The 68,342-nt window shown below is 28.0% G+C and overlaps 2 protein-coding genes across 3 annotated transcripts; one reads left to right on the forward strand and one right to left on the reverse strand.

The window, feature by feature from the left end:
- The first annotated feature begins 27,705 nt into the window (after window positions 1-27,705).
- Window positions 27,706-28,419, forward strand: LOC129288317 (uncharacterized). Its single transcript, XM_054924831.1, has one exon. It carries the CDS (start codon window positions 27,706-27,708, stop codon window positions 28,417-28,419), a length of 714 nt encoding a protein of 237 aa, XP_054780806.1.
- Window positions 28,420-39,668: 11,249 nt separating this feature from the next.
- Window positions 39,669-43,386, reverse strand: LOC129288948 (dimethylnonatriene synthase-like). 2 transcript variants are annotated; one of them, XM_054925766.1, is made up of 4 exons: window positions 42,949-43,386; window positions 42,593-42,880; window positions 42,160-42,500; window positions 39,669-40,491 (listed from the first exon to the last, which is right to left on the reverse strand). In XM_054925766.1, the coding sequence occupies exons 1-4, from the start codon at window positions 43,325-43,327 to the stop codon at window positions 39,856-39,858; spliced, it is 1,644 nt and encodes a 547-aa protein (XP_054781741.1). In that variant the 5' UTR covers window positions 43,328-43,386; the 3' UTR covers window positions 39,669-39,855. The 2 variants fall into 2 exon arrangements, with proteins under 2 accessions (XP_054781741.1, XP_054781740.1); XM_054925765.1 differs by having other exon boundaries at window positions 42,160-42,512.
- Window positions 43,387-68,342: the final 24,956 nt, after the last annotated feature.

The raw sequence follows: 68,342 nt of genomic DNA on the forward strand, positions 1-68,342 counted from the left end.
ATTACATGGATGGATGTAAAAGTAATTAGACTGTTAACTTTGACCTAACACTGTTAACTTTGACCATTAAATACTGACTGTACATGCCACGTGTCAGTCTTTGTTGACGTTGACAAAAAAAGAGGGCAAAAATACCCACAAAGTCATCGACCAAGAGCAAAAATACCCGTAACGTTACTAGAGTTGGTACAAAAGTGACCAATACATTCAATCCCTTAAATGTTAACTGTTTAGTTAACTCCTAAGCAAAAGTTGACTATTTTTTTACTGGTGTAAACAAAAAATATTTCAAGATAAATTTTTACGGACGTTGATCAATCATTATATGAGTATCTATAATATTACTTTCATAGGTGCAATGTGACTAATCCATCAAAATCAATGTCATATGGTTTCTTTTCATTATCACACATCTCGCCTCCTTCCTTTCTTCCCATCCACTCATTTTTCTTGTCTGCAAAACCTGATATTTAAAATAGTGAGATAGGTGGTTCAAAATCGAAGATCGACACTAAGCACGTCTAGCTTAAGAATATTGTCACAACCTTAAGCAATTACATTCACGATAGATTCAAAATTTTCAAATGATTTTCACCACTGCTGTAAAGAAACAAGCAATTTAATTTGATATTCAGTCAAAATAACATTTTCTCACATGATATTTATACAATAATCGATTAACTTCTAGAGAATTTTATCTAAAAATATTTTTTGTCCACATCAATGAAAAAATAGTGAATTTTTACTTAGGTGTTAACTAAACGGTCAACATTTAAGGAATTGGATAGATTGATCACTTTTGCATCTACTCTAATGGCGTTATGGGTATTTTTGCTCCTGGGTGATAATTTTGTGGGTATTTTTTTCTCCTTTTTTAGTCTACGTTAGCAAAAACTGACACGTAGCATGCACAGTTAGCATTTAATAATCAAAGTTAATGGTGTTAGGTCAAAATTAACAATCTAATTACTTTTACACTTATCCATGTGACGTTATGAATATTTTTACTCTTGTTATCACTTTAAGATATTAAATGTCTATGACTGACTACTTTATAAGTATTTTCATTCTTTTACCCAAAAAAAAATTACATCAAATAACACTTTAAAAAAAAATCAAAAACATGGGTGATGATAGGCCGCGCTACATTGTAGCTGAGGAAGACAAATGTATCCGTCAAGCTTAAAGAAAATTACAATAAAGGTATACATGCATTCTAATATTTTACACTTCTTAATTCAATTTTAAAAAATTTTGGGTTCAAATTTTTTTAATTATTTTTAAATTATTAATTTTAGCACTAGATCAAGATTCTGATACAGTCAGTGACGGTGACTTTCAAGAAATTTGGGATTATATATTGTTTTTTAGTGGGATATATCATCCAATTTTCATGCCAAGATTTTTTTGAAGAATTATTATTGAGACCGACAAGGCCTACAGGTAATAAGGAAAAAAATGAAAATATGTATTGTCGGTTAGTGGATTGGAATTCAATGCGTAAGGGGATTCTTCAAGACAATGAAACACGTCCACACACACACACGCATGATGAAAGCACATACGAGATTTGGGGTTCAGTGAAAGACCTGTGGTACTTCTTGTGGCGCAAGGATAACATTATTTCAAATAGAATTGTCTTCTATTACAATCAATAATTTAAAAATTGAAACAAATTAAGTGATCAAATTATCTAATGATTAGATTTAAATTAAAAAATTATTTTTATAATTGACCACATTGAATTGAAGTTGAACCATGAGTAAGCCAAGAACTAAAGTTTAACCAAAAACTGAAGCAGTTTTTAAAAAATTAAATAATTATAAACATAATATTAAAAAAAGTTTAAAATTTTAAAAAGCTAAAAAAATTCAAAAATTAAATTCTACTAAAATTTAATTTTTTTATAATTCATATGTATAAAATAGGATTTGAGATTATTTTTCTATAAAAATATTGATAATTATATATACAAATATAAATACTTTTAAATCTATTCATCTATAATTTAATTAAAATTTACCTATATTTGATAAGTTATAAAATCATAATTTTAATATTATTAATTTACAGTTATGTTATATCATTTTATTAACATATTATAAATTTTTTCTCATATTTATTTTATATACACATTTAATATTATTTTTAATTAGTACATTACCAGTTAGACTATTGATTTAACTCGATTGAACCATGTGGATAGTGAATCGCTTGCTTTTCTGATTCAATGTCTGATTCACTATTAAAAACATTGAGTGTAATAATATTAATGACGACGATGATGATAATTCCTTCCATGTATAATTTAAAATATTTTTAAAAGCTTTACTTGGTATAAAATATTGGTTATTGAGTAATTCTTATAATTTTTTTGGGATTAAGGATAAAAAAATCCCTAAAATGTATACAAAATATCATAAATAATTATAAATTCAATTAAGACTTATTTATATCTCTCAATCACAAAAAAAATTTGTTTTACTACCCTGCCATTCCTTCTGTTTATTTTTTTACTAATGGGGCTCATTTTTAAAGTTTTTTAATATTTGTTATTGTAAAATATTGTATAACAAACCCACATCACTTTGTTTTATATATTTTTTATCCTCTCGCTCTCTCTCTTCTCCCCCTCCCCCTCCCCCACATAAGACTAAGGGTCTGTTTGGTTGGAGGGGAGGGGAGCGGAGGAGAGAGGAGGAGGAGGGGAGCCTCTCCCCTCCTTTAGTTAGGATGACTCTCTTTAAAACCTTCCTTTTAAATTGGGAGGAACTCTCCTCTCCTTTTTTTAAACTAAACAGGCTCTAAAAAAATTATATTCTACTAATATTGGCTCTCCCCTCTCTCTCCTATCCCCCATTTCCTCATTCTTCATCAATCCCCATCACCATCTTCCTCCTCTGCAACATTTGATGTCACTCTCAGTTGCGTTATCCTTGTCCAAATATGCATGTTCCCCTCTCTCCCCTCCCCCTCTCTCTGCAACTCTCATATGCTCTTCCTCGTCTTCTTCTTGACTCGCTCGCAGCAACTCCTGATGGCCTCCCTCCCTCAGACGCCGACGCCGACGCAACACACCCCTTCTCTCTGCAAGCCCACTGGCACCACTTGCTTCAACCCCTTCCTCAAGCACCGTCACCTTCCTACTCTCTGTCTTCATCATCAGCCCATCAAATCCTTTACTGCTCCTTCTTCTTCCTTCACCACTTGCTTGAATGACAAAGACACGAGTTGCATGCATTGTATATATGTATATGTATATATATATATATATAATATTTGTGTGTGTGAGAGAGGATGTCAGAGAAGTGACCTAGCGAAATCCCTGCCCTTGTGAAAGCTTCTAACGCTGGAGTTCTTGCTACTAGTTAACAAGCTTGTGCCAATCCATGTGAACGGGAAGGGTTGAGAATTGAAGATGGGGGAGAAGAGAGGGGGAGGTCGACTACACTGAGGTGCAGATGATCTCTATTCCTTGCTCATGTCGATAAAGAGATGGAGGGAGAGAGAGGAGACGAGAATGGACGACGGGGGAGAAGAGAGAGGGGGAGAGTGGTGGCGACAGATATGTAGAGGAGCGGAGAAGGCGACGAAGTGGGGGGTGAAGTTTGGAGTTGCGGTTGCGGAGAAGAAGATAGGAGAGAGAATGTGGGAATAAAAATATTAAAAAAATTGTGAGTCCCACTAATTATAAACAGACGTTCAATATATTTAAGTGAAGATGATGAAAAATAAAATCGTTTAAAGTTAAGATATATAAATAATCTTTAATTAAGTTATAATTATTTACAACTTTTCATATATATTTCAGCAATATTTTTATCCTTAACTACTTTTTTTTATCAACTATACTATACTATTACCATACTTTATTTTTTATTTCTTTTGCAAAAATGATTTTTTGAAATTTCAAGTGTAATTATTAGATCACTTTAATAGGGTATTCAACGTAAGGTATAATTTAAAAATTTTATAATTTTTTTAAAAATTAAATAATTATTTTTTTAGAATTATAAATTGATTATTAATTATTAATTATTAATATCATACTAGCAGAGGGAGCATTTTAATAGCGCGGCAACACATGTTGGCCAATATCTCAATGATTGTGGGAGGTTAGTTATCTTTATTTATGCCATTACATAATTAGAAATTTTTCAAAACAAATAAGAAATTTATAGCTTGTTTATTTTGTTCCTTTCTTAAAAAAATTATAAATCAATTTTTTAAAGATTAAACTTTAAACCAAAATTAAAAGAAAATCTATTCAATTCTGTTAATTAAAAAATCAACTTATAGTAATAACTGTCAATGATTAATTGTAATGGTTTATCTCATGATAGTGACTGGTCATAAATAACTGTAGTTATTAATAATAAAAAAAACGAAAACAATTCGATGATTTTTTATTTTTTTTTGTTTTTTACAAAAAAAAATTTTTAAAATATTTGAATTTAAAACATTTACTCAAACAATTTTTTTAAAATTTTAAAAACAGATAAATGATTTTTGAAAATAGAAATCAAAAGGCCCTTAATTTTTGTGTCTCGTGAAGGAAGGAGAAGGGTAATTATGGAATAAGAGGGACGGCAAGAGAAGAAGAAGGAAGGAAGGGACATAAGGGTAAATAAGGACAAAGGAGGGGGCAGGAGAGGGGAGAGGGGAAGGCGTTGGGTGGTTGGTAGAGAAGGGAGGGGGGGCACCGACGAAACGGTGATTGGATGGACGGCCTCATAACTCCAATTAGATAACGTCCCGCCAACCCCTTCCCCACTTTTTGTTTTATTCTCTTCTTAGTCACAAAAAAGGTGGGCTCAATCCCACGTCTTGGTTCTTCAAGCTCAAATTACCTCTTGCAGCTCTATTTCATTATAAATTAATTACCTAATAAAATCTTTACATTCATCCAACATGCTTTACACTATACGAGTCATTCACTTACCTATCAAAGCCACTTCTAATATATACTCCGTCCTTTCAAAAATATATTCTATCAAGTTTGAATTATAAGGCGTTTTTCTTTAAATATTTGTGATGTGTTTTTACTTGAGAGTGCTAGAGGAACATATTCTCAAACAACGCAATCAACCTTGTGAGTTCTCGAGATTCTTTAATGCAATTTTCCTAGATGTGAATGCTTAAAATTAAAGGAAATGAATAAATAAAAAATGGAGAAAAATGGGATGTAAGGTTACACTAATCCATCATTATCTTCCAAAGCTAATGTATTCATAGGGCTAACCTAATTGAATTATCAGGTTTGCAACATTTTAAGGGTGGAATCCCTAGTTTTCATGATTTTTAAAATGCTCTAATATATTATTACAAGTTAAAAATCAAGGTAAAAAATATATACAAAAGCATGTGATTTCAAAAATATTTGAAGCATTTGCAAGTAGAATGGAAAATAACTTTTCAACATAGCAACATAGGGATGCACCATAGCACACCATCCTCTACGCCTTGCACTATGACGTATTGTATGAATTTAACAGTAATTTTATTGTCAAATGATAGCTTTCAAGGCGAATTTCAACTCATTCCATTTCTCCTTTTAATGCTTGATTAAGGTGATTTAGATGTTTATAGAAAGTTTTATTCAAAATTTAACTAATAACATTGGTTTACTCATATACCATATCTCATTAAAGAATTGGACACCCATTTGCAAACTCTTTTTTCAAACTCATAAACACATGAGGGTATCCCATTTCGTTTTCAAGTGTCAAAGCTTATACATGCCTCTTAGACTACACTCAATAGATTATATAGAACTGGTGCAATACACCACAACAGTTCAATCACACATATAACACATTTTCATTGCTTAATTCCTTAATCACAAAAATATAAAGGAGAGCTAAATTACTATGGTAATCATATTTCTCTTTTACAATGATTCACAACATAATATCATATTTACACAAATATTTTGGCCCTATTTAGACATTAATATTTAATGTACAAATACCCTAGGGCTTAAAATATGCTAGTTAATTAAAAACATCAAATAGTACAAGTAATCAATACATTGCACTTCTAGTTGGCAAATTATGAATCAAAAAACACATAATAAAATCTACGAGAGGCCTATAATTAGGATTTATCATAATCCTATGCCTCAAGTCATTTTTCCTGATCCTAATCCAATGAACTAGCCCTTATAATATTAAGAGCAATATTTTTAAAATCAGACTGGATATTAAATTAGAAATGCTAATAGTTTATGGTTTGCATGTTCCAACCAGGATGGACCAATAGTTAAATTGATAACATAATAATTAAATAAAAATAATATTAAATGTATGTATAAAATAAATATAAGAAAAAAATCTATAGTGTGTTAATAAAATGATATAACATGATAGTAAATTAATAATATTATAAATTATAATTTTATAATTTGTCAAATATAGGTAAATCTTGATTAAATTAGATATGAGTAGACTCAAAAATATGTATATTTATATCTATAACTGTCTATAGTTTTATAAAAAGATGGTTTTAAATCATATTTTATACATGTGAATTATTCAAAAATAAATGACTTTTAGTAGGATCTAATTTTAAAATTTTTTTTATTTTTTTAAATTTCTAAGCTTTTTTTTAATATTATGTTTAAAACCACTTTGATTTTCAATTCAAATCTGATTTTCAGCTTAATAGCAGCTCAACTCCTATCCACTTTGGCTCAATTATAAAAATAATTTTTTGGTCCAAATTGAGTAGTTCAGTTTGATTTTTAAATCATTATTGAAAAGAGAAGAGAGAGTATAAGCGCTCAGTAATCAAGGTAAATATAGCCTATACAATTGCATGTCAATCAATTATAATAATGCAATGACAAATAAAAATTTTATAAGGTTATGTTCATTTCACAAGTTATTCCAAACCATAAAACTAACAACCATGTAGCCAAGTGCATTTTTAAGTTTTATTTCACATTTACAATATATGTCAAATTTCACAAGGGAGCACAATACTAACAATCATGTATCCCTATCATAATTATGAGAATTGCAATAATAACAATCATGTAGTCATATAATTATTACATGATCAATGCCATCGTTATACCTTATTGATACTTCTGACATGAAACCGATGGCTATTTGGTGGGCTATGCCCATAAATTCAAACTACCTAAGCCTTTTACTTGTGAGAAGTTACTCGGTCAAGGGTACTATACAGTCTACACTCACTTATAAGGTATAATTTTTTCTAATAATAACAACCATAGGGTGTCGTACCCTACATCTAGTCTCCTCATGAACTAATGAAGAGTAGTTAAGTTTGAGTCTCTTAATGAACAAGTAGGACAATTCCTCAACAAATAGTAAAACAATGGCTATTTCTCGATTTCAATGGTTAGTGACCTAGCTAGGTTTCAATTTTAATGATAAGTAATCAATACCATGTGAATTTTATCGCCACTCATTTCCCTAAACGAACTCTCCGCATAAAAGATCATCCTATGCACATAACATCAACACATAGGATGCAATTTTATTAACATCAATCTCACCATATCATGCTTATGACTTTCATAAATGCAATCATGCTCAACACATAAATTAGTTCACAATTTTTCCTTTTTACTATGATCATATATATATGCATATCATTTTCATCAATTCAAAGTATATCCTTACAAATGTCTCATAAACTTATCAAATTGCCATAATTTGCATCAAAAATAAGTTATAATTATCATGCGGTTTTCAAACAAATTCTTTCCACATATAATCAACTAAACAAGCAAACATACAAGCTAAATTTTTTTCAATTATCTCAAATTTTTGAGAGATTAAAAGTTCACCCCTCAAAATAAATTCTTCCAAGCTTTACTTGGATCAAATGGTGCCGAATGGTGATTAAGCTACAATTGATCACATCAACTGTTATTAATATCTTTATTAGGATAATTGACAACACCTAACTTAACATCCCAAAGTTCTCAAACTCTCACATATAAGCATAATCATTGAGATAATTAGTTCCCTTTTACTCACATTAGCTTCATTAAACTTTTATACTACAATTTATGGAATTTAACTCCTCTAAATAACCTCATTTATGGCTATTTTTAGTTATTAATGGCCTTCCAACTACTAAAACTCACAAAGCCATAAATACAAAGTTTAAATAACTTAAACAACTCTCATTAACTCTATTTAAGTTAATGAATTTTAAGCCATAACATCTATAAAACAAAAATTATCTTTACTAAACAAACCATAACTCAAAACTTTAAGAAAAATGGAAAAGAAAGGAAGGAAGAAACTTGGTATACTAACCTTAGGTTTAATCAAGTTTTAAATTACTCCTAATAGAGCTCCACATGCCTTCTTCATCTTCCTTCTAGTTTCTTTCTATTTTTTAAGCTGATTCACGCTCTTTTTACTATCAAAATTTAACCATAAGGTACAAAGAGCTCTATTTCACCCTTTAATGACTCGTGCGCCACGACACAAGACGTGTGTGTCGCGGCAAGTGACACAAGACGTGGCTCTTTCCTTTGTTTTTCTCCCTTCTTAAAGTCCAAATGTCCCAACTCCACTCTCAACCCAATCTTAAGGCTGAAATTGCAATCCAAAACATTTGTTAGAACTCTTTAACCACATATCACATTAAATTACTTAATTACCTTCATTTAACTTAAGTAAATCAAGGTTAATTTTTCAAAGTGTTACATAGAAGACTTGCATGGTGAGTGTAGATATAATATTGATAATGATATAAGAAAAATTATAGAAAATATATGATAAAAAATAAAAAAAAGGGCACTAGCGTGCTATTACTATCATTCAGCCAAGAGTTGATGCTTCCTGTTGCTAGAGAATTCACTGTTCTCTATTAAATATGCGATGTTCTAAGAGAACTACGTCAAATTTGTTAAAAGGAAGAAACATATGGTTTTGTCAAACCAAGTTTTGAAGCAATTGAAATGCTTCTAAGTTTATTAGAGTTGGAATTGTTCAAAAGACTGAAGAGAGCTTGTATATGTAGCTTGCTTTCCCTTTTATAGGCACATGGCGACAATGTCCCTTGGCTCCCTCCACCTTTCACTTTTTAAGCCCATTATTTGTAGGTACTCTTAAAGTTTCTCCACTCTTGCCTCCTTGTCAAAGTGGTGCGTTGATGGTTTTCAACTCCCATGACTTCTCTCCTTCTACACGACCTAGTTGGGTTTAGACCAAATTTACTATTTTTAGCCCAAATAGTTGGGCTCAGAGCGAAATTCACATTTTAGCCTAAGCACCAACTAAACCTTGATCCAAAACATAATATACTTGGTATGTTTAGAAATTCCTTTTCTTCTCTTACCTTTATATTTATTAACTTGGTTTTTTGGGTATAGCATGGGAATTTAACACTTCCTTCTCACTTTTCATAATAATAAGAAAAATATTAGTGGTTAGCTTTTATATTCTCTTGCTAATTTAATTCATTTGGTAGTTGGAGCTAAGGGTAAAAAGAAAAAATTATGATATATTTTTTATAAGAATAAAGATATAATTAAATTTCATTTGTATATGGATTATAATTGAAACCTATTTACAATTTGAATCGGAAGAATTAATATATTTTTAATTGAGTTACACCCCAACAAGTTGTTTACAAATCTCCCAGTTGGAGTGCTTACCTCTCTTCCAAAATTCCATAATCAAATAGGGTTTGAAAGTTTGCATAGAAAGTTCAATTTTCTAACAAATTAAATATGTTTCAAGACTTTGAATGATGGGAATATTTATTTGAATATATACAATATGTTTGATACTTTGATTTCATGTTGGGAATCATTCAAACAATAGTTGTAGTGGCTTTTAACATAAAACCTGATGCAGATTATCAAAACTTATTTGAATTATAAGAGTCACTGTATATAAATAACAATAAAGGAAATATTTAATGTAAAAATAAGATCTAACCTTTCTTTTTTCACCCCTTTGTGTGCACTCAGGTTGTTCTGAATGCATGATCATAGAAAATCTCATATCAATTCAGTAGCTAATGAAGCTTTCTTAATGATCTCGTGATTGTTCAATTAAACAAAGGAAAAATTATAAAGAGGCTTCAAAAAAAGAATTTAATTACTAATAAATTCCATTTTCAGTAGGATTCACGCGTTAGTCTCTAATATATTTTTTTGATAGAGGGGATCCATTAATATTTAAATTTTTATCCAGGATCTATTTATAATTTTTCTTGAATAAAAAAAAATCAATGCTGTCAAAGTTTATATATGAAAGCTCTTTCCCCTCCTTTCACACTCTCAATCAACAATTCAACATGCAATAGAATAGTGGTATGTTTGGTAGGAGGTAATTGAAAGGTGAGAAATAGAAGTGGAAGTAAAACTCAAAATTTATCCCCTAAGGTTGGTATGAAAAGGCTTTTTTAAGAAATGAATTTCACCGAAAAAAAATTTATTCTATTTTCATTTGCATACCGAACACTTTTTTAAACATTATTTTTATTTTTATTTGTGCTTTCACTTTTACTTTTATTTTTACTTCTACTTTTATAAAAACTTTTTCTTTATATCAAATAAGGCACATGAGTTTTTCAAGATATCTTTAATTTCTTTTAAAATTAAAGCCAGGATTCCTTTATAGAGTTCTACTTAATCCAACCAATCATAATCATTTTTGACAAGTACTTACATACCGACAACTAACAAAATCTCTACATTCATAGTAAAATTTGATCCGACAATCATAAATTTTTATTAACTAAATCAATCTTTGCTAACTCAGCTTTTTCAATTTAAACTCCAACTTTCAAGGAATTATATGTATGTAAGAGAGAGAGAGAGAGCTCGCTTTCTTTATAATTTTTATAATGCAAAATCTTGTGTTTAAATAGTTAATTCCTCTCCTATTAGGATGAATACATTTTGATATTTATTACATTTTTTAATTTGTAAATAATAACCTTAAAAATAAATACTAGAATGAAGAGAGGGAAGGATTTGAATTTAGTGAGTGATGTTAGTCTACTCACTCAATGAGCATCTCAATTATAACAATTGAATTTTATAAATACTTAAAAATTATCAAAATACATCTTCCCCTTAAAAATTTATAACAATTCTCATGCTTGAAGTATTTTTTTATATATACTGTAGCTTTCAAAAATTTAAAATTTAATGCCTTTTAAATATTATATAATAAATTATTTTATAATCATTCAATCAATTATTATCGTATTACTTGAAATATTAATTGAATGAGCTGGTGAAGAAAATAGAAGAGTTAAAAAGACAGAGCAACAGAAGAAGCGGCGTGAATAAATGGTGGTAGGAATATTATGAGGGAGACAGAAAAGTGGGGCCACGTGGCTGGCATCCACAGAAAAAGCAACAGTGAGGTTCATGCGGCCCCCTGCTTCCACTGCTAGAACCTGAATGCCTTTTGGGCTTTTCGCGTTCAATTAACACGTGCTTCCTGTTACAATATTTTTAAAAATAAAGAGAAATTTTTTAAAAAGTGATTTTTTTTAAACAAATAAAGGAATTTTTGTGGAGGGTTGATCTAGGGAGCTATAATCAAGATATTGAAAACATTATCAGTTATTAAATCAATTAATATGAAAAATTAAAAGTTAGAAATTAAGGGTTCAATGAGAGTCAAATTGATAATAATAAAATAATATAATTTAAATAAAAATATATTTATTTATATCGAAGTCTTGATATTTTATAGTGACACACAACAATAATTCTAAAAATAATAAAACACAATAATATTTCTATATTTTTTTTAAAAAATAAGGTCAATTAAATAATAAGATATTTTTCTTGCGCCTACCATCTCCTCATCTAAAATCTTCATGTTAACGGGTATGACTTTTCCATGCTTGTGTCTCCTACTATCACGTCAAAAATGGATGTATGGCATATGTTGTGTGCATATTAATTACAGGCACAAACATGGAAATATACAATGGGTTTTTTGCATAACCAAATTTTCTAGCTTTTTATCCTCTCTCTCTCTCTCTTTTTTTTTGGGGAATCACACTATGGTGTCTTCTTTCTTTCTTTCTTGTTCATCTCCTTCCCTCTTCTTTCTTCATCTTCTTCTCTTCTTCCATCTTCTTTTGCTGGGTAAGCAGATAAGCAGCACCAAGAGACACAGTGTGAGACAAGCAATTGCTCGAGGACGACGGACGGGGCCCAAGAAGATATTGAGAGGACAGAGGAGAGAACAGAAGCACAAGAGGAAGATCGAAGAACTCAATCTTTTCGTTTAAGGCTTCAGGCTTCTGCATTCTTCTGCTACGTTTCAGACTTTCAATAATTTTTTTTTATTTTTGTAGTTTCTAAAAGTCAGAATATTAAAGAAAATCAACCCGCCCAGCTTGCTTAAACCGTATTTGGATGGGTTGCTCTAGGTTAATCTTGAGTCAATTGAGTTAACTTAAGCTGCATGGAAATGAAAATATGGACTAGACACATATGGCTAAGTTGCTAGTTTACTAATTCCATCTGATTTTAAAAACAAATGGTTATAATCACTAAAGTAATGTTTCTTTCATTTTTAAAGATTACTTTGAAAAGTTATAAAACTAAAAGATGTTACTTGATAAAATAAAATATTATAATTTCATTTCATGTAAACTCTACATATTAAAAGAATATTACTTTTTATAAAAAATTATTATAAAGAACTCTTGTTGAACATTTTTTCTATATCAAATTATAAGACAATTTAAAACAAATTACACGTATCAATACAATTCAATAATGATACTTTACAAACTTTCTTTTTTAAAATAAATTTATAAACTTTTAAAAATAATTTTATACATTTAATCATTACACTATAATATTATTTTAATTTTCTCTTAACTTGAAGGGTAATGTTGGAACAATATCATTAATGTCAAATTATCTAATATTTTAAGATAACAAAATACCTCTATAATTGTTTTATAATTTGAGACGAGGAGAGAATATTAATTATTAAACTATGTTGATTTATAAGATTATGACTTTTACCCTAAGTTTGGATGAGGAGAAAAGTAGTGAGAAGAGAAAATTGGGAGGGGAGCAGGAAACTCCCAAAAATAATAAAATTTTGGAACTTTTTTTGGTAGTGTTTTCTCTTTCCTTTTTGTTTCACTTTTCAATGCCAATATTCAAACCAAGTTTTAGGTAAAGAGTTTTATTATTTAGAAGATATCATTTCAAATTATCATTACTTTATTATTTATAAATATCTCTCACTATTACTTTTTTTTTAATATCAAACTATTGAAACGCATTGTCTTTTTCTATAAATACTCTTGAGATAAAGTTAAATTATCACTTTATAAAAATTATTATTGTCTTGGTTTGAGTTTTGAGAGTAAAAATTATACTCAAGAGTCTTCATTGTATTCTAAAAAAAATTCAACATTAACCCAATTTGTACCTAGATATTATAATAGGCGGGAGTGAATTGAATTTAAAGAAAAGTACTGCTCATGTTTTGAAGACATCATACACAAATTTTATCCTCATCTTTGCTTCTTAATATTCATAGAGCGATTCCTGCTAACACTTCCTCCCAATGCGACTAGCTAAGGTTGGAGCGTAAATACAAGTCAAATCATTTGACCTTCAATCTACTTGTTTAAAACAAGGATGGAGTTAGGATTTTAACTATGAAGAAGGCTAAGACTAAAAAAAGTATGTATATTACAAATTTGTCATAAACCATGGAAGCCTAAAAGTATATAACATTAATATAATACTAAGAAAAATTTAAAAGCTTGGAGGCTGTTGCTCTTATTGGTCCCCCCTCCTCCTATTCATGTTTAAGTTAGGCATGCTTTGAAGGTTGGGCCTAAAAAAATGGAAGATTTTTTTATAAATGAGTTGGTGAGAATGGCATTCATGGATTAAAAAAAAAATTACACGACCACCTCAGCATTATTCATAATCAATAAAAATTTTAAACCTTTGTAAATTTTCCTTCCCTGCTAATGTTCAAGTTAACAAAATTTTGACCAAGGGACGACGCTACTTTGATTTCCGAATTTTAAGGATAATATTGCCCAACTTGAACTTTAGGATGATCAATGCTTTAGGGTAAAAAATACTTTAAGAATAAAAGTATATTTTAAACCTGTACACAATATTGGTCAATGTAAAATGGAATAACAAAAAATCTATTATAGATATAAGACTATATTCTTTATAAACTATAAAATAATTTGGCTCATTCTAAACCTTTTTACATGAGATTGCGCTCATTCGTGTAGGATGTGGGCAACTCGGGTAAACTCATCATGGTTGATCGTTTCGTGCAGCCTCCTAAATGGTGAATTGTCTTCTTTAACCTTAGGAAATAAGATAGAATAAATGGTTAATAGTCATTTTTATCTTTAAACTTTACTTTTAAGATCTACGAGTATTCTAAACTCAATTGTATATCATTTTTACTCCTGAATGTTCAAAATGCGTTGCCTTGTCACCCTCTCATAATGCCTATTTCCGATATAGAGTGGGTCCCATTAGAGTCAAAAATAAGAGTTAAGTCTAACAGACTGTCCATTTAAACATATTTTTATAAAAATTCAGGCTTGACAAAATGAATTTTTTTAAGAAAATTGGGTTTTGAAAGCCGGCCGTGATAAGCCTTAAAAAAGGTTTTAGGTTTGGTTGGCCCTTTTAAACCTTTTTTATTTTTACCTCTAAAAAATAAAATATTTTTATTTTTTAAATTAAGTTTAAACTTTAGAATATATGTTTTTATTTTAATATAAGAATTTTTATTATTTATTTTTAATTTTTGAATATTATAACTTTTACTTAAAAAATATGAAATATTATAATTAAAAATTTTAATTTTTAAAAATTAAGGTTTTAAGAAATGATAAATTTTGTGATAACAAGGCTTATGAGCTTGAGTCCATATTAACCAAGCCTGTTTGTTTCCATCTTTAGATCCCACCATTTTTATATTTTTTCCTCAAGGTTTGAAGATGCCCTGAACTTGAGGACAAAAGTTAAATGTTTGGACCCATTCTATCAAAAATGGATGTTATGGTGCGTTAATGGCAAGGTGACATGACGATACATTCAAACATTTTGGGACAGAAATGAGCCAATATCAAGGTTAGGGCATCCACATATCTTAAAAGAAAAAATTTAAAAACAAAAATGACTTTCAACTCTAGAGTAAATTATTGTAATTCATAATTCTTTAAATTTGACAATGATAACTCAGTTTTTTTCACTTGGACATATATCAAGAAAATTTTTAATGAAAACCTTTCTATTAAAATATTTAAAATATACTCTTTTCATTTCAATTTATAAAAACGTATAAATAAATCTTATTAAATATAGTTTACAACCTTATTATTTTTAAACAAAAAATATAAACTTTCAAAAATATTATTTATTTAATTCTCCATTTAAAGAGAAAATATAATGAGAATAATAATATTAAAAAAATATCATTAATAAAATCTTGTATAATGCATCACACACTTGAGAAAAAGAATGCATCAACTAAAATAAAATGTGAGTATTTAAAAAATAAAATTGGCCTGACTGTCAGTCCCTTTTATTTTCGTTCCTTTACTAAAATTTGAGCCCGATCCAAAATCAATAGTTTAGTTCTGAGGCCCATTTAGATCCCGTCCATCCTGATGGGGGTTCATCGGAGCGATAATTGACCCGATTCATCCGACTACGAGTTGATCTTTGCAGGAGGAGTAGTCACATAGTATACCACACCAACTTCGGCGCGACAATGACCTGTGACGATGATTCTCCTCTTTTCAGGGGATACTTCCTCAGCCTGAAGAGTGGTTCCTCCGTGAAGACGTTGGTGTTCCTTTGCCTTCTTTTACGGGTGGCAGAGATCCGAAGGAAAGAATTCTCAATCCAATTCCTACTTTCTTAGCGAAGAATATTGGTTCATTTTATACAAGAGTCTTTTTCTATGATAACTTGGTGATTGATTCCCTTAATTTCTTTGTTGTTTCGATTATGTTATGCGACATCGTTATTGATGCTGGTTGCTGAGGTTTATGGAACTACCCCCCCCCCTTTTTTTTAAGTCTCACGAAAGTGGAAGTGCTGAAATCGAAAGAACAAAACCAAAAATGAAAGCCGATGAGAAACGAGTCTCCAGACTTGCAAAGTTGAAATGACAGGTTGATGCACTCAAAAAATAGCTTGAAATGAAGCTAGTATTTGTATCGATGGTGCTAATAAAATGTGGAAGCTTTTGGCAGTCGGTGGCTTTAAAGCTTGTAGTGTTCTCCTCTCCATTATGGGTTTTTTAGCGTCTGGTGGAAACATGGACAACTTTACACTCAGTAATTAAGTTTTATGGACATTACTTATGCTGAAGAACTCATGTTGAAATATTTGAGTATAAAACATAACCTTTCTGGTCCACAAGCAAGCAAAGGACATGGGCATGACAACCCTCTTGGCTTTTATTAGACTCCTGGTTTCACATGAAGTGGAGGGTGCTAGTTTTTAAACTCAAGACGTTCAGAAAGAAATTCTGGCATGTGTTTCCATGAACTAGTAATGTTTTGATAAAACACAATGATCGCATTCTATACAGTCGAGTCGATTCTACCTAGTGAGATAAGACTTGTTATCGTCTTTATAAATTACTAATGAAAGTATTGGAGCACTTGAACTTGTAATTGTACTTATAATCACTCATCATATGTCTGTGTCATTAGTTTAATGTTTAGGGGTTAGTGTCTTGGGGGTGTTTGCCGCCCTCTCTACTGCCCACTCCTATTCCATGATGCTGAAGATGTCAGCCTTTTATTTTAGTTAATGGTGGGAGCAATTTCATCTAATTCCCTAAATGAAGGGTTTAGATTTTAGGAATTAGAGGGAGGCAGCAGAGAGAGTAGCAGACAGCCCAAATTCATCAGTCTGTAGTGCAGAACTTCAGACCGTGAGCATTTCAACAGACGATGAAGCTGTCCTTGAAACCACAGCATAAGTGTCATCTGTAAGTTGTCGTGTCAGTGGCAAATGTGTTGGAGGATGAGGAGAAGGTGGAGCTATTACATCCTCTTCATCCCCTTCGTATGTATCTTCAGTGCTCATCACCCTACTGCTCATCAGAGTAATGTAATCTGGACCATTCAGATTAATCTGGATGGTCCACATTTAAAGAATTAATTTAATAATTTTTAAAATAAAACTTATGAAAAAATTTAATAAATTGTTTCATACTTAATTTGGTCTATATTTAATCTAGAGGATCCAAGTTAATATTAAAATTTTTATATTTTTTATAATTAACTATTCAAATGTATTCTGTATAGTCTAGATTTAAAATTTTTAACTTATAATTTTTTGAACAAATATTTTTAAAATTTCTAGTTAAAATATTATATATTTTATTTTCAAAAATTGTGTTTAAAAAAAAAACTTTAAATCTATACCTTACAAATAAAAATTTAATATTGAATCTAAACTATCCAAAATACATATAAATAATTTATAAAAATTATAATATTAAATTGGATCATTTAAATTAGATAAGTACTACTTATATTGATAATGAACATATTTATTAAAAAAGTTAATAAATTTTTATTTTAATAAATATAAAATTAAAATTAAAATTAAAAAATTTGAGCCATTCAGATCGCGTAGATTTTTTTGTGACGGATGAGCACCAGTGTGACGGACTCCCTCTGCATCATTATAGTTGACTGTCTTTGCTGATGTTCGTTGCAGCCTTTAGCTGGACCACGGTAACTTTTATGTATTGTTGCACTTGTATTTTAGGAAAAGTAAGCGTGCCTGTATCTTGATATACGACGTGTATCATATTTCACAACTTCTATCGCTTATTCTGCCATTTTTATTACTATATTTTTTTTGTTAAAATATTTTTACATGGCTTAAAAACTTATAAAAAAATATTTTGGTTTATTATTATAAATATATTTATATTAATTGTTTAAAACTCAAAAAACCCATACTTATCTCCTAAAATGTTGAAATATAAAATATATATCCTTATACCTGTATCATAAAATTTTAAAAATTATTGTATCTAATGTATCACGCTGTATCATATCTGATGCATGTACCCATGGTGATTCTTACATGTGATCTGACATTGATTGGCCAAACCAGCAGTAGAGAACAGGGCAACCTTGAATATTTGAAGCATACGAGGATTGTCCAATCTTTTGTGTTATGACACTCGCATATATATGCTAGGGATTGGTTTGGCACACATGAAGTGAGTTTTTTTTTTTTTGCCAAAAAAGAGACAATTTTGTTAATCACCCAAAAAAATTAATACACACGCTAATAGCTTAGAAGTCCAAATTTTCCTGCTGAAAGGAAATTGAAACTCTTCTTGACATCTTCCAATGGTGATGGCCTTGCTTTGCAAGGGACTTTGGCCTCTTCGTCTGTGTCATTGTCAAGTCATTTAGACGCTGAATTCACATTCTTCTGCCTTCTCCTTCTGTGAGGAGAGCTTTAAGCAATCTCAACCATTCTTTTTTTTTTTTCCTCCTCTTTAATGAATGGTCGAGGTTGGCCCGGATCCCTACCGAATTCTGTTTTTTTTTTTTTTTTCAATCTGTAAGTGGTAACAGGATTTGCTAGCTTCCTTGTACATGTATTGATGTGAATCTTTTGTATCATTGCTGCCATAATCTAATAGTTTTTAATTATAATTTTCACATGAAATTAGCCATTTTTTCTTTTTTTCATATCTTCAAAAATTTTATTTTTCCAGAACAGAATCTCGTTTTATAAGGACGTGTTAGGAGCTCAACTGTAAGGACCAATTAAATGATATCCTACAATCAAGACGATTGGCTGAATCCCGCAAAATCATTTTATAGAAGTTCATTGACATCTTCTTTTTCTAAAGTAAATTGACTTTGATTTTTACATAATCAACATCACTTTTGCTAAAGTAAATTGACTTTGATTCTTGCATAATTGACATCACTTCTGCTTCTATTGTAACAAAAGATTCTCTTATGAAGTGGTGGATTTGCATTAGTCAATACCTTTATAAATATTCTGGCAAAAAAAAATACATTATATATATACACTCTTTTTAAAGTTTTCTTTTTTTTGCCAACAGTATAACCGGAGGGAGGAGAACAAAGAGGAAAAGAAGAAGATAAAAGAACCATTTTATGCAAGCTCTCATTTTTTTTTCTTGCTTCATTTGTTCTTTAATTTACCTAGCTATAATACCCAAAATTTAACAAGGAACAAGCATAAAAAGATCAAGCTAAGATCAGAGTGTGTATGGAATTGTAAGGACAGGGGCTTTGTGTATTCTGCAGAAGTGGGGTTTTGCTTAGGATTGAAGACACTTTTCCCTGTGAATTGCGAACAGTCTTCCTTTTCTTTGCTTTTCTTTTGTTTGTGTTGTCATTTGTGAATGTGATGAGCAAAATAAAAAGAGACAATCATTTTCATTTGGTGGGGGTTGACAATTTGCAGATGTGAGAGGCTTCTTTCCCCACATTCGCATAACCCATCATAATAGTAACCTGACCGATCTCCAAAGCAAAACTTAAAGCTCTATATCCTTGACTAGTTACTTTGTCTATAAATTATATATATATATATATTAATGAAACATAAGGAGGATATTTTCTGTCAATAGCATGGTCTATTCTCTTGGAACGTTGAAGGCAAATGAGAAATGACACATCCCTTCAACTAGATTATTTACATAAAAGTTGGTATTTGAATTTTAACCACTTGCTTAAGTAACAAGAATCTTTAACATTGACACCTTGATTTTTATTTTTTGATTTTTATTTTTATATATTAGTAGCACTTGATTATCAAGTTAAACTGCACTATGGTATACAATTATAGATGACTTATACTATTTATTATTTATGAGTAGGATGGTTTACCACAGATTTTATTATGTATATATAATATAAATCACATGCTTTTTTTGTTAAAAAAATGAATTATGCATAAATAATTTCTTTTTCTTTAAAAATTATAATGGTAGCAAGTGACTTAGTATGTTGTTTTACTTTATCTTTTGTAAGAACCATGTTTCTTTTTAATTTGGAGTTATACATAAGTAATCTTAGAATTTAGAATAGTAGACTCCATAGGTTTCAGCTGTCAAAAATGGAAGAAATGGCTTGTATCAGTACTTTCCAAAGACTGGTGAATAGTATGCGTGTGTGTCTATATATATATTATATATATCTCGCTCTCTCTCTCACACACACACACACACAATGATGATATACAAGGATCTCACGTACTGATCCTTGTTTGCTTTAAGAAATGTAGTGGTCAAACGAGAGTGGAAATATTAAATAGATAAGAAGAAGAAGAAGAAGAAGAAGAAGGGATTGATAATAATGAAAAGTGAAAGTGTGACAACAGACAGATGGTCCCTTGTAAGGTAAAAAGAGAGATAGAGAGAAGGGTATGTGGAGGACATGCAAATGCAAGGGAAGGCACTTGATTAGCAATGAGCAGGTTCCCATGTGCAATCATCCACATCCCTACCATACAATCAACAACTCCTCTCTCTCTCTCTCTCTCTAATTATCTCTCTTTACCAAACCCTTCGTTTCCCGGGCTCTCTATTATGGCCTTCCAACTTTTGACTAGCCATCTTCCAAGTTCCAAACCCAACAATTAGTTTAAACTTAATTATGGCCTTTTTGGATTTCAATCAGGTATAATTATTTAAAAATAATTAATTAATATAATTAATTTTAATTATAATTGATTATATTATATTACAATTTGTTTAAATATTGAAATTGATTTTAACTGTACAAATTGCTTTTTAAAATTAAATTACTAATAAAGTTGTATTTAATATTATTAAATTTGTTAAATTTTATTTAGAAGTAAAATATATTATTTAATAATAAAATTTCATATATAAGCAACTTCCCAAAACTTATTTCAAAATATGATTTTGACTGAATAATTAATTTTAAAATTTTTTGGTTGTTTGGGTAATTATTGAAAAAATTGATCATTTGGCCCCAAATAATCGATTTTTTGTCAATTCAAACAGGCACTATCTCATTTATGCAATGTTCAAATCAAGATGTTAGTCTCTTATGATTTGGTAAATTAAAGTTTAATATTATTCAAATCCAACCTGATTATTTGTACAAAAAATGAGTATGGAAAAATGTAAATCCTGCCCATAATCATGTTATTTTGGCATTTTCTCTCTACTCTTTTTATATAATTATCTAATTAATTGGATTTTATATTTTAATATTGTCGGATTTAAATTAGTCACATGTTCCCCTTGTGGTGGTTCAATGTTTTATTCAAAATCTCTAACTTTGTATCCGACTCACTTATGAGTCATGACTAATCATGACTGTTAGTTATTATGATTGATTTTAATAATTATGTATGCTTTTTTTATGTTTAAAAATTTTAAATATTAATTCTTAAGGTAAATTAACCCTTTATTGGAAAAACATGCAACTTATTATAGGCTTTTTTATGTAAAAAAGATACACAATTTATTAAATAAAAATATGACAAGAATATTCTTTAGAATAAAATTATTTTAAATTAAAAAAATTTGAATTATTAATGAGTAAATTATATGTATAAAATGTTATACTTTTGGCATATCCAATAACTTACACAATCTCATACAATTATTTTTTGGCGGGTAATTTTACATAATAATTTGTTAGAGACTTCAAGTTCAATCCCATCAAAATATATGACATAATCACACAATTTTAAGGTGCAACGTGACTCATTACCAGCCCACATAATTGGGACTTAATAACACATTTTTCTTGACAAGATTGGTATCGAGCTGTTTGATTTCAATAACTACCTAGGTGGTTTGAAGAAATGATTCATGCATTATTTTAGAAAAAAATTGACTTCCTTATATTTTTTTAAAACAATAATATCATAGTGAAACTGGTTTTTACTGTCACTTGGCAACACACTTTAAATGACGCTCTTATTAAAACACAACTAGTTTTTTCCTCAAATAAATTTACACAAATTAAAATAACACACATGTATGTTAAGTTAATTGAGTGTTATTGACAGTTTTATTGACTTTATAATGCGATCAAATTCCAAGAAAAAAAAATTGAGGACCCTAAGATTAGAAAATAATAAAAGAGGGAAGTATAATAGAATAAAAAAGAAAGAGAAGAAGGAAAAGAAATTACAACTAAGTTCGTTTATGCTTATCGGTTATGATAATTCCTTTAATTATAACACAATTAAACAGAATTAGTTTGTCAATTCTCTACCTAAATCTAACAATTAGTGTTGGCTTATTATATACAATTATAAAAAACTTAGTCATCAATGTCCTTGTAAATTAAACTAGTGGTATGCAATCTCCCATATCAACAAAAGGTTGCGTAAGCTAATGTTCTTGTAAACTAGTGGTATACAATTTCCCATATAAACAGAAGGTTGTGTATTCAATCCTTATTATAATCTTATACGTTTAATGGTTACTCCTTTCTTATTTAAAAAAAAAACTATAAATAACTCAGATTGCCAAACAAATACTTTTTGTCCAATAAAAGTTGGAAAACGGTCTCCATCATATATTTATATCCTTCAAAATAAAAAAAAATATCTAAAATAAAAAAAATCATCAAAACAATGTAGACATATTAAAGAGTATTAGAGTCTTGATTAAACCGGTAAGGAAATTGCATCCTCTTAATTAGAGATTTTAAATTAAAGTTCTGAAAATATAACCATATCAATAGTATAGTTTTCATGTGAACACGAAGCTTTACAAGATTGGTATCCCAAAATGATGTACTTGATTAATTAATGGAAAATTGAGTAATGAGGATGTTAGGGCATGAAAGAGGTCCCATCACTGTTATTAATATGTGTCACGCCCATCATCGTACTTGGTTGTCGTAAATACTAAGATGTCACTATCATATTCCATATATAATCCTATTTATTAATCATAAATACACTAATTGCCAAATACATATATATGCCACATTAGGGGTTGCGTAGGCAGGACTTGGAGCACGGATTATTTATGATACAAGTGGATAAAAATTGCTTCATCCCTCTGCGCCTTAACTTGTAGGTTTTGTTCTCTTTTTGGCTAAATGATATTTTCCCTTCTTTCAAAATAAATAAATAAATAAAATAAGATAAAAATAAGAAGTGAATTAAAAAAGTTGTAGTTGAACTTTACCTCTAGCTCTCTAGGTCGTGTGGTTCAGTCACTCAGTGTTTCCTTGGCAATAAGAAGTTGAATTTGGACTCTCAATCATTTGTTAGCCTTCCAATAAATGAATGATTTAAAACAATATCCTACTATTTAGTTGGAAGAATGGCAATAATTTATGAAATAAAAAATATGAATTAGGCTCAGCAAGTTAACATGTCAGAGAGTGATAGGCTGAGTTGAAAAATTTTTAATCCATTTGGCAAGTTCATTTGGCCATCTCACCCAACCTACAATCTTATGGCAGGCTAAATTGATAAGCTGCAAGTTATCCCACCTTTTCCTCAAAATATTTTTTTAAATTTTTTTTTTAATGAAAAAGAATTTATTATTTTATACCTATTTCAAGTATAATATTGTTTGTTTTATGTTAGGAACATAATTTCATTTTTTTTATTTTTTTATTTTTTTATGATTTTTCTATTGATAAAATAAATATATAAAATAGATTACTTACTTATATTTATAAATTTTGAGGTTAATTTAATCATATAATTTTTAAAATTATAAAAATAATTTGAATTTAAATTATTAAAATTTGTAATTTAATTTTAAAAATTACAAAAAAATTGTTTAAAAATGTTAAAAAAGAAAAAAGAAAAAGAAAGTAGGTATGATAGGTTGTGCATGACATTTTTCCAACCCGCCAAGAGGCAGGTAGTTTCTAACCCATCCCGCCAACCTGCCACGAGGTTAGTTTCTAATGGTAAAGTTTTAATAGAGAAAAGTAATGACAGTTAAGTTTTTTATTGAATTTTTTTTTAAAAATGAATTACAAATTTTGATCTAGACAATTTCAAACAAAAAATAAATTGTATTAATTATGTTGAGACTTAAGAGTTATATTTACAATTTAAACATCTTATTTATAATTAAATTCTTAAATTTATAATTATTTTAATAAATATTTGTATGTTATTTTTAGAAATCCGTATCAAAGATCTAACTATTATTAATTGTTTCTTTTACAATTTAAATATCATTCTCCCAATTTATTGATTCTCTAATGAACTCAACGTTCATAACTTCACATATATTCCCTTTGATCTTATTTATGGGATCTTTTTAACCTATTTACAAGAATTAAAATGTATAGTTATCTTAATTAATTGAATTAAAATTGCTAGCAATTCACCCTTAAAAATTATCAGACCCCCTTTCATAATCTTATTTCAGCTAATTGATTAAATGGGAAGTAATCAAGGATAATTTTGTAAAAGAAAATAATTAATAGGGTAGATAATTTAAAAATAATCCTCTAAAAAAGGACTAAAAAAGAAGGTCATGTAAATAAAACCGGAGGAATATTGAGCACGTAAAAGCCAAAAAAGTATCAATCAATATGATAAAAGTTGATGTGAGTACAAATTAACTTGACAATGTTTACCATTTGCTCCTATTTTCATCATTCATGAAAGAAAACCGTTATATGTATATGAAACCAGTGTTGGGTTTCCATGATAACACATAAATCAATGTGTTTATTAAAAGGGTGGTAATCATTAGTTGATTCCTTCACTTTTTCCTAAATTTAAACCACTTTTTTCTAGCTACGCAAGCTAGGCCTTAAAAAAAAATTTGGTCAAGGTATTCTTGTAGTCGGTAATTATAAGATTAATTTTTTAAAAATTTTGAGTGTCATTTAAAAAATCATCCTCTCCTAAGTGATGATTTTCATACACACATTCAAGAATTAAATTATGAAATTATATTTAAGGGACCCAGGTCCCTACCATTTGTGCCCTTTCAAAAATATTTTGGAAATAGTAGAAGAGGCTACAACAAATATGAAGTTTCATATTCAAATTTGTATAAATGAAAAAAAAAATTTTAAAAGAAGTACCTTCCATTGGACAATAACTCTCAAATCTAAGCCAATAATATGAAATCTCATACAAATATATTTAAAAAATGCTTTAGAAATAAAATAAATTAATTCCAATGTTAAGAAAATAAGACCGGTCAAAGTATTAGTTTATGGTTCAATGTGTGGTCTATTGTTCATTAATAAATTGATATATTTTAAATAACATATGCTTAAAATAAAAATAATTATATATAATAAGAATACATTTTTAAATTTCAAATAAAATAATATATAATAAAAAATGTAATGTCCACTAATATCCTATCAATTTAATCCAATATATACTTATTTCATAATATATAACTTTAAATATACACACACATATATATTATACATATTTCTTCTGTATTTTTTTTTTTCATTTTTCAATTCTTATTTGGTATAATATGTATGACTTGTGGATTAGAAATATGAATTAAAATTTAAAAAAAATAATAGGATCAGTGCAACCGATCTATCCATTGGTTCTATCAATTTGAGACCGGTTTAGCCAATTCTTGACCGGTTCCAGACTGATTGATTCTTTTTACTATATCCAGACCAAATTTAGGACATGTTTAACCAGTCAAACCAACCATTGAGTTGATTCTAGGAACACAAGTTGCTTCTACACTCACAATTTTTTTAAAAAAAAAATAAATAAATAAAAGTGACCCTTGAAAGATTCTCCTCTATGCATCCCATGCATGATTGCCTCGCAACAAGAGGAACGCGGTTGTTGGTTGAGGAGGACAGGAGGTTAAGAAAAGCTCTTCTAATTTTCTAAAGCCACTTTTCGTAAATGTCAAATTATACCTTTTATAATACTTTGTCTCCCTCTGTCAAGCACTTTCTTTTATATATATATACATATATATATTTGGATCTCTAAAGTTGACCATTATCAATATTAACTAAAGAAAGGAGAATTTTATTAAAATCTTGACATAATTTCAATCGAGTTTTAAAAGCTTTTGAAATTTTGTTGTAAGCTTGAAGCTCTGAAATAAAATAAATTTTCTTACTTAAATGATCAAAATGTTCTTCAATTATAATTAACATTACTTAAATATCAAGTCAAGTTATGGCTTTTACAGATAATTACCATGGTAACTATCCTCAAATCTTGTACTACATACAACTTTAAAAATTATAGTTACTATTTTTAAGCCAAATAAATAACTTTGAACTTTAAGACTTTGCACATTACTCAAAAGTTAAATCAACCTGGCCATACTTGAGCCATTCAAGCTCATCAAGCCAGGCATTAAGAAGGGGTTAAATCTTGCCTTGTCTGAATATATGCCATTTTTTAATAAATTTCTTGCTAAAAATATTTATTTTATATTATTATTTTTGTTGAGAGTTATCATATATTATAATATTTTTATGATCTTTTGAACATTTCTTATCATTATAATTTTTTAAGAAAAATATCATTTAAGAACCATTGAGATAATTTAATATCAAAGAAGGGTCAAAAGATTATGAAATTTCATTAGAGAACCAACACATTGATTTGAGCATAATTTAAGATGGGAAAAGGCTATAATGCCCTCATTTTTTTTAACTCTTCAATTAGCAAATGGTTTTTTGTTAAATGAAAATAGGTACTTATTAATTAATGAATGACTGCTTGTTAAAATATGATTTATTTTTATCTTTTTTTACGATCAAGTTCTTTTAAATTTTTGAACTTATCAATTCATGAATGGTTTTTTTATTAAATATGAATATATACTTGTTAATCAAAAATGAAAAGAAGGAGAATTATAGTCTTTTCTTATCTAAAATTTTTTTAAATCAGTTCCCTCTTCTTGTAATGAGATTTTAAAATCTTTTGATCCTTATTTGATAATAAAATGTCTTGCCAATCATTAAATGATATTTTCCCATTTTTAAATCTCTTTCAAAATTTAAAATTTTATTTTTAACTTAATATTATGTAAAAATAATTGATAGTTGTTAACCATATGTAATTTTAAAAATAATTAATTTGATCCTTATATTAATTTTATAAAGAATATATTTTGAATGATAATAATTATTTTTTCAAAGATAAATTTTCTTTTGTTTTCAAAAAATTTATTTTTAAAAATTCCTTTTCCGTTAGGGCCCAAATACTCCAGCATCGAGGTAACCTAAACTACATATTAAATGCTCGGCCTGACTCTTCCTATGTGCAATTGCAATGCTACTTTGACTTTAAATTTTTTTTTTTTTTTGCCAATACGTAAATTCTTTAAATATTTTGGAGAGGATGATTTAAAATTCTAGAAGAGACTGTCACTGATAAAAAAATTTACAAAATAAATTAAAAATATTAATTCAGATAAAATTATATATATATATATATATATATATAAACTTATCATTTATTCTTTAAAAAAGTGCATATTATAAACACGAGTGAGATCCCATTTTATTGCTAATGGCCTCTCCGACACTTGAATCTGTCCATGTCTGTGTGTCTCTGTAATCTATTTCCTATATTCACGCCGCTCTCGCTTCCATAACTCACTCTTTCTCATCTCTTTCGTCCCTGCAAAAGCAAAAGCACTTGTCGCATCTTCTTTATTTCCCTCGTCGCCATTGTTAACCAATCCATTTCTTCTTCTTCTTAGATTTGTCCCCAGAACCATGCCTCACTTCTCTTTCTCAAAGCAAAAGACCAGTGACTTGTCTTCCCTTCTCTTCCATTTCTGCTTCTCCATATTCTCTCACCCTCTCTACTTCTCTTACTTCATCTTCTTCTCTCCCTACATTCTCAAGCTCGTCTCCTTCCTCTCTCCTCTCTTCATCACCACCACCCTCCTCCTCCTTACCCTTTTCACTGTTTCTCCTAATTTCCTCGTATTAGACGTTAATGACTCTGAATCTGAATTCTCTGACTCCAAATTGGGTTTTCTTGCTTCTAATTTCCAGACTCTCATTCTGTGGCTCCAGTCTAAAAGTACTCAGAAAAATGAGGAATCTGGGTATCTTGAGGAGTTTGAAGCTTACTTGGTCATGTTTCAAGCCTCCATTTTTCAAGCTCTGGAGGCAAAGCCAGAGGAAAATGGCTCACAATGCCTTCAAGCTGATCCAGTTGAGAATAATGTGTCTGTTGCAGAAGTAAAAAGCCTCGTGAGTTTGTTTCAAGAAAGTGAGGAACTTGAAGATTTGGGTCATCAGAAAGAAGAAAAAGGAAGTGGAGAAATGAAGGTCCTGGAGAGTTTGTTTGGAGAAGATGAAGAGTTTGAAGATTTGGTTCATCAAAAGGAAGCAAAGTTAGCAGACTCAGAAGAAGAGACCAAAGCAAAAGTAGGTCCGCAGAGAAGTGAATTCAAAGTGATGGAGAGTGACACAAATTGAACGGTGAAGAAGAAAACAAGGTTTTAGAAGAAAATGAAGAGAGGAATAAAGGGAAACAAGGGTTAAGAAGTGGGTTCAAAGTGATGAGTAAATCTCAGAGACTTCTAGAAGCAAGTCTCGGGAGTCCAGAGAACAACTGGATTTACAGTGAATCAAATAATCTGGGGAGCTTTGGATCAATGAGGAAGGAGAAAGAATGGAGAAGGACCTTAGCTTGCAAGCTCTTTGAAGAGAGACACAACAACAGCAACATCAGCAGCAGCAACATTAATGGAAGTGAAAGTGAAGGCATGGATTCACTGTGGGAAACATATGAGACACAGTCCAACAAGCCCAAGAGCAGCAGCAGCAAGAAGACGATGATGTCTGTTCTGGAGAAAAGCAAGACCAAGAAGAGTACTGAAAGTAAGTATTATGATCTAGAGGATGAAGATGATGAAGAAGATGAGGAGGAAGAGGGAATGAAACTGTGCTGCTTGCAGGCTCTGAAATTCTCAGCTGGGAAGATGAATCTGGGGATGGGAAAGCCTAATCTTATGAAAATCTCTAAAGCTTTCAAGGGCATTGGATGGCTGCATCACCATGTAGGCAAGCACAGCAGAAGGGGGTAGGATTGGGGGAAAGAAAAAGGATTTTGGTCTTGCTTGTTCCTCAATCCTCTCTCAAAAATTGCATAGAAATTCTGTATTTTTGGTCTTAAGTAAATAATTTTCCCTTCTTTTTTATCAATTAATTAACGAAGCTTATTTTCTGGCATGTTTGGATAAGAAGCAATAGAATGCGAGGGAATCAAAGACTTGGTAAGGTCTAATTGAAAATTCTATCATGTTTTTAAGTGTTATTATCACGAAGGGATGATGAAGTATTTTTATCACTAATCTTTCTAAACCCAGCAAATTCATGTCTTTTGTATTTTTCAAGTAAATTTTTATGTTTTTCAAAAAAAGATTAGAGACAGTGTTTTGGGGATGAAATGGCCATTGACACTTGACAGTGACAACTTGTCCTGCATTTACTCTGCAGTGTGCATGAAAATGATATGGAACTGATGGTACTTTTGGGCTACTTGTTGTGTTGTGCATGTCAGTTACAAGTGCTTATAGAGTTTGACTGATTTATTAATTAATTGTAACTGGAACGTGCTTTTCAGCATGTATGCTATATATTGTTCTCTTTGTATGTCCATCTGTCTACCTCTGATCCAATAGATGATGTATCAGGATATAAAGTTTATTAGACTTTTGCTTATTCAGTAATTTTTTGTATTTCAATTAATATATTATTAATTATATATGAAGGGGAATATAAGCATAGCATGTGGTTTATTTGCCTTCACTATCTATGACTTGTTTTCTAGCATGGTCTTCCCGTTTTTGTCCTTTAGAGATTTGGAGAGGGAAATAAGTTTCAAAAAAATGGGAGAAATTGAGGGCTTGTTTGCTTTTTATTTTCATTTTTTGTTTTTAAAAACTGTTTTATAATATAGTTTTTAAAATTGTTTTTAAAACAAAAATAAAATAAAAATCCATTTGGTTATGTAATTTAAAAACAGTTTTAGAATTGAAAAATGGACTGATGATAATGATTATAGGCAGTTAATAATGATAATTGATAATAGAAAATAGTCAAGATAACTATAATTTTTAATAATCAAATATAATATATTTTAAAAATAAGAAAAATAAAATGAAAACAACTTAAAGTTTTTATTTTTTTATTTTTTTAAAAAAATAAAAACAGTTTTGAAAATAATTAAATGAAAAACACCTATCTAAATAAATTTTTTTATTTTTTTATTTTTAAAAATAAAAAATAATTTCTAAAAACAGAAAACAAACAGGCCTGAGAGCCTTGAACCCATTTGACATTACTTTTGGGCCTTCTTTTTGTCAAATCATTTTCCAAATGAGGTTCTGACAATATCTCTCTATTTTTCTCATCAACTTCCACGTAGTTGATTACTTAAATTCTTTTTTATATGGATGTACTTATTTGTAATCAAACAGAATAATATTGTTAAAGCCTCCCATCTAAAGGAAACCCAAAGCAAAGACACGAGAGAGGAACTGGGCTTCAATGACGAAAATAAGACTAACAAGAGATCCTCTAATACTGGCGAGGTTATCAAAGTCATTCCCACATATCGACCAGTGATGAGAGCTTCGAGGTTGGGGGACTATCAAGTTACACAAACAAATCTTAATAATACAGCATATATATATATATATAAAAAGAAAAAGTTTAATAATACTCTATTGACATTTACCTTATTATTATTACATTCATCATACAATATGATTCATGATTTCATTTTTTGTTCTTTAAATTAAAAATGTATTAATAAATACTTGGCATGCATATTAAGGCAAGTTCATTATTTGAAGTTAATTCTATAATCTTTTGTTTTTAAAATTTTTTTCATACTTTTCTACGTGCTCAAAGCCATGCAATGCAGGGGAGTCAATCTAGTTATATAAAAGAATAGAAAATCTACAATTAATGTTGTTTGTGTTTGATAAAATTTATTCTTTCCATTGAAAAATGCAAGACATTTTTAACTAAATTTCATCCATCAATAAAGTAGTTATCTACTTTTAAACTAACCTTATCTTTTTATATTTACCCCCTATTAAATACCTTACAATAAATATAAAATTATTTATCAATAAGGGTATTTTTTAAAAAAGACAATGATCAAAAGATTAAAAATAACTTATATTTTTTAATGGAGGGAACATCAATCTATAATATTTTTATACATTCCCAAAACTCATCTCTCTTCTCTCAAGAAGCTTTGTCTTCCCCAGAGCCTCTTCTGCTTGAGATTTTCAGCAAGTCCCTTTCCGCTTGGCTTGACATTTCTCACCATGAGGTACTTCAACTCTTGCGTTTGTCTCCATCATTTTTGTTTGGATTGTTAGAAATGCTATGGGAAAATCTGCCCCTTCTCTCTCGATGCTTTCTGACATAGGAACATGAAATCTAAGGGCTTGTTTGGTTGTTATTTTTATTTTTTGTTTTCAAAAGTTGTTTTATAAAAAAAATTTAAAAATTGTTTTTGAGAACAAATAAAAAAAAACTTGTTTGATAATAGTAATTCAAAAACAGTTTTATAAATTTATGAGATGAGTGATTCTATTTTATCGAGACAAAATTACAAGGTTTGTCATTAATGAGAACAATTCTCATTTCTTGGTTCCTGCTTTTTTTCTATAAAACTTTAAAAAAACAGTAATAGCAATAACTAAAAATTGTTTTGGTTTTCTTGTATTTAAAAAAAATTAAAAACTGTTTTCAAAACAAAAATTAAAAAATCATTAAACAATTTTTTTTGTTTTTAAGAATAGTAAACAAACAGGGTTGAATAACTCATTTTTATTTCTTGAGGCTTAGGTGGGTGCATTGTAGTGAATTGATCTTTAATTGCCAGAAAATTGAAAGCGGGTGAGAGGAACATTTTTCTTTTGTTTGTGGAAACTCTCTTTCAATTTTTTTCAAATGGGAGGAACTTAAATTTGATCGATTTTAGAAATTTTATTCTACACTATTTATTGACAATTATTTTAAAATAAGGGAGACGTTTCAGAAAACCTACCCTTCCCCTTCATTCCTCATCTTAAAAATTAATTATTGCATTAGATAAAATTTATCAATTGCTAATCTTTTTGTATATCTCCAAAACTTATCAATTAATTGTAATATAGAAGAAATGGTAATCAACAAGGGTGTGAACAATATTTTTTAACAGTCTAACATCTATTTATACACACACCTCTATTATTTTCCTAACAACTAGTAATGTATTTACAAACTTTCAAGATTTGATGTTTATAACACGCCATATATAAGACATTATCATGAAACATATATTCCAAGCAACAATATATACAGGAGAGGATAAATGCATATTTCGTGAGCTCCTGAAAATAATAAATAAAATACATGATTATTTTTTCTCTTTTTAAATTCTATAAATTGTCTCTAAGTAATTACCATTTTTTATTTATTTACTCTTTAGGCCAACGAAGGTTTGGGTAAAAGTAAAGAATTCTTTTATCTCACTGAGCAAGATGGTTGGTAGTTAAAATGTATAATTTTCAACGCATATGTATATATTAAGTTAATTTTAAGATGAAATAATAAAAGTTTAAATACTTCAATAAATAAAAGGTTAAAATTTATTTTTGTCTTTGAAATATTTTCATAAAAACACATAATATCCTAAACTTTTTATTGCAATAATTTATTCTTAAAGTAATTAAATCATAACATTGTTGCCATTAACAATTAACTTTTTCAACTTAGACTTAAATCAACATTGCTACGATTTAGTTAATTCAAATACAATATTGTTACAATAAATAATTTAAAATATTAGATGTCCTTACAAAAATAATTCAGACCTTAACTCATAAATAACATTGTAAAATTATATAACTTTTTTTGGGCATGAAATCATATGGAGAAAATTACACATAAGTCATAAGCAAATAGATTTAGACAAGAAAAATTGTTTGAATAAATTTTATGATTTTTTTTCCTATAGAAAAAGGCTTAAAATTATTTTTTCATTAAAACCATAATATTAAAAATTAGATCAACTCAATCAGTTGAAATCATCTCTTGACTAGTTCAATGCAATGTTATATTTATAATTGGTCTAATCACAATTCAATTATAATTTTAATTGTTAACCCTTGAATCAATACGTTAACTAGTTTAATTAATGATTAATTTAATTTTCAATACTTTAATAGAATGATAATATGAAAATCTGAGTTAACCTGTTTGATTGAACCGATAAACCATTAAACTAATATCTTTATTGCTTTAAAAAATGTTTTGTTTATGATCGATTTGATCATGATTTGACTATAATTTTAACCATTAAAATTAAATCAATGCCTTGAATGATTTAATGCTTAATGCCTCGATAGAAAGTAGTCTAAGGTAAAAATTTATAACCAAACAACACCAATATCAACTCTCTCTCTCTCACACACAAATACAACCCTTGAGTTAATTGTTGTTGTTGTGTTATCATATAATAGTATAGGTCTATCAAACTATATGGCTTTTTGATACAATATAATCAATTTTAACATGAAAACAAACGAGTTAATGTCGGGAGTGAGCTCGATATTTTCTCTAAATGTTGCCATTGAAACAAAATACGGTTAATACATATCACCTGTGTTGTTTTTTTTTTGTTTTGAGATTTATTATCTATGTTAATCTGTGCTCTTGGAGATCCCAATATCATATAATACTTGTTATGATCGTAATATCCTGGCCAAAAACAATAGGAATTGCAAGTTTGTATTGCTAAAAGAAAATTCATAATCTAATCATTGATGATAATTCGTGTAACTACTTTTTATTTTTAAATATTTTTAAAAAATAACAATAAAATCTTATTGAAATATGTAAATGATAATCAAGCTCAAAACATTATAATTCCTCTGAAATCCCTGTGTGCCTTTCTACCATTGATAATTTTAGGTTAAATAACTAAAATTTTTTCTGGTTTAAAATAAAAATAATGGGCTTGGTTTCATTTTTTCAATCACAACTTTTATTTTGTGAATTACAAAAATTAAATAAGAAATCACAATTTTTCATATGAAATTTCTTTTATGATTGATATATAAGTTTTGAAAATAACCAATCCTAATCACAATTTTTTTAAGCAATATAATCAAAACTTTGATTATGTGAATCGCAAAAATTAAACAAAAAATTATAACTTCCCACATGAAATTTTTTTTATCATTAAAGTCCAAATTTTAAAAATAATCAATCACAACTTTTATCAAGTAAATTGCAATAATTGAACACAAAATCACAACTTTTCACGTAAAATTTCTTGTATCATTAAAATTCAAGTTCTAAAAATAATTAATTATAACTTTTTTTTAAATAATTATAGCTTTTTTTTTTGCAAATCGTAAGAATTAAATAAGGAATTATAATTTTTCATGTGAACTCATTATTTTATTTTAGACAAGGAGTGAGTTAGATATTCAAGCTAAAATCATTAATGTTAGAAAGATATCCAAAGACATCAAAGGAATTATGGTATTTTGATAGATTTAATTATTATTTATATATTTTGGTGGGTTTTATTGTCATTTTCTCAATATTTTTTAAAAATTTTAATGGAATTTAAATATTAAAATAATTTTTGGAAAATTCTTAACTGATAAGAGTGGCTTGTTCAAAGGCACTAAATTTGTAAGACTAATAATTTTATATGTTTTTATTTATTTTTTTTTTTAAAAAGATAGCCAAGCTGTTTTCGGACAAAACAGTTCATCGTTTCATTTTTGAATTGGATATTAGTCATGGCCCGTGGGCCCGGTCCTAATTTTTCTCGCAAGGTGGGCCCGACACAAGTCCTAATTTTTCTCGCAAGGTTCCAAGGGACCAAAAAAAAAAGCCTATTATTGAAGCGCATATTCAATGTGAATCCAAAATAACTAAAAGGTGCTTGTCCACGTGGTTTGAAATTTGGATAGTTTAATTTAGGATCTCATATTTGAATTTCAGAATATATTGGATATACAGTATAAACGCCGGTTGAAATATTTAGTTAGAACCTGTAATTATAATGTGAATCCGTGGAACTTTTCACTTTCCTGTGCATGTTTTAGAGTACTTTCCAATTTTCAAATTATAAAATATTTTTAAATAAATTTTATATATCAATAAATATCATTAAATATATTTAACAACATATTTTTTCAAAATAAATTATAAAATTTTAAAAAAATCTTTCATTTAATAACCCTAAATCTACACTTAATTAAGATTAAATAGAGAGATAAAAGGTAATATTAGAATAAAATTATTAAATGAAACCTTAAGTCTCTCTCGATTATTAGAAAAAAATGGATTAAAAAATTAATATGAAAATAAACTGGTAAACATAATAAAACTTATTAATATATGTTATAAATATAAAAATCATTATATCCTTTAAAAATTTCATGAATCATTATTTCAAATTTTATAAATTAAATCACCCTTCCTTATAAATGTGGTTCACTACCTCTTTTCATCATCTATTTTTATCTTTATTTTTATAATTTATTTCTTTTTAATAATTAAATGAGACCTTAATCTTTTCATAAGTATTTTTATATTTTAGAATAAAAAATTTTTTTTAAGAGTATTTTATAAATTTGGTGGGAGTGAGTTTTATATTAATATGGCTGAAAGTTAAATTTTTTTATGTCACGACCATCGAGACCTTTTTGTGTCGGGTGTATGATAATATTTTTCAGAGGTTTTGAATTTCACTGATATAACTACAATAATGCGTTTTCCCCGTTTTCTCTTTCTTTGCCCACATAGCCGCATAAGGCAAAACAAATAGCAGCTGCCAGTTTTGCAGAATAGCAAGGAGCATACTTTTTTGAGCTAAACTTTCATATTTATGTGTATATCAATTTGTAATCCACATTAACAAATCTTTTAGAATTTAAATTATCCAATTTGAAGTGTATATCCACGAGCTTAGAATCCCACACGTATTGTGTGTGTTTCGAAGCAGAGGTGGAGACAAAGGGATCAAAGGGTCACAGTCTCCAATTTTTTAATTATTTTTAATAAAATATAAGAGTTATACATTTTCAGTTTCTAAGTTGGCACATCATATAAGTTTTGAGATATTAGATGAAATTTTTACTTCAATTTTATAGTAATTTTTTACAAATATATAGTTCAATTGTTACGGTAACTTAAAGATATAGTTATTATAAGATTTATTTATTTTCAACAAAATAACGTTACTATTACTCTTAAAGTATTAATACTATTTGATTTTGCTTTCATTTTATATTTGATGAAAGAAATTATGAAAATTATTACTAACAAATTTTATAAAGCACTGCAACAAAAATTTCAAGATATATTGAGTGAAGAACATATCAATTGAAAGAATTAAATAATAAATTTAATAAGTAAATTAGTATAATTTTTTTATATTGAATAGAACTTCAAATCCTAAGAATGCATTTAAATTATTAAATGCTTGTGAGGAAGATGAAATATTCTTCAATTTAATGATGGTTTATATTAAGAAAGAAATTTTTGAAAATTTTATTATAAACATGATAATAAATTATTCTTTTGTCATGAAAAATTAAAGAACAAAACTTAAAAAATAAAGATATACTTATGTTTGTTGTGCTTGTATGTAAAATTTAATATAAATACATGGATTAAAATATGTATATTATATATATAAATTTTTTTCGATCATCATATATATTTTGTTATTTTGGACCCTCTAACCAAATTTTATGGCTTCGCCATAGGGCAACGTGTAACATGATCAGGAAGATCAAACACGCTCACAAGTTCCCTTGCAATATTTTTTTTTAATGAAAAACTGAATATCTATCATGAAAACAAAGACAGAGATAACAAGCTTACAAAACAAAGCAAAAGTCACCTTTCATTATCCTCCATTTTAAAGAGCGATAAAAAGTTGAAGATGGTCAAAGATTTTACAAATAGAGCCCTGACTATGACCTTTCTCAACAAGAAGGAGTTCCTTTGCAATATTCGTCACTCACATGAGTCATGAGTTTTTGGTTTCTCTCAAATGAAAACAACTCCATCAATTTACATCTTAACAACAATACTGTACAAATTTATATTCCCTCTGTTAAAAAATATGAGACATTTTAAATCTTTTAAAATATAAAGATGACTTTTTCTTAAAGTACCTTTATTAAATAGATTGCTTTGTATTTTTTTAGGGTGAAGCATCCTATTAAATAAGGGTAAATATAAAAAGATAGGGTTAGTTTAAAAATAATAACTATTTTATTAAAATGTAATATTCAATTAAAAATGACTTATATTTTTAAATAGAGTGAGTAGCTTAAGTTTGACTACTTCATAGGACGCATGCTTTGGATAATTTAGAGTTAAAAAAAATTAGTGTCTTAGAAGCTAGCAGGAGTGATCAAATGGAACTTGGCTTCCTTTCTCCCACACTCTTCCCTCTCCCTACACTCCTCCCACCTCCAATTAAATTTGAATGTTTAAATTAAATAAGGTTAAAGTTTAATTTTGCCTATGTACTTATTTTTTAAGAACGTTGGACACTCTATACTTTTAAGTGGGGTAATTTTATCCCTAAATTATTTTTTGAGGAGCAAAAACCCCCTTCGATTAATCAACTATTAATTTTTTTTTATTTTTTACTAACATAGCATGTGGCCCAAGCTCACACATAGTGGCATGTAAGATATTGCAAGTTTTTTAGTGTTAATTTATCCATGAACTCTTTTTTTAGGAGCACTAAGTATTTTAAAATCTTTTTTTCATAAACGTTGGTACCTGAAGTCTTGTTAAAATAAAATTAAATAAATATTATTAAAATATTAAGTATTTTAATATTTAATAATTTAAATATTATTATTTAAAACATTACACCACCCAATTTAATATTTTTATATTTAAATATTATTTTTGCTAGCATTTTATAAATTCATATATGGCTTTTTATTTTTTATATATCGATCTTTTTTTTGATACAGTGTCCAAATTGTTATGTCTTTTGTGCATCTCAGATATTTTTAATATTAGTTAAGTTCCTTAATTTTTTTGGCCAACTTATGATCTTCCTCTAAAATTTTGCACCCAAATTTAATACTCTTAGTACATTATAGCGTTAATAGTAAAATCTTAAACATGAAAAATAAGACCAATAATATGATAATAAAATCATTTATTTGAAAGATATCGCTTATTCTATTAATATGTTACAAAAAAGTTACTTAACAAGAAAAAAATAGAAAGGTAAGAAGAAAATTCCTTCATTAACTTGGGGGTTGATTCGCTTCATTTTTAATATAAAATTATAAATATTAAAAATATTAAAATATTAAATTAGGTGGTGTAATGTTTTAAATAATAATATTTAAATTATTAAATATTAACATACTTAATATTTTAATACTATTTATTAAATTTTATTTTTACAAGACTTCAGAGTGCCCAATGCTCCTAAAAAAAATTTTACGGTGTTTAGTATTCTTAAAAAAGGGTTTAAAAATAAATTAACATCAAAAGATATGATCAGAATCTAACTTATGACAGTGCATGAGGTCCATGAATACACCATATCAACATATAATGGCAAAGTTAACACTTCATTAATAAAGGGTTTTTTGCTCCTCAAAAAAATAATTCAAGGGTAAAATTGCCTTACTCAAGAGTATAGAGTGTTTAGTGCTCCTAAAAAATAAGTACAAGGACAAAATTAAATCTTAACCCAATTAAATATTTTTTTATTTATATATATGAACGAGAGTAAAAAATTCAATAAATATTTTTATTACTAATTTGGATAGTTCAAATTTAATATTAAAATGATAAAATAATTAATATAAAATTTAAATCATCTATATTAAATTTGGACTATCCAAACTGATGATTAGTTTAACAATTTTTAAAATTTTTATAAACTAACTATCAAGATATATTTTGAATAGTAAAAATATAATATTAAAATTATAAAAAATTTTAATATTAAATTTGGACTATGCATACTAAATTTGAAATATTCAAATTATTGTTTAGATCTAATTAAAAAATTTATAATTTTTTATTTTAATAAATAACTTGGCTATCAGAATGATGTTGTGTCAAACCATATAAATTAATAATGTGAGAATCAAGAATGCTGACTTAGATAAGAAAAAAAGATATATTCAAGAAAAACCATGTAAATTAAATTAGGAATTATAAATGGTAAAACCAATGATACATTAGCAATTAGGGCTAGAAGATTTAACTTACGTGTGTTGATTAATCAACTCTATTCCACATCAATAACCTAATTTACTCATCAGTTTTTTAGGTTAATTTGTATTGTAAAACTTAATTAGAGCACTAATTTGCAAATGTTAAAGAAAGGAATGATAAAAATTAAAATTAAGAGACTAAATCAATAACTTTTCTAAATTTAAGTGATTAAAAGTTACATTATCCCTACATTTTATGTTTTTTCATATCACAGAAAGGTCTAAAGTTATTTTTTCATTGAAAGCATAATATTGAAAATCAGGCTAACTCACCCGGTTAAACTAGTCCCTTGACAAATTCAACAAAATGTTTTGTTTGATCATGATTAATCTAATCATATTTTGATTACAGTTTTAACCATTGATTATCTTGACTCTGAATCAGTATGTTAACTGGTTTAATAATCAGTTTGCTTTTTAATACCATAAGTTTAAGGAAAAATTTATAACCAAACAGCATAAATATCCAATCACACGCACAATTACTACCCTTGACTCAATTAATTAGCTCCACCAGCTAAGCGGGTGAGCTATTTATTTTATCTACTTATGTAAGCTGGAGTCCTTATGCCATGCATGATGCATGCATATATATATATATATATATATATATTCAGAGTTGCTGATAAAGCTCAAACGAAAGACGAGGCTTGATCATAACTCGAAGTGGATTAAGCTTAGGCAAGGCAACCCCTAAGCCTTCGCTCATCTCCACTGCAACACCATCCTTGGTCGTCGTCGACAGATCAAACCCTTGAAGCAACCGAGCCAGCGTCAAGCTCACAACTTGAATCCCAAAGTTGGCGGCTGGGCACGACCTTCTTCCTGAACTGAACGGAATGTACTCAATGTTCTGTCCCTTAAAATCCAGATCCTTATGATCCTCCATGAATCTCTCAGGCACGAACTCGTCAGGGTTGGTCCACACTTGTGGGTCCCTGTGAAGCTTCCAGATGTTGATGAGAAGACGAGTCCCCTTGGGGACGTAGTAGCCTCCCACGAAGCAGTCTTCCATGGCCTCTCTGATTCCAGTTAATGGAGCTGGAGGATAGAGACGAAGTGTCTCTTTGATGTTGGCTTGAAGGTACTGAAGCTGCTTCATGTCAGATTCTTGTACCCATTTGTGTGTCCCTACGTTGCTGTCGAGCTCGTCTTGTGCTTTTTTTAGGACACGTGGATGGTTTAGGAGCAAAGACAGTGCCCATGTTAGGGTTATTGCTGTGCTTCCTGTGCCTGTAAGGATCAGAGTCTACCAAGAACAAGAAGCCGCCGCCATTAATTAGCCATTATTGCATGTGGTAATTCAAAGTTTATTATTATTGTTGTGTTACTATATTATAGTGGTAAACTATATGGCCGTTTGGATACAATATAATCAATTTAAACGTGCACACAAACAAATCTCAATGTCAAATCAAGCCTGATATGTTTTCTAAAAATGAAAGTAACGTTGCCACTAAAACAGTTTACTGTTAATATATACCACCTATATTTATTTTTTATTTTTTGAGATCTATCATCTATACATGTTGATTTGTGTTGCTAAAAGAAAATTCTAATCTAATCATTAATGATAATTTGTGTAACTATTTTTTCTTTTTAAATATTTTTTATAAATTTTAATAGAATTTAAATATTAAAATTAAAAATTAAATACAGTTTTTTTGAAAAATTTTAACTGTTAAGAGTGGTTTATTCAAACGAACGAAATTCGCGTGAATAACATTTTTATAAGTTTTATATTTTTTTTTTCAAAAAAATAATAGTCAAGCTGTTTGAAAAGACAGAACAGTTCATCATTTCATTTTTGAAATGGACAGTCATTACCCATGGACCTTACTTAATTCCTAACTTTTCTCGCAAGGCCACAAGGGGGAAAAAAATAACCAAAAACTCTATTATTGAAACCAATATTTAATGTAAATTCAAAAAATAATAATTGTTTCTGTGGATATAAAATATAAACGCTGGTTGAAATATTTAGTTATAACTTGTAATTATATTGTGAATCCGTGGAAGTTTTCACTTTCTTGCACATCATGTGAATATAGTTGTATAGTACTTTCTTAATCCCTAATTATAAGGCATTTTTAAATAAAATTTTACGTATTAATAAATTTCATTAAATATATTTAACAACCTTTATTTAATATATTAAAAATAGATATACATGAAAATTAAATAAAGAGAGAAAGCATAATATTAAAATAAAATTATTTAATAAAATTTTAATTTTTTTAAAAAATGTCTTATATTTGGGATGTCAAATCCACCCCTAAAGTTTCTTATAATTTAAAAGAGAGGTAGTATTATATCAACATGATTGTCGTATAGGTAATTAACACATACTATTTATTTCCTTTTTTGGATGCAAAACATGAAACCTGTTAGGATTTACTATTGACAAATATGAGAATATTGAAAGAAAAGCCTTGGATATATTTTACACTACCTCCAAAGCTATTTAATTATAAGGTTTTTTTATAAATAGGCTCAGAGGCTGTGTGTGTGTGTGTGTGTGTGTGTGTGTGTGTGTGTGTGTGTGTGTGTGTGTTTTGGAAGGAGACAGCAAGATGTAGCACTACACGAATATTCCCCACATAAGTCAGTTTTTCCCCATGAAGAATCCCCATATTATATATATATATATATATATATATATGGGAACGAATTTTTTAAAATTGAAATTGATATATTTTTATAAAATCTTTTATTTTTTATTTTATTATTTTTATAAAACATAAAATTTTCTTTCTTTTTTTTAAGATAATTTTTTAAAAAATTCATGAAATACATATATATATATATATATATATATATTGATAGCATGGCATTTGCCGTATTCCCAACAAGGATTTGACACATTCCCAACACTGTATTTGGAAAATTATAATGAATAAAGACAGGACGTCCATACCAGAGCTGTGGCCTTGATAACGACGTCGCGTGGATGGCCACAAATGCGTTCATCGGGATCGGAGAAGGTGGAGATCAGGATGTCCATGAAATCGGTTTCAGAGAAGTCTTCACCGGCATGGTTTGTTCGCTTGAGCAGGTGCTGGTGGAGCCACTCGTGAAGCACAGAGTCGATGTCCATGGCTGTCTTCTTCATGGCCCTCACATGTCCCTGAAAATCCACCCACTTGCTCATGCTCGTTAATGGCAATCCGTCGGCTTCCACGAACACTCCGCTCAGATACGTTGCCTCCCTCACCGCCCTCTTCAATATCCCCCCCTCGTTTTCTTCATCGCTAAGGTCTTTCTCGTCCCCTGATCATGATGAACATCAACCAGTCACGATGATGATGATAAGGAATAGAATGCTAATGAATTAGTAATTAAATAATTACCTGAGAATCTCTTGCCAGCAATAATGCGGACGATGATATTGAAGGTCAGGTGCTCCAGGAGCTGACTCATAGGCACTTCAACCATGTCACTGAGATTCCTTAATTTGTGTCGGTGGGTTGAGAACAAATCCTTGACCAGACATAGTATCTCAGAGTCTCTCACATGCTTCAGCTGCTGAAGCCTGTGAGATGAAAGCAGCTCCAGCGTGGCAATCTTCCTCATCTCTCTCCAGTACTCTCCATACGGTGCCAGAGCAAAGAACGCATTGTTGTATCCCATGTACCTTCCTGCCCATTGATCGCAGTTATTCACGAGTTTGTAAACTGAAGAGTTAGGATAAAAGTGAAAGAGTTACCTGCGGCGATGTTAGGTCTGCTGGCGAAGACCTTGTCGATGGTAGTGAGGCATTCTCTGGCGAGTTCTCTGCTAGAGACGATCAAGGTGGTGTGGAAGCCGAGCCTGAGAGAGAAGATGGGCCCGTGGGATTCAGCCATGGATGAGAGAGTCCTAAAAACTGGGACAGGACCACCCAGAAGGTGAAGATGACCTATCAGAGGCAATCCTCCTTTGGCTTCTGGTGCTTTCTCCTTCTTAAGCTCATCATCATTATCACTGCTGCTTCTTCTTCTCTGCTTTTCAATGAATAATACTGAGCTAACAATGATGGCCACCAGCACATACGAAAGCGCCCATTTTGATTCAACAACACTGTAAGAAGGAGGAAGAAGATCCATGGTGGTGTGATACTTACAATGACAGACTGAGACTTTAGTTAATTTAGGTATGGCTTGCACAACTCTTATGCTTGGACTAGCAGCTCTATTTATGTACGCACATCTAAATTCTGGGATTTTTTTTAAAAAAAATAAATGACAAATTAAAGAGAAGTTCATTCCAACTTGGCTTAGTTGTTAGTTTCAATACTTTGGAGGTTGCAATCTTATTCAAGATAAAGTAAACTTTAAATATAATCATCTCTCCTAATAGAGATTTAAATATTAGTTTATTGTACCATAAGGATTTAGGCTCCCCTTTTAAAAACTCAACCCTTTTTAAATAAAATTTTTAGATGAATTGGATGTCAGAGCTTCATCAGGACCAGTATATGCTTCTAGGTTCAAAAAATATTTTGATCTTATAATTTTGTGAGTCATAGGACAAATCCTTACCAACTAAACCAATATTTGTTTGATTGATTTTCAATAATATACATAATTTCTTGATTGATTTTCTTTGGGTTCAATAATTATCCAGTGGAAAATAAAATATTATATATATATGACCAATCATTCAGTATATAGATAGATTAATTTCATTTTTACCATGTATATATATATAAATACATAATTATTTTATTATTTAGCCATCTCAAAGTCATTAACTATGTTATATTTGCAGGACATTTTTTTGGAAAGAATGATAGTTAGGTTCTTGACAAAATTTAAAAAAAAGTATAAGTATCAATTTAAACAATTACAAGCAAAAATTTCTCTTATAGTTTAAGAATTACATTTGATATTTAAATATTTATTTATAATTAAAATTTTTAAATTTATAATTATGCAATTGATATTTTTAATTTATTTTTAAAAAAATTATTAAAAATTTAATTATTATTAATTTAATATTTTAAAACCTAACTACCATTCTTTGAATTATTTCGGTGTTTGAAGCAAGGTCATGAAGCACGTGTGGCCATCATCAAATTCAAAACGAGGGCCATCACAAAGTATTACTATTACGTTCTTGACTGCCGTTAATTACCGACCAACTTTTTGGAATTTAGTGCACCCCTTGTCAATTTTTATTAAAAAAATATAATTTTAAATTCTTTTATTTTACTTATATTTTACTATTAATTCTCGTATTTTTTTAATATTTTAAATTTTTAAATTTTTATTTTTTAATATTTTAATTCTCTTCAAAATTCCTACACTTTACTTATGGAGTGATTTAAAATATTAAAAAATAAAAGTATAAAAATTTAAAATGCTGAAAAAAAGTAAGGATTAATATTAAAATATAAGCAAAGTACATAAATTTAAAATTATATTTTTTTTTAATTTTAATAAAGTTCTCATGAATAATTAAACATTTAAATGTGTGTATATATATATATATATAAGTAGAACTAGAAGTGACACTGTTATTACCCAAAAATAACAAAAACAAAAACATGATGTTAAAAGACAAACTAAGAATGGAAACAACAAGACTATCATTAACATTAAACTAATCGTGAGAGACTGATTTGCAGTTGAAGATCATGCCATGGTTGGATCCATTAGTTATGATTAAATTAAATTAATAAATTTGAAAAGAATGGCAAATTATTTCGGTCTGTCTTTTATTCACATATCACCGTAACAAGTAAACTAACCTGTGGGGCCTAAAATTAGGGGTGTTCACGGGACGGGACGAGACCGAGACACCCCATCCCGTGTCTCATCCCGAAAAAAAGATCGGGACTGAATTTTGGTCCCGTGTCCCGTCCCGTTAAGAGTCGGGACGAGACCGGGACAAGATCGGGACGTCCCGTCATCCTGATAAATGAAATAATATCGAAAAAAGATCTGGACAATAACATTCATTAAAATTTTAAATCATATAATTTGTTAAATTTAAAATCAAAACAACACAAGCACATAAATAATAATAATTTAAAATTAGTTATTGAATTATATTAATCACAACTACATATTATAATAATAAATATAAGTGATCTTTATGCTATAAGATTAGCAACAACAGGCAAGTCAAAGACAACATCAAATCATTGTTCTTCTACTTTAATGAAGATGTACTAAGCTAATTACTCTTCCAAAAATAAGTAAGAAATATGTTATAAATAAAAGTTATTAAATAGATAGATATAAGAATAAATTATATTAATATAATTAATATATTATAAAAAAAGATATCGCCATGTTTACTCCATGCTATTAAAATTATCAATATAAAAAAACTTTAGTTTTAAATAAGAATTGCAAGTATTAAAATTATAATTGATATAATTATATAAGTATAAATTATATTAATATAATTAATATATTATAAAGAAAGATATCGCCATGTTTACTCCATGCCATTAAAATTATCAATATAAAAAAACTTTAGTTTTAAATAAGAATTGCAAGTATTAAAATTATAATTGATATAATTAATATAAGTATAAATTATATTAATATAATTAATATATTTAAAATAAAAAATAATATATATAATATTCGGGACGGGACGGGACGTCTCGATGGTAATTCCATGTCCCGTCCCGTCCCGAACTCCTTTCCTGTTCGTCCCGTAAAGTCCGTCCCGATTATTTTCAGGCCGGGACAAGACCCGTCCTGATATAATCGAAACGATATCGAGCCAGTCGGAATGGATCTAGACTGAACACCCCTACCTAAAATGTTTGGTGCCTCACATTTTTGTGATTAAGTCAGTGTCATGGGACCATGTGGCTGTGGAATTATGTACAATAACATGACGAACACAACACCCAATGGTCATTTTCTCATAATGGGTCATTTAGATGCAATGTATATACGCTTATGTAATATTATTTTTATTTTATTTATAAGATAATACATTATTTTTTTTGTTTTATTTATAAGTTATATTATTAAATTTTTATCCTATTTTTTATTAAATTGAAAATTAATATTAATAAGATGTAAATATAAATAAATTTTGACATTAATAATGATAGAGAAATAAAAGATAAAAATTAAATATATACTCTATTTTAAAAATAAAATTATTAAAAATAATGACATAAAATTTTATAAATATTATGTTTAACATATACTTTCAATGTTTAAATATTTATTTATAATTTTATAAAATTTGAAGATCAATTATATTTTTTTAGATCATCAATTTGTAATAACATATGAAAATTAATTGAAAATATAAACACTCACTCACACACATATTCTGTATAAAATTTTTCTTGAAAATAATATATTAGATGTATGGTGACATTTTGTATTTTGAAATACTATCATACATAGTTATCATTTAATGATATTTCTAAGTTGTAAATTAGTTTTAAGAAATTAATTATAGATAATATAATAAAATTAAATTTACAATATATATACATACATTCATATTTGGCCCCCTCAACTCCTAAGGCTAGTCTGTCTCTGGGCACGCCGCTTAGGAGATAATGTTTATTTAAAAAAATAAGTAGAGAAATGAGGTTGAAAAGTTTTTAATTATTTTTTTCTATTCTTTTCTTACGTCATTTTTTTATTAAATATCTTTTCTCTCCCCACCTGCCATCAAACTAAAGATAATTCTCCCGTACATCTCATAGGGTATAATGAAATATCTCCAATTTTCAAACCAACTTTGCTTTTTCAAACCTATGAAAAAAAAAAGTAAAAAAAAAAAAAAAGGATCCATATATCCAGAAACAAACGTCCAAATGCCCGGTAGGTCTGAATGTTCCATGCATTCAAGCATTAATCGCTAGGCCCGCCATGGATGTGACTAGAACTGTTGATTAGGATCAAATCTGTTGGGCTAATTTTTTTAAGCTCGAAAATAATTAAGGTTGGGCCGTTATTTTTAAAAAAAAATGGTAATTTAAGTTTAAAAGAGCCAGCCTTTTTAAACTTTTTTATTATTTTTTTAAAAAATTATAATATAAAAAAATAAAAGATTAAATATATAACTGAAATAAATGAACATATTAAATGCATTCATCCATCCCTCATTCATTTATTAAAATTTAGTTGAAAATATTAGCTAAGTTTAATTTTTATTGATATTAACTTTGATGTTGTTATTTGATATTAGACCTAAATGTTTAAGTTTTTTTACTGTTGTGGTGTAAATTGATTTAAATTTATTTTTTTAAACTTAATTTTATGTATAATAACTTTTTTATGATTATAAATATATTTTTTATAATTTTAAATTAAAAAAATAAAAAAAATAGGGCCGAGGCTCTGAGGGCCGGCCTTTTAGCCCTAAAAACTACGGTTGGGTCTCATAAAAGGAAACCCTAACATATAATCGAGTTTATTAGGGTTGGCCCGTTTAAACCCTAGCTACCTCTACCTAAAAGTGAGAATGAGGGCGAGCCCAATTCTTATAGACTTTGCCCTTCTGAGCTTGATCTTTAAAGACTTAAGCTTTAAAACTTGATTATTTAAAATTTAATTTAATTCTAAAATCCGGCCCTTATTTATAAGGTTTAAGGTCAAGTTTTTAAGCCTTTTTTTTAAACAATCTAACATTTTAATTTAAATAAAATATTCTAAAATTCAACATAAAACAAATTAAATCTCACATAAAATTCAACAAAGATGTAAAATTTTAAATTCAAGATGAAGATTAAATTATTCATTAATATAAATTTAAATTTTTCTCATCATCATCTAAAAATAAAATATTAAATCTCTTAAATGTAGGTCCACTTATTGAAGATGAAAGTGAAGATCAAATGTAAATTATTTCTGAAACTTCTTCTTCATCACTTATAATAAATATTAATCAAATTGTATCATTATTAGTCAAAAGTAAGTGTGTGTGTGTGTGTGTGTGTGAGAGAGAGAGAGAGAGAGAGAGAGAGAGAGATAACCAAATTATCAGGGCATGAAGGGTTGTCTGGGCTTGAGCTTTTTTTTACAGGGTTTATTAAGGTCAGGCCCTCAAACCTAATTACTTTAAAAAAATTAAGATTACTCTAAAAAAATTAATTTTTAAAGCTTGAATCCTTATTTGAACAAGATTTTTAAATCTGACTTTTATTCCCGACTCTACGACTCCAACCTTTTAGAAATGAGAAATCTCTAATATTTATTGATATTAGTTTAATCCTTGCAATAGGAGATGTCTGCTGGTGGAATTCGTTTCAGTGCTCAGCGTATGATGGTCACCATGGTGCTTGATGCTACGCTATCTAAATTTTAAGCACTATTATATTTTATATTTATTAAAATAAAAATTTATAAAAATTATAAAATAATTTTAGTAATTTTTTATTTTTAATATGATCTAAATTTAATTTAGAGGGCTCAATTTAGTATTAAGAGTTTTATAATTGATGCATATTGACTATCCATATGTATTTTGTACGGTCCAGATCTAATCTGGTGTTAATACAAATGGTGTAGAGTACATCTGAATAGTCAATATGTATCAATTATAAAACTCTTAATATTAAATTGAGCCTTACAAATTAAATCTTGATCATATTAAAAATAAAAAATTTATTAAAATTATTTTTATAATTTTTATTTTAATAAATATAAAATAAAAATATATAATAATACTTTAAATTTAGACCATGTAGATCAAAATCTAAATAGTTTAGATTTCATCATTAGTGATAAGCACAGAAATCAATCCTATTTGTAGGTAGAGTTAGCAACGAAATGTGGAATAACCATCGGCTAATTTTTTCTCTCAAAAATCTTATCTTTCTATTATTCTATTTTCCTCTTGCCATTTAGGTGATCAATTAAGCACTTTGTTTTTCTATTTGTTGGCTTTTGTTCAATGTTTGATCACCAAAGATGCTTGCACGAACTGCGGATAGATATGGAAGAAGTGATTTGAGCCAGTAATTTAGGTGAGGCGGACTTATTTAAATTGGGGTCGATTTGAGTTAAGTTTAAAGAATCATACCCTCTTTAAAAAAAATCATATAATTAAGTTTGATCTTAACTTTTTTTGATCAAGTTTGGGTTAGACCGTCAGGCTTGATCAATATTATAACTCTATATATGCATAGAGCATCAAATTCTATTAGTTGAACTTATTTAGGTTGAGCTCAATTCAGGCCAACTTATTCTGATCGATCTTAAAGTATCCCTATCTTCTTTAAAAAAATCCATATAATCAAGCTCAACTTTAATTCTTTTCAAATGAATTCATGCTAATCCATCAAATTTGGTTTGAATTACCGATTCTAGGAGTGTTGATTCCATTTCATGTGTTTCTTTTTGGAAGGAGATTATACACATATCATCCAAATGCACATCAATTTTTTTTTATATATTTCATCAATTTGAAGAATACTATGAACATCAATTTGTTTAATGTTTATTTGTGAGATTGATTTAATTTAATTTAGATGTTCATTTTTATTTTTTTTCGGTTGCAGCCTCTTAGTACGCTTTTCTTACTTAATGGGTACAATGTGTACCAAAGACGCATTCTTGCATTAACCACAAGTGCTTGGATAGCGCCAAAAAAAAAAAAACAAAAAGAAAAAACCCCGTAATCTTTATTGCTCTTCTACATAATTAACTTACTAATTTTTTTATATATTTAATGTACCTGAGGCAATTTTTAAGTTTATTATTCTTTTTTGCTCTTCTACTTAATTATATATAAAGTTCGATATTTTAGTTGGAAAATTATAATTTTCATTTAGTTTATTCTTACATTTTTTATTGTCCATTTGAAATTTAATTCTTAAATTTTTAGTTTTATCAATGTCATTTGCAAGATTTTTTTATTTTTTAAATCTATCATATTTAACTTACCTATATAATTTTTTCTATTAGACATTTCAGTCTGATTATCACATATATATATATATATTTTTTAATATGTTTTAAATTATATATGTACTACTTACAAACTATTTGATATTGCTCTCAAATTAACAAAATTGGAGTTTGCTCAAAAAAAAAAAAAAATTGGAGTATTTATGATAGCACGTTTCTTTTGAGAAATTTTATAACATTTTTTTAAAAAAGCAAAGTTCTTTTTTTATTTTAAATTTTTGTGTGTGTGTGAACACATTTTCATTTTTCCTAACAAGAGAACATTATTATTTACATTAAAATTTTGTAAATATAATCATCTTTACTATTTCTTCAATTTTTTTCTATATCAAATTCGTGCAACGCATAGTATCCAGTCTATGCGTATGTACAGTTTTACAAAATAAACATATAGTTACAAAAAAATATTTTTAGTTTACATTTGTTATTATATGAATATCTTTAATTTAATTGTATGAATTTTTTATGCAGTTTTTTTCACATTTGTTGCTTTAAATTACTATATGTAATAATTGATACAATTATATTGAATTTATTCTTTCATAATATTACCAGACAGTCTTACAATCATATTTGTCATAACAAATTCATAAACTAAATTTTTGGCTTTGAAAAGTTAGAAATGAACAAAACATCTTTATTCTTTAATATAAAATAAAATTTTTTTATTAAAAATGTTTTTAAAAAAATCTTTGAAACGATTAATAAGGTAACTTTAATTGGGATGAAATTTTAGCATATGATTTAAGTCAAATATTTATTGTATACACTAATATTATTATATATATAAAAGTAGGTTTTAAGGTTATAAGAGAATGTCACGTGTTCAGTTTTAGGTTTGTCGCAATTTTGTGCTTCGGGATGCCTTTCGTGCTATTCTATGCTTTGGAGTTAAATTTGGGGGGTCAGGTTAGGAATATTTTATTATTTTTTAAAAAATATAAAATATATTATTCAAGTTTAGAGATAAGTGCAGAATGAATTATTAATTTTTAGATATATACAAAAATCTATTTTTATCTATTTGAAATTCAAATCTGATTATATTTAAATTTAAATTAATATTTATCTATTTAATAATTCTATCCAATCTAAATATATGACAAAATTTTAGGTTTATAATTTTTAAGGTATTTATATGCAGATATATATATATATATTCTGTTTAAATATTTTAAAAAAGAATATGTCCTTTACTATTTTAAATCTATCCTCATGAATTTCAAAAATTAATAATATAATTTTTATTAATATATAAAATTTGTCATAATATATTCCAATTATATAGCCAAAATTAATGCTCGTGTATATATATACTACATCTATTATATTATATATATATATATTAGGATTAAAATTTAGATTATATATCTGTTTAATATTTATAAAAAAGAGTATGTGTTTTAAAATCCTTTTTATCTATTTGAAATTTAAAATCTAATTGTACATATATTTAAATTAATATCTATCTATTTTAAACACTTTATCCACCTAAATAGATAGCAAAATTTTAGGTTCATAATTTTTAGGATATTTATATACAGATATGTAAATTGGGATACAAATTTTAATTAATATGCATCTGGTTAAATATTTAAAAAAGAGTATGTGCTTTAATATTTAAATCTATCCTCATAAATTTTAAAAATTATAAATATAATAAAAATTAATGTATGAAATGTGATATTATATATTCCCAATTATTATAAGAAATATGACGCTCATAATTCCAAGTGTGGAGGCAGGCATATATATATATATATATATAATTAGGATTAAAATTAAATTAATACATATCTATTTATATTTTTACTATTTAAATCTATCCTCATGAATTTCAAACAATATTGATGATAAGGTATATATATTATTCTATTTAATTTTTTGGGTCTCATATATTAAATTCATATATTAATTTTTCCCATGTTTATATACTATATATATATGCGGATTAAAATTTAAATTATATATATCTGTTTAAAATTTATAAAATATGTGTTTAAAAATTTATTTTTATCTATTTGAAATTCAATTCTGATTCTGCATATATTTAAATTAATATCTATCTATTTAAATACTCTATCTAACCTAAATTGATGACAAAATTTTAGGTCATAATTTTTAGAGTATTTATATTTAGATATGTATATGAGATCAAATTTAAATTAGTATATATCTGTTTAAATATTTTAAAAAAAGAATATGTTCTTTACTATTTAATCTATCATCATGAATTTCAAAAATTATAATTTATAATAAAATTAACGTATGAAATCTGATCTTATATATTCCCCAATTATATATGAAGATTAATGCTCACATATTCCGAGTGTGGAGGCATGCATAGATGATATATATATATATATATTTAGGATTACAATTTAAATTATATATATTTTTAAATTCATATATTAATTTTGGTAAAATTCAAATTCCTTAAATATCTACTTCATCTTGATTTTTTTTTTAAAAAAATCACCTCTTAATTATTCCTCCCAAATGAACCTTATTCAATTATAAATTAATAGTTAGGCTAATAGCACATTTCACAATTTTACGTCTGACTTACTCTTCTAATTAATTGCATTAAATTCATTTCCTTTCGACTATTTTTCATGCTATCCATGGCTTTTTACTTCTTAAATCTATGCTATTCGTGCTATCAATGCAACAAAAAAAGATCGGCACATTATGATTAGAGTGATTAATATCTGAAAATTGCTAAGTAGAAATACATTCAAAGAATCCATAGTGTTGAATTGGTGTTGCAGGATGTTGGAGTAAGTGTTTATGTCTTTTGCATTCATATTGATTTATGATTAAGTATTACGCTAATAATCAACCTAGCATAGGATAATCAGATCTTTGCAATTATTTGGAAACCTTTTGTGAGACGTTTTGAATATAGTTGCATCCTTTTAAGATATATGAAATTTTAAAATTTGGGGTCTTCTAGTGCTTTGGATCATATCGGACAACCGATTATCCTTATAAGATTAGCTTCATGTTCTCTACTACTGTGAAGCTGTGCTTGAGACAGGTTTTATCCATCATTTTGGTTCAATTTTATTAATATTCTAGATATTGCAGATAGGGAGACACGAATGATAATTACTTAATTGTATGTATTAAATTTTTTTAATTTGTTCTTCAAAAACTCTATTTGATAATGTCCTATTTTAGTCCTTTTTATTTATTAAAAATCTTATTGTGTCTAGGAAAAAAAACCCACCATCAAATAAAAGTATGGCAATTACCAAGTTTAAATTACCTATTTTTATCTATCTTAATCTTAAATGGTCTATTTTTTTAATGAACATATGTGATTAATGGTATCTTTTTTTATGATAGATGTGATTGAAAGATTATCTGAATTGGACAGTTGGAAGGAGTCGATCAAGGATGGAAACAAAACAGAATAGAAATAAGCCTAGAAGATGCAAAGTTAATAAACACAAATTTCATCAATTAATATACTTGAAACCTTATTTTTTTACACTTTAATTTTTGGTATCTATGACCAAAATTACTTTGATACTATTCTTATCATTATAGGAAAAACAAGGTGAGTTGTTCTCTTTAGGGGCTTTTGGAGATGATATACTAAATTTGACATAGGAAGCACTACAAAAGCCAAGTATTATCATATTATGGTGGTTTAAGGTTAGGGAGTTTAATAGTACATTACCTCACATGAGTGTCTGAATGATATTGATTCATTATATATGCATTCTCTCTAAATGTTTTGATTCTTACATAGAAATAATGAGGCTTAGTAGCACAATGTATTGCTCACAAGTGTTTGTTGCTCTCCATTGTACACCTTCATTTCTAAAGGTCTTCAGTTTTAGTTTCTAGGTGAGTCTATCATACTATCAAACTTTGATTTGGTATGTTATGTATGTTTTATACTATTGCCATATGTTATAATTATGGTTTTGATAAGCAAGTTATACGAATATAATCTTATTTTATTTTTGTCTTGAGGCATCAGGTAATCACTTGGATGAAGATATAAAGCAACTAACTAGGCCAAAATTTCAGTCCATTGGTGAATCTTTACTCACAATGCCAAATAGGGTTAAGATTGAAGAACTATCAAATTGTAAACATGTAGGTGTTGTGTATATTGTAGATATATTATGAATATTATATGGATTTTGTATGATGTTTACAGTGTAATATGACATGCTAATATAATTGTAGGAGGACGGGGTTGTGACTCTTGGCACAGTTGTCGATATTAATACTAATAGAAAAGCAGTTTTACAATACATGCAAGAAATGTAATAAGGGAGTACTCCTTAATTGCGATGGGTTCTATTGCATAGAGTGCAATAGAATGGTCAAGACTGTTGTACTAAGGTATTTGTTAAATTGTGTATTAATGCAAAATACATTCGTTTATATTCTAAAATTTTACATGTATCTTTGTAGGTTCAAAATGACATTTACTATAGCTGATGATACTAGGTCTAACACATTCATTATGTTTGATCTTGTATCTTCCAATTGTAAACTGCATTGTTGCTTAACTAAGGGAGATTCCTAAGCTACGTATTCAATGCCATTTTTATGTTTAATAGAAATATGAATATTGCACACACATATTGAATATCCAATATGCAATAGCAAAAATGATACTTTGAATTAGTGACAATTTTATTTAATTAATATTGATGACTCTATTGAAATATTTTTTAATTTTATATTATAATTAAATTTTATAAAATCAAATATGATATTGAATCATAAAATGCATTATCATCAATGTAGGACTCTGAAGATGAAGTTGTGCTTTCAACTATTTTATGAGTTTATTAGAAAGGGTTCATGTTCAAGGTCTTCATTAGAGACCCTGCCAAACAAGGCTTCTTGGCTAGCCATGTAGTGACTTATTTTTGTGAAGATTCAAATATATCAAGAGCATATGAGGAAGGCATAGATGACCTTCCAAATAGTCCAACCAATGATAGTCATATGAAAACCACAACTGTAAGTATTTTTAAATTGTTTTCTAAATATAAATAAAATGCATGAAATATTGATTTTTTATACAAATTTTATCCTATCAGGAATGTGATACTTCGTATGTAGACTCAGAGGTTGGTAATCAAGTGGAAGCACTCCTTCAAAAAGTGTTAGCTCTAAAACATGCCCAAAATTAAGTGAAAAGATGCTAATGGTGATGATTTTTTCATAAATGTGAAGAAGATGCGTGACCTTTCAATTGATGCCTCAATAAAGGGAAAAGATATGCGTGACATGAGTGTTGATAATAATCGAGCGATGATGAACTTATTTCGTCGATGATGAAGCGTGTGAAGATAGAGGAATGATCAAATGTGTTTCATAATCATTAATTATGAGCATTGATCAAACTTTTTCTTAGTCGAACTAATTAGGATATTCTTTTCAATTTTTTTCACTTTCTTTGAGATCTTTGTATTTGTTTTTTTTTTTGGTTGTGTCCTTCTATTGGTATGATGACAATAATTTTTTATTTATAAATTTAATGGTTCTTTATTATTCTACACATGGGGCCTCTTTATTATTTTATATTTGTTTAAGAGCCTTTTACAAACAAATAGGGGAAATCCTTTTGGCAATAGAGTAAATAAAGGAATGACATTGAAATCAATGTTTAGTTATGTTTAGATATCTATCTAATTAATTGAGTTCAGATTAATATATGTCTTTGTAATTAAAAATTTATCAAAATAATTTGTATTTAAAACTTTCAATATACCTTGACTATTTCCGTGCATTTCAATCTCTATTAATATTTTTTTAAATTTTAGCTTGATATAATAAAGTATATGTAAATATATTTAAATTCAAGGCAAGTATTTATCTAAACATTTAGGTAAAATAACCTGAGTTTAGATATTAAGATATATACTCATTATTTTCAAAAATTTGGATTATATGATAAAGTATATATAAATCTCTTTGAATTCATAGCAAGCATCTATCCAAACATTTAGAAAAAATAACTTGAGTTTAGATATTAAGACATATACTCATGATTTTCAAAAATTTAGACTATATGATAAAGTATATATATCTATCCAGTTGAATTCAAATTAATATATACAAATTAATACCTAAGAAAAATGACTTTTAAATTTGAACTTCCTTTGAAAAATATTATAAATCAATATTTTTTTGATACATGACTTAGTTACGATTTCAATTCAGATTTAATATTGGTATTAAAACATATTTATTAATTATATATTATATTTTTTAATTATGTAGTGATTATGATAAATTTTATTTTTTAGAGTCTAAAATACTTTCTATAATTCATGTTGAAACGTGTAAAACGTAAGAGTGCTTTTATTGAAGAGAGGAAAAAATATTAAATACTGACTTGTCATGTCATGCTTCATTTCATAATATATAAGATGCATAAGAGCTTAGTTGATTAGGAACTCTATTATTATTATTCTTTTTGGTGAGATGGTTCTTAAAAACATAATTGGATGAACTGACCCAGATGTATATATGTTAGCCTCTATTATTGGAGGTATGGTACTTCAGATATTTTTTATTTTTAATTTTGTGAGATTGTCGGTTAAAGAAATCCAAGTTATACATTGATATTTGAATCAGTGGTGGTGCCAAGACCTGAAGTTAGAGAGTGCAAGTTTTATTTTTTGTCAAAGAAGGGTTATGCATATAATCGTGTGTAGTTATACATATTAATATTAAAACTATATGAAAAGTAATATGTTTGTAAAATATTTAATGGTTATGTGAAAGAAAAACATGTATGAAATTAAATAAATTACGCACTTTCATTTTTATGAAAAATTTTATAAATTAATATTGTAAAAAATTTGATTTATAAGCCTTATATTTATTATTACTTACTTAATTTTGAGAGAATCTCACGCATGAACGTAGTTTAAAATGAGTATGTAATAATCTTGCTATTAATGTTCTTTTATTAGGTTATTTATTTTCTATTCAAATTCAAATTATAAAAATTTAAAAACCATTGATCCTAAATCATGTTTAATTAATTAGAAATATATAATATCACACATCAGGCATTTAAAAATCACATCTAAAAAAAAAAAAACACACACACAACACACGCAAGAACAATATAGGTTTTCTATCTCTCAAAATATTTTTAATATATAAAATACAAAAATATAAAAGAAAAATATTATTTCTGTTATATATATTTTAAAAATATATTTTGTGAAATTTTTTTTAAAAATTATTTTTCACAACACTTTGACTAATATTAAATGCTAATTCCATCCAATTAACAAAAAGTAATCACTCAACTTAAAAACTCAACCAGCGTTAATATGACAAATAAGACAATAATTAATATAGCACTTTTATGTGAGAAAAAAAATCTAAACTAAAAATACTATATAAATACATATGTGTAAATAAAAAAGTAAGAAATGAACTATGTCTACAATTTTAAAAGAAATTAAAAGAACTATATCATTTAATTTCATTCAAGATTTAATGTGATATAAAACCATCTTAGCTCTTCGTCTAAAGTGCATAATTGATAATATTTAGTGTAACCATTGAAATTGCATGTTCTTTTTCTTGGTTGGTCAAAGCATGTTGATTTTATGCCCATGCAAGTTGTTCAAGAAGTTGCTTCATATCATCTCTAATTGTATTAAATCCATCTTTGGCAAGAACAAGTGTAGAATTTTTATAGCTTCTTTAAAATTACATGTGCCAAAAAAACATGAACTGTTTTATTAAGATCAACATTGAGTACACACATTGTGCACCACATGTCTTTTACTTGCTTGAAGGTTTAGAAGTCCTAGACTATATAACAATGAGTCTCGCCCTTTTACATAGCCTATGATTCCTCGCCTAAATAAACTTTTAGGATTACCAATAAGTTGGCACATATATATGAAATATCGTTGCGATGAAGTTTCAAACCAAGGGGTGGGTCTATGTTTTCAATGATGTGTTGTTACAGAAAAAAGTACTTGAACTACCCAAACATCTTAGCTCTCTACATGAATTCTTGAAAAATGTATGTGACACCAAATCATCAGATGCAATCTTGATCATTAAATCCATTAGAATATCTATGGGGAGTTGTACAAGAGAATCACCTTCAATTTCCCCCGTGCCTGGACCAATCTTGAGACAAGTTATATAAAATGCTTAATATAATAGTGTATATATATAGATATGGATATATGAAAGTATCGGTTACTTTATTATTACTTTATTCTATGCTAATTTGTGTTAATGATATATATATATATATATATCAAATTTTTTGTGAGGATAGATCTACTAATGGTAGTCTCATAATTATTAATGAAAAATATCAATTTTAAGGTAGCTGACAGAATTTTTAACAATAAATCCTTGAAGTTGATTTTGATTTATTTATCCTCACAAAATTATTATATCTTTTTGTAGGTGGAATACTCTACCATGACATTGTATATCCAATATCATTTTAATATTACCTAGCAAGATTATGATTGTAATATAATATCTAATATTAAGTGAATAAAATATAAATGACAATAAGGTTAACAAAGATAACAACCAAGATCTCATAATAATATTATATGGATATCTAATATTATGCAAAAGAATAAGAAAATAATTATAGTCAAAATCAAAAGCTAATAATAATAATAAAATTATAGTACCAGATGGTATGGAATACTATGTAATCCATATTTGTTGTTAAAGTATAATGCTTATATAAATATTGAAAGATACAATCAAGTTCAATCAATTAAATATCTTTTCAAATATGTGATCAAAGGACATGATGGGGTTATAGTTGCATTTTTTTATTGATTCATGCGACCTAACTACTGGGAGAATCCATGATAAGATTAAATTGTCATGATTATAGATATTTGTCTCTTTACGAATCTGTATGGATAATATTGCTTTTGATATCAATTATAAGAAACCATCTATTGAAAGGTTAACTTTCCACTTGCCTAAACAATGAAATGTCATATTTGATGACGATGAACCATTAGATTCAGCTATTAATCGCAATGCAGGAAAGACTATAATGCTAGAGGCATGGTTTGATGCTAATGATGATAAGAATAATAATGAAGCTATGGGCTTAACATATCCTAAATTCCCAACCAAATTTGTTTATAAGAAAGATTTATGTGAATGGCAAGTAAGGAAGCAGGTTTTTCAATTGAAAGATTGTACTATACCCCTTTAGGTACTGCTAACCATCGTCAAATGTTGTACCTTATATGAGAGTATACGCACCATTGATGGAGTCATCCACCTTACTTTTAAAGATGCCTGTTATGTATTAGGATTATTAGACGATGACAAAGAATATATTGATGGCATTAAAGAAGCAAGCCAATGGGCATCTGGACAATTTCTAAAAAGGCTATTCTACACTGCTCTTATCTGTAATTCTTTCTCTTGACTAGAGGTTGTTTGGGATAGTAAATGAGTCTTCTTATTAGATGATACTATGTACAAGTAAAGAAATATGACCGGACACCACAATATATAGTAATTATACTTGCATTCTTTAATTTGTTCTGCAATTTAATAATATCAATTATAGTTTATATAAATTATTGGACAACATTGCTAATGTAACAACATCATTTTCACAGGATTAGAATTAGATGATGTTGATTTACATAGCTTTACATTGATTGAAATTGAGAAAATACTTCAATCTAATAGGAAAAGTCTTACAGATTATGAGCCTATGATTTATCTGACATGTTAAGCTGGTTGCGTTGTCTATTGAATTGGTAAGGTTGCTGTGGACACTAACTCCTGAGTAAAAGATAATTTATGATAAAATCATTAGTGCTATTATATTTAACAAATGAGGAGTTTTTTTCCTTTATGGACATGGCAGTACTGGAAAGATGTATGTTTGGAAGACACTGTCTGCTTCATCAAGATCTAGAGGTAAAATTATTCTTAATGTAGCATCAAGCAAGATAGCTTCTTTATTGCTTCCAGGAGGATGAACAGCTCACTTGCAATTTTGTATTCCACTTTCAGTGATAGAAGACACTGTATGTAGCATAAAACAAGGAAGTAACTTACCTAAGTTATTAGTTCATACGTCATTGATTATAGGGGATGAGGCTCCAATGGCACACAAGTTTTGTTTTAAAGCTTTTAATAATGCTTAAAAGATATTCTAAAGTTTAGTAATCCATTGGCTGTTAATCTTCCATTCGGAGGAAAAGTTGTCATGTTTGGTGGAAACTTCAGGCAGATCCTTCTTGTTATTCCAGGTAGATCCAGAGAAGAGATTGTTTTTGCCACCATTAACTCTTCATACATATGGGATAATTGTTAACTTCATATACTAACAAGAAATATGAGACTAATGGCAACAAATAATATGGCATCTAACAATACTATTCAAGATCTTGTTAACTAGATTATCTCAATTAGTGATGGGACTGCTACTACAGTTAACGAAGGATCCATGGATATTAAGATCCCAGCTAATTTGTTGTTGTATGGTTCAGATAATCTAATAAAGTCTATTATTGATTCAACTTTCTCAAATTTCCTTAACAAAGTCAATAATTTTTCATATTTTAGAGATAGGGCTATCTTAGTCCTTACATTGGTTGTGGTTGAAGAAGTAAACAGGTACATGTTATCCATGATTCCTGGGGAGAAAGCTACATACTTGAGTTTTGATAGTGTTTTAAAAGACGATGGAGGCATGAATTCACTTGATGACTTGCACTCTATAGATTTTTTAAATTTAATTACAATGTCAAGACTCCCGAATCATGAAATAAGGCTAAAACTTGGTGCCTCAGTTATTTTGATGCGAAACATTAATAATTTTATTGGGTTGTGCAATGGTACACATCTCAAAGTTACAAGAACTAGAAAACATGTTATTGAGGCCCAAAAAATATCTAAGTCATGTGTCTATCTGATTCTAGATTTTTATTTACTATGAAAAGGAGGCAAATTCCTATTATGCTAGCTTTTGCAATGACCATTAATATAAGCCAAGGCCAGAGCCTGTGTAATGTCAGTTTGTACATGCCTCATCCTATTTTCATGCACAACCAGTTATATGTTGCTGTTTCTTATGTTCGAAGCAAGGAAAGTTTAAAAATATTAATTTTTGATGAGGATGGTCGATCCACAGACAAAACTTCTAATGTTATTCATAAAGAAGTTTTTGATAATTTGATCTAATTAATTATGAATTTTTATTAAGATACTTCTTATGGTTTCCATTCACACCGTATTCATTTAGTTTTTACATTTATTTAATTCTAATATGCATGTTTAACATTAAAAATGATAATTACATAGCCCCACTATCCTATACGGAGTATTAGAAATAGTATGCTACAGGTTATTCTTTTGAGAAAAATCTTCCTCCAAGATTGACACTTATTTATAAAAATTTTAGTTCATCCTCAATGATAAATATGTCACTTATTAAAAAAATTATTGTATATGCACGGGTACTTTATTAGTTTTAGTATATGTCAAACCTGAACTTCATTTTGTCTAACATCAGAACATTTTGTTTCATAACAAACATCAGCACATTTTTATTTAAATTGGTTTTTTAAATGTTGTTATCTCTATTACTTCTGTTATTTTTCTTAAATAAAAATCCGTTTTTAAATGTTGTTATCTCTATTACTTCTGTTATTTTTCTAAAATAAAAATCCGGAGCAACGCACGAAATTAAGTCTAATTATCCTCTGTGCCAAGTAATCAAGATATTAGAATCACCTTTAAACCCCTAACTATGCATTTTTTTTAAAATGTGCACATGTGGCCTCTTATTAAAGAAAATCATATTTAAGATATAATCAGATTTTGAATATAAGTATATTTTTTTAGTGAAAACCCAAACATTGATTTGTTGTATTGTATGCATATTTATCTGCGCCGTGTGTAGGGTTTTAACGAATACGTTTTCCAATTTTTTTCTATTGGTCTTCCAAAATTATTTATCGGACCTTAATAAAGAGTTGGGCTCCAAAACTTATCTTTACAATTTTACATTTTGGGCCTTGAGATAGATTACTATTGGGTTGCCCAAAAATATTTGCGTTAGGTCTAACAAGTTTTTGGCGAGCTACGATAATCACTGTCAATATACTAGTAAAAAACAAGGTAAAATTTATAAAAATATTATATCATACTATTTATAGATCATGAATAATATCATTAAAAATAATCATTGGTCTTAATAATCTTGACTCAATTTAATTTCTAAACTTTAATTCAATATAACCCAATACCTATAATTTAAGTAATTTAAAATATCAATTCATAAGTTTTGAAAAATAACTTTTGAATACGTTTAAGATTATATGATGGAATGGAATGATATATTCCTTTCATTTAAAAATATAAAGTATTTTTTAAGAAGTTAAATATTTAAAAATATAAAACATTTTTAATCTTTAGAGGTGTAATCATTATTTTTTTTAAAAAAAGTGCCTCTATTGATAGTAACATTATATTTATTATAGGGTGTTTAATAGGAGTAAATATGAAAAATATGGTTAGTTTAAAAGTAGGTAACTACTTTATTGGGGATGAGATTTAATTAAAAATACCTTATATTTTTAAATAGAGAGAGTAAAATATAATGGAGTGGAGTGGGATGAAGTAAAATGGAACAAAATATTCGACTGTTTGAAAGTTTTTTTTTTTTTTTTGAGGAATGAACAAGTTTAATTAATCAATACTTAAGAATCAATATAAAACTAGTATACTTGAATTAGTTGTAATTATATTTTTCCAGTTTTAGACTGAGAGAAATAGAAAGAATGAGATGAGGTGAGAAGGACGAGACAATTTATAATAATGATTTTTATATCAAATTATTCGATCATTGACATTCCAAATTAAGGGATTGGGAAAAAAATGGATTTGGGATGGTTAATAATGGCTTAAAATTCCATTCCAAGCCATTCTATCTTCTTTAAAAAATTTACTCAAAAATTATGACATATGAAATTTCATTTAAAAAAAATATTTAGGTAAATCAGGTGTATCACATCATTTTAAATTGTTCAATAAAATCATAAAATTTAGATGAAGTTAAATATAAATTAATTTTAATATTAATAATAGTAGAGAGAGAAAAGATATTTTTATAATAGAATGCACATTTAGATGTCATTAAAAACATGACATTTAGATGGCATTTTTGTCTTTGAATAATATACAAAATGTCACAAATATTCCTGAACTCAACTATAAGTTTACCTTGTTCTAACTTTAAAGATTTTCTTTTTCATTATTCTATTATTTTCTCATTGCTAGCTGGCTTCTACATTATTTTTTATTATAAAATATTAAAGATAAGGGATAAAAATGACTTTTTAAATAAAAGATAATGGGCAAAAATAACATTAACTTAATAGAAAATATTAAAAAATAGTGTAACCTACTGATAATTAACAGACATTAAATGTTAAATGTTTTTAATGTTAAAATGATGACGAATTGAATCTTTAAAATTTAGTAATCAATAATTAAATTTATAGACATTTGTGATCTATTATGCAAAGATTAAAAAAAAAAAAAGACCTTTAACTCTAATTAAAACTATAACCACTCTGCTGTAACTGGCCTAACTACAATAACGGTTAGAAGTCTGGCCCATTTCAAAAATGGACCGAGCTTACTTTCAGTTAGCCTTTTGTTTTATAATCTTTTTGTTCTTCTCCTGACACATCTGTGAAATTCTTTCTTTGTTTTTTTTTTTTTTTAAGCGTCACTTTTGTGAAGGTGGTACTACGCCTTTATTTGTTTTAACATTTCAGAAGTGGCAAAAGGGAAAACACAGATAGAGTAACGGGCAAAAGAATATTGAAAGAGAAAAAATGTAATATTTGTTAAATAGTTAATTATTTATTCATAATTATTACTTAATAGTGACTTCATATTTCATTATCTTTCATTGAATTATTATGGAATCAGAGAGATATTTTTCATTTTGAAATTCAGTTCCTTCATTTCCTTCTATTTAACATACCACAGAATTTTCTCCAAGGGATACTTGTATTTCGTTTCCATTTCTTTTTCAAAATTTTTTTATAGACTAATTTTTAAATTTTTCTTCAAAACAAAAGAAAAAAAATCTATTTAATTATGTGAACTTGAAAATAATTTTATAGTTGAAAAAATTAATCATGATTGAAAATATTTGACAATAGTTATATAATTGTTTTTTTATACCAACAGTGATGTAGTTGTTTTAACAATGAAAAAGAGAATGAAAACAATTCTAGGATATTTCTATTTTTAAAAATAAGAATAAGAAATCATAACAGCTTTGAAAATATTTAAATATAAAAATACTTATCCAGATAATTTTTTATTTTTTATTTTTAGGAATAAAAATGCTTAATAAAAATAATTTTTTAAAAACAGAAACAAACATGCTAATATTCTTTAATTATTCGGTAAATCTCCTGATTTCAAGAAACATTTCACGTCTTCAAGCAAAAAAGTCAAATTACGGCGACTGGAGCTCCCAGCGGCCTAACGCTTTTCGTGCACGGAATTACTAACCAATAAGGATGAAGCAACCTGTTGCTTCTTACTTCGGCCAAAAAACTATTTTTTTATAAAAAAAAATAAAATTAAGATGAAATAGATCTTGATAATTTATTAGAATCAGGACAGATCTCCCAAACTCTTTAATAATTTTTTTAGGAGGGATTATAAATCTTTCATCAACAAATACCTCACATCAATCAATGAAATTTGAACCTTTATTATTGTGTGATAAAGGTCGAGTCTTTGACCAATTGTGCCATGCTTTCATTAGCTAAGAAAGTAACTTATTGCTTGTTAGTTTGTTACTACTTACTATCCTAGCTGTAAATTTATTTTGACCTATAAGTAAGGATGTATGGCAGCAGCATCAATTTCTTGTCGCAAACTACACTCAGATCCTGCAATTGAAAGCTCAGGAACAGAACAAGATTCAAGATCCAATTCAAAGCAAAAAATTAAAATTCAAAAAGTAAGAAAGTGATATTTAAAATAATAAAAAAAGCAAAAGTTGAGAGTTCAAATATTATGAATAAAAAAATTGTGTTATATAGCAATTAAGGTTGTGCAAAAATTCTCTAATTTTATACAATCTAATCCAATCCAAACAAATTCAACTAAGTATAATCCTGCAAAAAAATTGAATTGAAGAGCTAAAAAGACTAACAAGACTAAACTTCACCTTCGAGTTAGATTAGATAAATGATTGAGCTTTCAGATCACTTGGTATGGTTCAGTCCTATAAAATTATTTTAATAATTATAATAATTTTCATTATAATTGTAATTATAATGTGAAGCCTAAGTGTTGAGTTCAATGCAGCGTTTTTTGGCTTCCTTTCCTAATGTTGTAGGCAATGTTTTCAATTTTGTCTCTCAATTTAAATTTATATATTACATTGTTACACTTACTAATCATTTCATATATATGTATATAATTTATTTTTGACAAAAGTATCATTATCAAGTGTAGGTGAAGATGGAGAAGATGATTGAATGAAGGTTGGTTGAATTTTGTTGTTAATTTATTGTTGTAATGTAGTTTAAACATGTTATTAAAGTTTCTTGAATGTTACTGTAAATTTTGAATCCTTTGAATTATAATCGACCTTTTGTTTTGATTGGAGATTGATATGAATTTATTATGATTAGCTTTTAATATTTTGTGATAAATTATATATAATTATAAATATTTTTGTTATCTCAATTGAATTTATTATGTTAAAATAAATTTTTGCCTCTCACATAAAAAGGGGGGGAAGCAAGGTAGGGTGCTGAACTATCAAGATCAATTTTCAAATTTTATGAACTAAATTTGATCCTATTTAATTTTGAGTATTTTAAATCAAACTATATTACAAATTACTTGACGTAGTTCTTTTTAAAAAACAAAATCAAATTTCACGTTAGGCTAAAATCTTATCTTATTGTCCTTCGAGCAGCCCCAATGGCTGCTAACAAATTAACTTTCGAATATTCAAGTACAAAGTTTAATACAAGCCATATTGTTTGTATCGAAATTTAATATTCACAGCCACATCAATGCACCTTTTCTTTCTTTCTTTTTAACCTACTTTTTCCTTTTTAGTGGTTGCTTAATTGCCTGTATCGAAGTTGATTTTACAAGGCCCTTTTTTATTTTTTTTCCTTTGAATTTTCTCTTTTTTTTTTCTTTTCCACAATCTTCCTTCATAACTAAGGTAGCTCTCAAATTGCTAAACCATAAAATAAAAAGGAATATTTCCACACACAAAAAAACTGCTTTTCCCCTTGTTTTTTCAGGCATAAATAAACCGGTTTTTCTCAAGCATAACATACTAATAATAACAACGCAACAACTTCAACAAATTAAATTAACATTTTTTATTTTTAAAAAAAAAAACTTCGGCAGTTGTAAGGAAAGGTGAGGAAAAATTTTGTTGAAAAAGATGTTTGCTTTGTCATAAAAAGAAGGAGAGAAGGATGTTTGAAGGGGAAAACTGTTGTTTTTTTTTAGTGAAAATAGTATTAAAATCATAAAAGATTATAATCTAAGCAACATTTTTAAATAGCCTCATTTCATCATTCACCACCTTTGTGCAAAAAGGTGAAGATTGATCAAAGGTAATTATTGAGTTACACCCTTGATGAATTGGGCCAAGTGAGTGGGAGCCCACAAGTGGGATTAAATAATTATTTATATTAATGATTATTTTTATTATCTTATAGGGTGGTTATCGAAGCATTTTGGAGGGAGTAGTTATTTGTTTTAAATAAATAAAATGACTACCCATTATCTATGAGTAGATATTGGGTAATTTGATATAACATAGGTTCAGTTCCCCGGCCCCAACTCTCCAGAAAACTAATGAAAAAAAATAAGTGTTCTCCCATCTGCTTCTCTATCGAGAAAGTTTCTATGTATCTATTGTGTATCAGACATCCATATTTATAAATTGTAATTGGGTTATCGTGAGGCAAAGACAAGGTTGAGCATTGCCATCAAAGGTACCATCATTAGAGTTGGCAAAGGTATGTTTTTGCACTCAATTTTTCTTATAGTAACAAAATAAATAAAGTCGTGAAAGACATGAGTAACTAATAGATTGGTATAAGTATTGGCCTTTATATATATAAAATTTAAACTAACATTTCAGTTTTTATATATTAAGGATCTAGCTTGGTTGATGATATCTCTGAAAGGATGTTGGATAATATTATGCTGAATTATTAAATTTATTGCTTCAACACAACATGTTAAAACTTGGATACTATAGAGATTCTTTTCTCAACATGGCTAGAGGCCATAAATTACAGAGGAATAGTTACTGGTGTTAGCATTAAAACCACATATCGAAGAAGCATTAATGTGTCTAACTATGCCATCACACTCACTAACCCTGTCTTTGAAGGAGCCATCAACATCAAGTCTCACATTATCAAAAGTATTCCTTTAATTTTATTTATAAATCATTTTCAACATGTTTCACCAGTGTTAAGAAATTAATAAATTTTTAATTTTATCCCTATTAAATATACGCACTTCAATAACATATTTTCTCTCTTCAATATTCAATGGAATGTGAAAGAGAAAAATTATAATAAAAATTTAATAACTTGACTCATAAATAAGATAATTTTTTTCTTTCTCTCTACTTTATAAATAGATTCAGAGGGAGTAGGTCTTACCTAATGGTCAAACTTTGTTTGGTTAGTCTTTCCATTGAGTAGGACCATGTTAAGACATTGAAATCCGTGGTAATCTTCGGAAGCATAGCAAATCCCAACCTTCTTGCCTTAGACTCTTCGTCAGAAAGAACTTGCTTACAGCTTGAGCATCAAATTTCCCGACAAACATATGCAAAAAGAACAGTTACGCAAAGAACTCGTTTGGTGAAATGTTTTTCAGCCTCATTTCTCAAGTTACATTTTAGCCAATCTTCTATATTAAGACTTTTAAATCTTGCCCGAGCCTCTTGTTTGATTAGCTTAGCCCATCTCTCTACAGCATGTGCACAGTCTCTGAGCTGGTGAAGTGCATTTTAAACATCTAAAATGCCCCACTTCTAAAAACTAGTTGTTTTTCATAAAACACATTAAAATAATTATTTTTAAATTACTTGTGATATTAAAATAAATTATTATTAATAATCACTGCTAAAGAATTATTATTGCAATTATCATTGTCAATATTA

The sequence above is a fragment of the Prosopis cineraria genome, unplaced genomic scaffold (assembly GCF_029017545.1).
Source record: "Prosopis cineraria cultivar Desert tree isolate PC_DT_omini unplaced genomic scaffold, ASM2901754v1 PC12, whole genome shotgun sequence".
In the NCBI taxonomy this organism is placed as follows: domain Eukaryota; kingdom Viridiplantae; phylum Streptophyta; class Magnoliopsida; order Fabales; family Fabaceae; genus Prosopis; species Prosopis cineraria.

Excerpts from the sequence above, each read along its gene's own strand:
- LOC129288948 (XM_054925765.1), bottom strand. The coding sequence starts at position 43,327 with ATGGATCTTCTTCCTCCTTCTTACAGTGTTGTTGAATCAAAATGGGCG. Across the intron at positions 42,881-42,948 it reads CAGACCTAACATCGCCGCAG|GAAGGTACATGGGATACAAC; the intron begins GTAACTCTTTCA and ends ATCAATGGGCAG. Across the intron at positions 40,492-42,159 it reads TTATCAAGGCCACAGCTCTG|ACTCTGATCCTTACAGGCAC; the intron begins GTATGGACGTCC and ends TGTTCTTGGTAG.
- LOC129288317 (XM_054924831.1), top strand. The coding sequence starts at position 27,706 with ATGCCTCACTTCTCTTTCTCAAAGCAAAAGACCAGTGACTTGTCTTCC.